Genomic DNA, 72089 nt, shown 5'->3' with positions numbered 1-72089 from the left:
CTGGAGAAGTGTGCTCTTCATGGATGAATCCCGGTTTGAACTGTACCGGGCAGCTGGCAGACAGCTTGGATGGCGTCGTGTGGGCGAGCGGTTTGCTGATGTCAACATTGTAAACAGTGTGCTCAATGGTATGGGCAGGCATAAGCTTTACACTATTCCTGGAAGCTGAAATTGTTCCAGATCTTCCATGGCCTGCATACTCACCAGATATGTCACCCATTGAGTATGTTTGGGATGCTCTGGATCAATGTGTACAGCAGTGGTGTGTTCCAGTTCCCTCCAATAATCAGCAAAATTGCACAGCCATTGTAGGTAACTTAACCTCCGCCACACTCATCCTCAACACAGGGGTGTGTGCTTAGTCCTGCAGCCCCAACCACATCGATGGGGTTGCAGTGGAGCGGGTCAAGAGCTTCAAGTTCCTCAGTGTCCACATCCATTAAGGACTTAAAATGGTCCACACACGCGCCTCTTCCCCCTCAGGAGGTTGAAAAGATTTGGCACTACAGAGGGTGGTGCGGACAGCCCAGTACCTGGGGCTGAGCTCTCCGCCATCCAGGACCTCTATATCAGGCGGTGTAAAACGGAGGCCCGGAAAATCATTAGACTCAAGCCACCTAAGCCATAAACTCTTCTCACTGCTTTTGCACGGTACCGGTGCTTCAAGTCTTACACCAACAGGCTCCTAAACAGCTTCTGTTCCCAAGCCAAATAGCTAACTAAATAGCTAACTAAATAGCTAACTAAATAGCTAACTCAATAGCTAGATGGACTATCTGAGTTGACCTTTGTATTTCATTTTTCTCTATGGACACTGACACTCCAACACACACACTTCTTCATAATTTGCTCACACACACACAATATGCAAATACAGTGCCTTCAGAAAGTATTCATACCCCTTGACTTTTTCAAAATGTTGTGTTACAGCCTGAATTTAAAAGGGATTAAATTGAGATTGTGTTCACTGGCCTACACACAATACTCATAATACTCAATGTCAAAGTGGAATGATATTTTTACAAATTAATAAAAAATTAAAAGTTGAAATGTCTTGAGTCAAAGTATTCAACCCCTTTGCTTAAAGTCCCATAATAAGTTACATGGACTCACTCTGTGTACAATAATAGTGTTTCACATGATTTTTGAATGACAAGCTCCTCGCTGTACCCTACACATACAATTACACGACATGGCCAAAAGTATGTGGACACCCCTTCAAATGTGTGGATTAGGCTATTTCAGCCAAACCTGTTGCAGACAGGTGTATAAAATCGAGCACACAGCCATGCAATCTCCATAGATAAATATTGGCAGTAGAATGGCCCGTACTGAAGAGCTCAGTGACTTCCAACGTGGCACCATCATAAGATGCCACTTTTCCAACAAGTCAGTTTGTAGAATTTCTGCCCTTCTAGAGCTGCCCCGGTCAACTAAGTGATGTTATTGTGAAGTGGAAACGTCTAGGAGCAACAACGGCTCAGCTGCGAAGTGGTAGGCCACACAAGCTCACAGAACGGGACCGCCGAGTGCTGAAGCGCGCAGCGCATAAAAATTGTCTGTCCTCGGTTGCAACACTCACTACAAAGTTCCAAACTGACTCTGGAAGCAACGTCAGCACAATAACTGTTCGCCGGGAGCTTCATGAAATGGGTTTCCATGGCCGAGTAGCTGCACACAAGCCTAAGATCAGCATGCACAATGCCAAGCGTCGGCTGGAGTGGTGTAAAGCATGCCGCCATTTGGATTCTAGAGCAGTGGAAATGTGTGATGGATCACGCTTCACCATCTGGCAGTCCGACGGACAAATCTGGCTTTGTCAGATGCCAGGAGAACGCTACCTGGCTGAATTCATAGTGCCAACTGTAAAGTCTGGTGGAGGAGGAATAATGGTCTGGGGCTGTTTTTTCATGGTTCTGGCTAGGCCCCTTAGTTCCAGTAAAGGGAAATCTTAACGCTACAGCATACAATGACATTCTAGAAGATTCTGTGCTTCCAACTTTGTGGCAACAGTTTGGGGAAGGCCCTTTTTTTGTTGTTTTTGTTTCGGCATAATTCCCCAGTGCACAAAGCGAGGACCATACGGAAATGGTTTGTCGATCGGTGTGGATGAACTTGACTGGCTTCCACAGAGCCCTAATCTCAACTCGATCGAACACCTTTGGGATGAATTGGAACGCCGACTGTGAGCCAGGCCTAATCGCCCAACATCAGTGCCCAACCTCACTAATGCTCTTGTAGCTGAATGGAAGCAATGTTGCAACATCTAGTGGAAATTCTTCCCAGGAGAGTGGAGGCTGTTATAGCAGCAAAGGGGGGGACCAACTCCATATTAATGCCCATGATTTTGGAATGAGATGTTCGAGCATAATACTTTTGGCCATGTACAATTATCTGTAAGGTCTGTCAGTCGTGCAGTGATTTTCAAACACAGATTCAACCACACAGGTCAGGGAGGTTTTCCAATGTTTTGCAAAAAAGGGCACCTATTGGTAGATGGGTGAAAATAATACTTTAATCTTGAAGTATTGAATTACATTTTGGATGGGGTATCAATACACCCAGTCACTACAAAGATACAGGCGTCCTTCCTAACTCCGTTGCCGGAGAGGAAGGAAACCGCTCAGGTATTTCACCATGAAGCCAATGGTGATTTTAAAACAGAGTTTAATGGCTGTGATAGGAGAAAATTGAAGATGGATTAACAACATTGTAGTTACTCCACAATACTAACTTAATGAAAAGAAGCCTGTCCAGAATAAAAAATATTGTAAAACATGCATCCTGTTTGCAATAAGGCTATAGTAATACAAAGTGTTATGTTTGGGGAAAATACAACACTACACTGAGTGCCACTTCATATTTTCAGGCGTGGTGGTGGCTGCATCATGTTATCGGTATGCTTGTCATTGGCAAGGACTACGGAGCTTTTTTGGGGGATAAAAAATAAATGGAATAAAGCTAAGCACAGGTAAAATCCTAGAGGAAAACATGGTTCAGTCTGCTTTCCACCAGACAATGGGAGACAAATGCACCTTTCAGCAGGACAATGACTTAAAACACAAGGCCAAATATACACTGGAGTTGCTTACCAAGATAATATTGAATTCTCCTGAGTGGCCTAATTACAGTTTTGCCTTAAATCATCTTAAAAATCTTTGGCAAGACTTGAAAATGTGACTCGTTTCAGGAAACTAGGCTTATGTCGCGGGTCACTACTTCACAAGAGAGCCATTTGAATGTAAACTTTAGCAACCTTCCGGGTAGCCATGGTTGGCTGAGATAATGAGTGGGCTGGACATGCTGAGAGATGAGTTAGGATTGGTCTGCCATATAACACGCTTCTGTATATTTGAGCTGGTCATTATGTGTAGGTAATCCTGTCTAATGTGGCATTTTTAAAGATGTATCGTGTAGTGGAACTGCATAAGTGTTGCTCTCCACTTTCTGGAGGACCAGGTCTTGAAGTCAGTGGAATTAGAGTATGATAGCTAAGGAGATGGAGAAAATACCTGTCTCCAGATTACATCTTCAAACTAAGGGCAACCATGGCATCCATGTCAGGGAGAAGCATCCATCTATGACGTATACGGGTAAGATAGTCTAGCTAGCTACGTTTTCAGATATTACACGTTTCTAATTGAGTCATTTTCATTTCAAGTTAAAATGTACTGTTAGCTAGCTAGCTAACCTTACGTGAATGATCTTATTATTTGTATCTCAGAGCCATTTGCTTGGCTAGTTATACCCTAATGTTAGCTAGCTGACATTGAACCAGGTTGGTTAGCTACCTGCAGATTCATGCAGGGTAGTAACGTCATGAGTTGGGATTATGGTTCATTGTTTACCTAGATAGCTACAAGTCTTAACAAAAGACTCCACTATGCAAGTAACCATTTCAATATAATGTTTATGATGTCACTGCGACAACTGTTGATAGATGTACAGTAGCTGGGAAATTCACTCTGGCTATCTACTCTGATTTCTGAGTGTGCCAGAGTGTAGAATAACTGACAAATTTACGAAAGCTCGACACCCGTTGAATATGGCCGGTGTCAGTAAACGGCAAAAAAAGCGTAAGTTGTTGCCAGCAGCACAGTTGAAGTCACCAATGCTCTAGATAACATAAAAACAGCCTAACCAGCTCTGCTAGGGAGAGTAAAATGGTCAGTGAGCTGTTCTCTCATTTTGTGTCTGGAAGTAGCTAGCCAACGTTAGCCAGTTAGCTTGAGTGCTTGACTGTTGTTAGTACAGAACGCTCGGATCAATCCTTAAAGAGATGGGTGGGGCTAAAGCTTAAGAGGGTGTGAACAATGCTGAATGGGTGTAGACAAAGAGCTCTCCAGTAGGTACCAAAACAACATTCAAAGGGGTTACAAGTTTAGCAACTTTCAAAGCAGAATTAGTTTCCGGTTGTTCCTCAAATGCAGTGTATGATATACCATTCTGTAGCTCTGTGTGTCTGATTTTATCCAATGTAAATAAATACATTTGCAAACAATTCTAAAAACATATTTTCACTTTGTCAGTATGGGTTTTTGTGTGTCTGCGTGGGATTTTTGGGGGTGGAATCCATTTTGAATTCAGGCTGTAACAACATAATTTACACTGACTCTACACACATGCACACCCACTCACATACAATTATCATATATGCTTCTGCTACTCTGTTTATCATATATCCTGATGCCTAGTCACCTTACCCTATACATATCTACCTCTAACAATCCAGTATCCCTGCACATTGTAAATATGGTACTGGAACTGGCTGACCCTGTGTATAGTATGCTTACTTGTGTTATTTTTATTTCTTGTGTGTTTTATGTTATTTCTAGTGCTACATTGATATTGATTATTGCGTTGTTGGGTTGAGTGTGCAAGAAAGCCATTTCACTGTACTTGTGAATGTAACATTTAAAACTTGAAACTATCAAACTTCTATATGTATCCCCATCCTGACCTATAATTTACAATATGAGTGAACTAGTTTTCCTTCCAAATGTTGGAATGGTGTGGGCGTACCCCAACAGAATGGTGTGGGCGTACCCCAACAGAATGGTGTGGGCGTACCCCAACAGAATGGTGTGGGCGTACCCCAACAGAATGGTGTGGGCGTACCCCAACAGAATGGTGTGGGCGTACCCCAACAGAATGGTGTGGGCGTACACCGGTCATTAAAAATATTCATGCGTATAGACTGCTGATTGGCCAGGTCATCCTCTGAGAGAGAAGTTTGAGGTGGGGTTTTTAAAATTATAATTTTTTTTAAATCCAATGCTTTGGCCACAAACGAATATAGAATGAGTCAACAACATTATTTGGGTATGAGTTAACAGAATATGGACTTTTTAAAAGTGAGATTTTCACTGGACAGTTACTTTATGGGGCGGCAGGGTAGCCTAGTGGTTAGAGCGTTGGGCTAGTAACCGAAAGGTTGCAAGTTCAAATCCCCGAGCTGATAAGGTACAAATCTGTCGTTCTGCCCCTGAACAAGGCAGTTAACCCACTGTTCCTGGGCCGTCATTGAAAATAAGAATTTGTTCTTAACTGACTTGTCTAGTTAAATAAAGGTAAAATAAAATGTATGACTTTCTGGGAATGAAACACAACATAGACCGTCAACAAAGATTTCCCTATAGAGTTTAGACTACATACTAGTTAGTTTTTATCGTACCAGCTCCAGTTGTGTATAAGGGGGTTCAGAGTGATGAGATGCCCAGATGTAGGCCTCCTAACCTGGGTAACGAGGTCTGTCACCTCCCTGGCTTCTAGATCTAATACCTCAGCTGCCTGAATTGTTTTCAATAGGGGTTATGGTCAAAAAGAGATTTGCCTTCTTGAACATTACAAAACTCAGACATGGCACATAAAACACTGCAGTTTTGCCTGGAGTGTGTGTGTGTGTGTGTGTGTGTGTGTGTGTGTGTGTGTGTGTGTGTGTGTGTTCTCTAGCCTCAGATATTCTGACTTCACTACTGTAACACAACTGTTATCTATAGCCTTGTTTACACTTGCAGTTTTTGAATTGACTCAAATAGAAATGCTCTGTATAAATGGTCTGGAATCAGATTGAGGAAAATATGAATATTAGTGGTAACAAAAAAATGCATTTCAACGAATTCTGAGATTCTGTGTGTGCGAGTGCCTCTATTCTGTAACATAGCTGTACTAAGTGTCTGTGTGGTTCTGTTCCCAGGGTGATAAGGACTTCACCCCTGCAGCGGCCCAGGTAGCTCACCAGAAGCCCCAGCCATCTATCACCAAGATGCCCCAGAACCAGCACCTCACTCAGCACATTCACCAGCCCCGCAAGTGAGGCTACCACCAAGTTTACCCTCCCTCCACTAACTCTGCTACAACTGGCCTCGCAAGTAATCACCACAAACACAGATCTACGATCAGTTTTGTGTTTACCCCGTCCAATGCTTAAGTAAAGATTTGAGGAAGGGAAGCTGATCCTAGATCTGTGCCTAAGGGAAAGCCAACGCAATGTGATCAATGTACCACAGCAGCCTTCCGACCAACCCAACAACCAATCACAAGCCAGAGATGAGCTCAAGCTCCTGCTTTCCCGCCACAACTGTCCTCACAGACCATAGTAGCCAGAAAGCAGCTTCTTAAGCCTGCACCCCACCAATTATGTGAAAGAAATGGTGTGGAACCACAGAAATCAACCAATCAAAGAACTACAGAAACCCAATCAAGCATGTACCCAATCTTCAAGTGCTCAGGTTACCAGGGCAACCCTTGTTAAGCATTCCATATGATTCCATTTCCTCTTTGTTCTTAACTTTCTATGAACAAAGAACCTGTCATCATAGAAAATGATAGAGGCCTCTAGTTGCCTAAAGGCAGCCTTTGCATGGGCAGCGAAGGCCTTCCACCATTTTTAATGTAGTCAATTGAGTGGGACATCCAACTTCATTGGCTGATCCCTCCTGGTGACCCTGTTGGAGTCATGTCCAACTGGGTCATCAGGAGGGATGAGCCAATCGTGACGAAGAAAACTGACAACTTCAAAATTGAGATTAGGGTTGAGGTGCTATAATGGCACAGATACAAGATGAGTCTCTCTATGGTTGTCATAGACCACACACACACAATATCCCATTTATGCCAGGTGTTGTTCATGTCAACTATAATTTCAGACTTTATTTAATCAAGAAGGATTTTTAGTTTATAAAGTGTAAAAAAAATTCCTTAGTCTGTGAATGGACTTAGGTGTGGTTGTCATAATAAATACAGATTTAACTTTAAAATCATTGTTTTATGTCTTCAATGTTACTGGGTAATTATGTCATTTTGTGTTGTGTATTAACCTTAGTGACCTGCATATACAGTACCAGTCAAAAGTTTGGACACCTACTCATTCTAAAGTTTTTCTTTATTTTTTACTATTTTCTACATTGTAGAATAATAGTGAAGACATTAATACTATGAAATAATACACATGGAATCATGTTATATACGAAAAGTGTTAAATCAATATTTTTTATATTTCAGATTCTTCAAAGTAGCCACTCTTTGCCTTGACAGCTTTGCACTCTCTTGACATTCAACCAGCTTCATGATGTAATCACCTGGAATGCTTTTCCAACAGTCTTGAAGGCGCTCCAACATATGTTGAGCACTTGTTGGCTGCTTTTCCTTCACTCTGCGGTCCAACTCATCCCAACCCATCTCAATTGGGTTGAGGTCGGGTGATTATGGAGGCCAGGTCATCTGATGCAGCACTCCATCACTCTCCTTCTTGGTCAAATAGCCCTTACACAGCCTGGAGGTGTGTTTTGGGTCATTGTCCTGTTGAAAAACAAATGACAAATAAGTGCAAATGTCGTGGAAAATTGTCTTAAAAGTAACACTCTTACAAGAACTTGTAAATTCAATATAGACTTTAATACAAAGTAGCAAAGCCGAGCTGGTCCGCGGAACAACTGACTTTCTCAGGCCCCAGCTCTGCTTTTATGCACATACAATACATAGGTCCATCCTTTATGTAAATGAAGAAAAACCCTTTATGCTTTCTGCCACCATTATCTTTCAATCCTATGGATAACGCCCACATCTGAGGATAACGCCCATATCTGCTCTTATTTCTAACATAATGGTGGCCAAACTTTCCTCACGTGGATATAAAATGAATGCATGCATCGCATGCTTACCCTTACTCATTTGTCCTTGTTATCTTTACTTATGGTTAGGTGTTTATCTCCTCCTCCCTTCATTAATGTATCTCTGTTTTTCCTTCCCTCAGCACATTCTCTTTTCTCCCACATAAATCCCTCCTCTGGGACTAATTAGTCCCACACAAAACATGATTAACCAGGAGAATTTAAGGATAGGGGTAATAACAATAATAACAATAATAATAATCCAACAGCCGGTAAGTGTGTGGAACGGAATGTGAACAGATAAAACGTGATCATACTCTGGACCAAACATCTCAGATCCCCTCACATGGATCGGAGTAAAAGATCCAGTCAAAGTTAAAATTGGCAATGAGGATATATATGTGACAAATTAATATACTATGAGGATACACATGACAGATGAATATGTTATGAGGAAGCATGAGCATGTAGTACAAAGCCTTGCCTGAGGTTGTCTCAGCTATGTAGAATATATGAAATAATACAAAGAGTTATATCAAGAAAAGAAATAATAAACATAATAAGAATAATTAAAAGGTAATGCATGAATATATTGCAATATACGAATAATATATGAATAATATAATATATGATTAATATATAAATCTGAACAAGGCCCAAACGATCAAAAATAAAAATTACAAACATCATTCCAAAATGAGACATTCTAACACGATCCTCCCTCGCGGACACCTCTCTGACATGTACTGAGCACATATTACTCATGACTGCTAGAAGATTAAGGACATGGTCCGTAGACACTTGTAACCGGAAACATCCTCTGTTACCTAACGTATAATACATGTTCATCATTTTAGGAAGGCAAAACTAACTTTTAATTAAAGAAAAGCATACATTTATTTATGTATGAAACCAATGGAACAGACATAAAAGACAACATATACTTTAGGCCTGTTCAGAGTTATACCAGGAGTTATGTCCTAGGGGCACACTCCTCATCTGCACAAATAGGACAATCCCCTCTTTGGCACATTGCACAAAAGAAAGGTTCGGGATGATGGAAATGTCCATTAATGTCAGCTTGGGAGCACCACTTGCAACGCCTAGGTTTTGGACATTTTTTGTGTACATGAACAATCACTAATTCACCTGAATCGGGTTTTGTGCCATACACCGGAAACCCACCAGGTCGCCAGTCATGGCACTCATAACCTCTTCCACGGATCACCTCATGGAGACAGTTAGGGTTTCCAAAAGGACAATCAAGGGGACCTCCAACAGCATTGCAAGGGTTCCCATACTTATTTGTATAATGTCCAGGGTTGCCTGGGACAGGATTGACTACGATAGGTGGATCCAAAATATGATCCTTAAACTTGATTCTTAACCTCCTTTTTCGTTCAGGGTTGACTCCACGCACCGACATCTGCTTAACCGCAGTCTTGACCACGATTGATTTAACTAAAGGTAACACACAGCAAAACACAACGCCTAATGCCACTAGGCCTCCACCCACCATGATGGCCAGCCTAGTAAACATAGCGCCCCATTTTCCTAAGGCCAGGTCCAACCAATCCCAGACATGAGAATCAGACCCAGCATTCGCTTTCACTTCTGTTCTTAACCCTTTAAGTTTATTCATAGCTAGGGAAAATGTTCCATTAGGTGCAGTGTTATTGGGAATAAAGGTACAACACGCATCTCCATACATTACACAAACTCCCCCCTTCTCCGCTAAGAGCCAGTTGAGAGCTTCCCTGTTTTGCCATGTCATCTGGCTTGTGGCCTTTACCTGTTCTCCTAAAGCTGTCAAAGCAGAGTCTGTATAATTTATAAATCTTTGTTGGTTATAATATATATAATTAATCCACTCTAAGTTCTTATTGGGTGTGACCCACAAAAATATAGATTCAAACCCAGATTTAACCTCATCCCTGGCTTTAAACTCATTGGGCACACCCCTGGGTTGTCCAATTGAATCAAGGTATACTTTAGGATCCGATTCATATTCTCTCTTAGTTCTAGTTTTAGCGTGCTCCACCTGGGGTATTTTAATAATGGCAACTTGTTGGACTGCTCTGACTAACGCACACAACCCAATCCATCCTTCAGGAAGAACATTCAGAAGTTTGTTTTTCCCACACATCCAAAAACTATCAGCAATACCTCTATCTTGGTTCTTTAACATGGTAAGAGATGGTGCAACCTGAGTAATGCCGCCACACGACCCCTTCCTATTTGTAATTAATCCTTTCTCATCAAATTTGCGAATCCCCACAATCTCTAACACCCAGATAGTGTCACATTTAACAGTTGTGTTTCCTACGTTAATCCCACCAATACCATAGTTATAGAAACATTCATATTTTCCCTTAACCACAGTACTTTTGTCTATCTGAGGTCTAGTTAAGTCAGTTTTAATGTTGTATGCAGCGCATTCCTTATTAGCCAGTACAGTCTCATTTAACATTGTTTTACCCCTAGTACTACCCAAGGCCATTCTGCATTCAATGTCACACAAGGGAATATGGTACTTTCCTGGTTTACAATTAGCATTTTTCCAATTAGCACAACTGTCAAATGATGCAGGTTCAGGTACTATTAATACTTCAGACAAAGGTGATTTGCTGCACAAGATACAATTGTCCATCCTATGTCTGTCCGCCGTATACCTAGCCCATTTATACCAATCATTCTTTACCGCTTTTTCCAATGTCTCGTCCTTGAGTGGTTCTGGTTCTGCCCCACCCGCTGTCTCGTTCATATCATATCCTTGAGGTGAACTGTTTGGTTTCGTCAACAAGTTCCAAATGTCAGTGAAAAACCCTCCTGATTCCGGTGTTTCTGGTTTCAGTGTAGGTTTCGCTGTAGGTGTAGTCACAGGTGTCGTTGTAGGTGTAGTCACAGGTGTCGTTGTAGGTGTAGTCACAGGTGTCGTTGTAGGTGTAGTGGATTTCTTACCTAGAGTGGTAGATGTTACTCCTGTCGTGACCACTGTGGTATTTACAGCTGCTGCCACAGTTGTCGTGGTTCTAGTTGTTGTAAGTACCTTTGGATCGGGTGCTGGTGTGAATTCAATTTTCATGGTGGTTGTACTGCTTCCTCCAACCAGTTCTGTATGTGTCAGCTCAACTATAAATTCTTCTCCTTCAACTGGTTCAATGTTTTTTATGCTGAGCACCCATTCATTTTCTTCTTTAATTACTGTTAGGTCACATCCTTTGTGATCCCAGACCACTTCTCCCTTGGTCTGATGATGAGTCCATCCACAGTAGGCGACTTCCGGTAGGGGTTTCATCCTGTATATTGCGACTGTTTTCTGTTCTCCTGCTTCCGTTATGATCTGAGGTGGGACTATAATTCTGACCCTGTTCTTCCCACCTGGTTGTCTGTCAGGTTCCTCTCTTTTTTCCCTATTCAATTGTTCATCGGGGAGACCAGGTGAGTGCCGAAAAGTCAATGTCGGAAAAGCCCCTTGCTCTTCGGCCCTTGGATCATCTCCCTCTTATGCTCCACCTGGCTCCCCATTTGGGTTGTCATCAATTCCAGGGAAGAGTTGTTCCCATTCTTCGGGGTGTACTTCTGGATCCCATTGTATTGGGCTTTCGCCATAGATATCTGCCACAGTAGGCATATCACCAGGAGTATCAGGCATATCGTTTCCCCCCCCCCTTGGAGTCTCTGGTCCCATAGGCTTGAATATCGTTGGTTGGCCAGTTTCTTCTCCTGCCCTGTCTCTTCGTTTACTCCTTCTGAGGGCAGTTGGTGGTGTGTCAGCCGTCTCTTGGCTTTCGCCTGGCTTGCTAGCTTCCTGGCTTCCTTCCGAAGCCTCGTTCTCTTCCGCTGTTCCTTCTCCTGTCGTGCCCCCGTTTGGTGTATCAGCATCCTCTGGGTCCTCATTCCTATTCGGTTGTTTCCTCCTGTCTGTCGGGACCCTGGTGCAGTGGTTGAGATGATACCACGTTTTGCTTCCTTTCACCTGGACGGCTGTCGACGTTGCTTCGGCCACCTCGTAGGGTCCTTCTCTCCTTGGTTGATCCCACTTTCTCCGGAACACCCGAATGTAGACCAGATCCCCTGGTATCACCTGGCGTGGCCCTTCTGGTCTCTGCTCCGGTTCCTTCTTTTTCTCCTGTGAATATATAGCTTCATGTATCTTGGTTAGATGCTTTACATATGATTTTAGTTCTGTTTCTAGTATGTCTAACGAGGGACCTTTATACAGTCCCCCTAGTGATGGCACAGGCATGGGTCGACCCGTAAGCATTTCATGCGGTGACAAGTGCGTGTTTCTGTTAGTTTCCATGCGACTGCTCATTAGTGCAAGCGGCAAAGCATCTACCCAGTTAAGCCCCGTGGATAGGCAAATCTTTATTATTTTATTTTTCAGCGAGCCGTTGGCTCTCTCTACGATTCCTTGCGATTGGGGATGATACACACATCCTAGTCTTTGTTTCATCCTTAGTTTCTGTATTATGATTTTTACCACTTTTTGTATGAACGCCGCGCCATTGTCTGAACTGATTTCTGATGGAATACCAAACCTAGGTATTATTTCTTTTGATAAGAATTTTATCACGGTGTTTGCTCCTTGATCAGCCGATGGTATTGCTTCTATCCATCTGCTAAACCTGTCTATTATGACTAGCATGTATCTTTTACCATAAGCAGGTTTTATCATGTCTACATAGTCCATCACAATGTGTCGAAATGGTCCTTCTGGGACTGGTATGTGACCTATAGGCGTGGTTATACCTTCACGTATGTTGTTTTTCGCGCATATTTCACATTTTGACAAGACGTCATCTACTGTTGCTTGTAGATAAGGAGACCAAAAACCTTGTTTTTTGATTTGTCTTACCACCTCCCCCCTTGCACAATGATCTAGATCATGTGCATCATTAATAAGCAAACCCAATAATGTGGTAGTGGCAAGTATGGCACCATCATGTGTTCTCCATACCCCATGTCTATCAACAGAGGCTCCCCTCTGTATCCAGGTATTTTTCTCGGTGATCGTGGCACGAGCCTGAATTTGAATCAACTCATCAGGAGTGGTGAGTGGCGCAATTCCGATTACATCTAATAACGGTGCCGTTAGAATAGGGACAATACATCTAGATGCCTTTTTGGCAGCCTCGTCAGCTGCATTATTGCCCCTGATAACAAAATCATTACCTTTTTTGTGAGCTTGACATTTAATTATTGCCAGTCTCCTAGGGTACATTAAAGCTGTCATTAGTTTAACGATTTGTGCATGATGTTGGATAGGAGTTCCATCACTCTTTTTAAACCCTCTCTGCTTCCATACTGCACCAAACAGGTGACACACCCCATGTGCATAAGCCGAATCGGTGTAGATGTTAACTGTCTTTCCCTTTCCTAGCACGCAAGCAGCCGTTAATGCTTGTAGTTCAGCCAATTGGGCTGAACATGGTTGGGGGCAATATTCTATTACTACCTCGGTGAAGGCTCTACCTTGTTCCTTAACTACTGCAAACCCTGCATGATTACCAGTGTAGTCCTTAAAACAGGAACCATCTACAAAGTAATTCTCCAGGTTACTTCCCTCACGGTCCATTAATGGAATGGACTCTAAATCAGGGCGCAGTTTGGTAAATGTTAGGGCTTCAGCAACACAGTCATGTGCTTGTCCTTCAAAGTCAAATGGAATTCTGTCAGCTGGATTGACAGTGTTGCATCTTTTTATGGATACGTCCGGGTAAGTAAGTAAAGTCATGTAGTCTAAGGTTCTAGCGTTAGTTAACACAAATCTCCCCTGTTCTATCAGCTCCACTATTTTATGATGGGTACTTATAATCACTGGATATCCCATGGTGATCGTCGAGGCTTTGTCATACGCGTAATGTAAGGCTGCTAATCCCTGATAACAGGGCGGGTAGCCTTGAGCTACTGGATCCAATTTAGAACTGTAGTGAGCAATAGGTTGTTTCTTTCTACCGCTACATGTTTCCTGCATAAGAATAGCGGCCGCATAGTTGTCACACCTATTTGCTACGTATAACAGAAATGGTTTAGTGTAATCAGGTGCTGCTAGGGCCGGTGCTGTTTGCATTTCCTTTTTGAGTGTTTCGAATGCAATGACAGCATCGGAGGTCCACTCCAGCGATGCTCTTAGATTAAGCTGTCCTGCTTCCTTCATTATTTCTCTCAGAGGAGCCGTTTTGATTACATACTCCTCTATCCAATCAGAACTAAATCCTGTCATTCCTAAAAAGGTCATCATTTGAGCTACCGTTTGGGGCAACGGTGCTTTGCTAATTCCCTCTAGTTGTCCTGGAGCTATTGCTTTAGTTCCATGGGCTATTGTTCTGCCTAAGTACTCAACCTGGGGTTGACAGTACTGTAATTTTGCTTTAGAGACCTTGTGTCCTCCATCCGCTAACCTCTGCAGGACTTTTAGTGAGTCAGAGTGGCACTGTTCTATCGTGGAGGCACAGATTAGTAGGTCATCTACATATTGGATCAGAGTGCCGTCAAGCATTAATTCTTCTAGATCTGCTCTCAATATTTGATTGAACAAGTGCGGGCTGTGCCTAAATCCCTGGGGGAGACGAGAGTAAGACAGAGTTTTACCTCTGTACCTAAATGCAAACAAGTGCCTGCATTCCTCCGCCAGGGGGACACTAAAAAATGCTCCACACAGGTCAATCACGGTGAAGTATTTGGCATCTGGGGGAACATTAGTCAGCAGCGTGTGAGGATTGGGAACTTCTGCTGGACAATCTTGTGCTATCTCATTAATAGCCCTCAAGTCGTGTACCAGTCTCCATTTTTTACCATCGGCTTTAAGTACAGGTAGCAAAGGTGTATTGCAGACGCTTGGCATCTCAATTAATACTCCTGCCCTGATCAGTCCCTCAATCGTTGATCTTATTCCCTCCTCAGCTTCGGGTTTCATAGGATACTGGGCTTTCCAAGGAGGTTTGGTGTCTGGCTTGACTTTTATGTTGATCGGGCTTGCTGATTTGACAAGCCCTACGTCGGTATCATGTTGTGACCATACTTCCGGTGGTATGATTTTCTCCATTTCTTCTCTAAGCTCGCCAATTAGCCCTATCCCTTCTCCTAACACTACTTGTTGGTCTACACTGACCTCTATCTCCCTAGGATCGCCAATCATCATTGTAGTAGTTACTATCTTGATGAATGCTTTATCTTTGGAGTGAAAAATCAATGGATTGTCTGTTTTGTCCCACTTTGTCTTTTTAGCTTTCCTCATCATGGGTCCCACATCCTTTGATGTGAAACCTTGATTTACTAGCAATGTGATGTGAGGGATAGAGTCCGAGACATTGAACCATTTCAGCACAAATTCAGAATCGTCTCCGTCCATCACATCCATCGCCGCTCCCTGTTCTCCAATGATTATACATTGGGACATAATTGGTGCTTTCCTGTTATTTTCCCCCAAGACCCAGAGCTGCTCTAGCAACGGATCCTGATGAGGGTCAAATTGCATTGTGCAGTGATATTCAGACCTTGCTCTAACCGCTCCGGGTATCTGGGCCTGAATAAATTTACCCCATCTTCTTACTGTCCTGTCTACATCTGTTTCAATACCTCCTAACCAATATACGTTGGCTGTGGCCTCTGTGTTTACCACCGGTAATTGTAATCCTATTTTTTCTATTATCACCCCGTCGGGGGAGCATTTAATTTGTATACCCATTTGGCATAGGGCATCTCTTCCTAATAGATTAACCGGTGTTTGATCTGATACCAGTATTGGGATTGTTGCTGATTTACCGTTAGCAGTAAGACGAACTGGAGCGGTCATTGGATTTAGCTGCGCTTTTCCCGAGAATCCTATTGTTTTGGCATATTTACCAGACATGGGGAGATGAGAGGCATAATTTGGACTCACACATGTGTAAGTGGCTCCAGTATCTATTAACATGGGTACGCCTCTATTCTCTATTTGAACCTGCAGCATAGGCTCTTGGTCAGCTCCTGTAGTTAAAATTGTAAACTGACCCTCCCCTTTAGGATTCTCTGGGCATCCCTAGTATATCTGATTGGGTCCTGACCATGGGTTCACAGGGCCCGGGGGTGGGTTCCGGTCACCCTGCCATCCGCCAGTAGGGCCCCAGGGATTCTGGTTGCCCCCAGCAGGTGGCTGCCAGCCACTGGGGCTGTTGTGTGCTGGTGAACGCCTATTGTGCGTATTATCCCCAGTACAATCCTGCCACGGGTTTATGGGACATTCACGTCTGGTGTGCCCTTGTTGGTAGCAGCCCCAACACACACCAGGTGGCCCCCGTGGGGTCCTGGTTCCTTTCCCCTGTATATTTCTTTGTTGTCTGTTCCCACCAGTCCAAATCGGGGGCTGTGTGTACACATTTGCTACTGGCAATGGGACAGGCACTTGGGTCCGGCCAGGGGTCAACGGTTGCGGCCCTCCTGGGGAAACAGCAGCCATTGTTCCTATCTCGGACACAGAGGTGGTTACTGAGGCCTGGATCTTTTTCTTTCCTTTGGTCAGTTCTTCTAGCTGCAACTGGGCCAGCCTTCTCTGGATGTCTTTCCCTTGCTCAGCTTGTTTTTGTTCCTCCCTTCTATGTTTCTCCACAGCGTGAACCACATAGTCACAGAATTCTTTGTATGGTTTTGAGGTAAGTCCCACCACGTCCTCCAGCCGGTTCCTTACTGGCTGGGGCATGGCTTCCACCACTGAGGTCCGGAACATTGTTGTCATCAATTCATTTTCCTCCGGATCCTGTTCTGTTTCCATTCTCCATTTTTTCAATTGTCCATGCAGGTACGCAGCTGGGTTTTCTGTAGCTCCAATGGCCTCTCCCCTCAGTGCCTTGGGGTCCACCTTTGTTGGGTATGTTGGGTATGCTGCCCTTAGGGCCCTCCAGACGGCAGGCCTATACCTGTCAAACATCAGTCCGTCTCTTGACACCTCCCACTCTGTGCCGTTGATTCCTCCCTCCTGCATGATTTCTCCCATTCTCTGCACGCTTGTTACCCTTGCCAGTAATGCCCTTATGTCGCCCACCGCCAGTAATTTCCCCATTGTAAATTCTTCAAAGGTTCTGATCCACTTCCCAGCTCCTTCATGGAGATCCGGCAGCCGAGTGACCAAACCCTCCAGGTCCTGCGTAGCCCATGGTATGTAGTGCCCCTGATTTCCTTTTATCAGGATTGGGCATTGGTTATACGGATCTAGACTATAGTGTTTTGCTTTTTTCTTTGCCCTGTCTCTGAGCACCATGTGATCTGTCTCTGTGGAGTCTTGTCTCAGACTCTCCTGTAGGTTGCGAGCTGCTGCTTCATCTTGCCTCTCTTGCTCCCTTGCGTACTCTTCCGTTGCTTGCTCATATTCTTCTCGTATCTTCTGTGTTAGTAGGCGGTTCTTCCTTTCTAATAGATCTATATCGAATCTATTATCTTTTCCCTCATCCTCAGATTCTTCCCCAAAGTTGCTGTCTGCATCAGATCCTTCAGGAGTTTTTGGGTGTTTCTGTGGCTTCTCTTCTTTCTTGTCTTTTTCTTTTCTTCCTTCTGTTGTGTGTTGTTTCGGTGTTTCCTTCTTTCCCATTTCTGTTTCCATTGCTTTCAGGGTTTTTATCAAACCCCCATAGCAATTGAAACCTTCTTCTTTGCTTCTTGTGTGTCTCTTTGTTTTTGTTGGACCTTTCCCTGCTGAGTGAGGGGGTGCACCCACTGCTCTGGGTGTGCAGGCCTAATCCTCCTCCTCTGTCACTTCCACCCTCCCTCTTATTTCGATCTGTCCGGTTACCATGGGATACTGCCCATGGGGATAAGGTGGTGGCTTATTCTCCCACACACCCTTTTCCTCATTTTTCTTGTGATCCTTCTTCAGCATTTCTCTTGCCGTTCTCATGCTGTGTAACAGGCCCATTCCTTCGTCTTTAAACATTTTCAATATTTCATTCTCTCTTTCTCGTTTGTTCTTTCTTTTCTGTTTTTTATCGTTTGGTTTGTAGTTTTTTATTAGGGTCTCCATTTCCTCACACACAGAGACATCCAATGTCCCCTCTGCAGGCCATTTGGTATTATACTTTCTAGTACGTTTTTCCCATTTTTCAGATGTTTCTTTTATTTCATTTTTATTCAAAGGGTGTCTGGCCCCCAAGATCTCTACCGGTGTCCCATTCCCTTTGAAAGACATCTTTGTCTTTAGCTTTACTTTCCTGTATTAAATCCCTTTCCTAGGCTGCGGCCTCCTAGGGACCCAGCAATCCTAAAGTGTTTTATTTTACTTGTGTTTACACTATGCTGCGTTATCCGTTTAGTGAATGCCAAACATTTATTGCGGTTCCGTGTGTTATCTTATTTAATTCTGGCTTAACCTGTCTTTATTTTTACTTCTTGTTTTAGTGTATATCTTTATCTGTGTGTGTTTCCTTTCCTCCCTGCGCACTGTGTGTGCTATGTGTATGTGTTTACTGTCTCCTTATTGTCTTATTTTCCTAGTTTTATCAATTTTTAATATACTGTATTATATCGATGTTTTATCTTTACATATAGCTCTCCTTATCCGTTACCTATTGGTTTTATTCCCTTCTCTCCAGGAGAGTTTTACCCCTACTCTCCCTATCTATATCGAGCGGCTACACAGCGGAGCTTCACAGTTCCTCCCCTGTCCCAAAATAGCGCGCACACACACCTGTTATCTCTCCTCCTTGCTCTATGCTTCTGACTTGTTCTAATATGCTTCCTCAACCTAGAGAAACTTTCACTCCCTCAAACACACTTTTTTTATTTGCATTCATACAATCTTTATTCACATTCGTTCATCCACACCCTGCTTTACCTAAAGCAACCTATAAAACCTCAGTCTATTCCTGATACACTTCCTCAACACAGGATAACTTTGTACTCATAGGATTTTTGTAGTGTGTCGGAAATTCTGCTTAATCGAGTCAGTTTCCCTTCACACTGTCTGTCCCCCCTTGTACTGTCCTCCGTTCCTCAGAGCAGCTACGTGGTGGACCCTACTGATCTACCGGCGCCGTTAGCAAAGCGGAGCGTTATTATCTGTAGGACTAACTTTTCACGGTTACTATTCGTCTACCTAGATCGAATCTCTCCCGTGCCCTATCTGCTCACTGCATACAGATCCTCGTTCCTCGAGCGATATCGTGAGCAGCCCACTCAATCAAGCCTTCTAATTTTCTCCTAGGCGCGATTGTGTAGGATTTCTATCTATTTATCTATTTGTTCTGACCACACGTATACAGCAGCAGTAGCCCCACGCCAGGTCAGGCAGTCCAGCCGAAAGAGAGCAAATGCACACACCTCTTGGGCCACACAAGGTTCCCAGATCTATGGTCTCGTGAGAGGAGCAACCCGAATCACACACCCAACACGAACCGCCTGATCAGGTTGATTGGGCTGTGTTAACGCACATCCCAAAACAGGTCCTGAAACAGTCGAACTCGGCCAAGCAGAATCAGACGGGACAATCCCTCCCAACAAAACCACACATGTGGGCCCGTTAGAATGGTCCAGTCAGCGCAGGCGCAAGCCCTCCCCGCTAGATACCCACACAAGCCGGTCCACTATCCACTGCGCATGTAATCCCAACAAATTGTACACATATCACATTTAATAATTCCCCATTCATGCATGCATGCAGTTCTATTGAATTCAAAAGTTCTTTTAGTACCACAAAATTTTTCAGGAGTTCTTTAAATAGAGAGACCTACGTGGCGTCTCCTTCGTTGAGACTGAATCTCCGAAGCAATCTACACAAACATTTCAACTATTGTAAGAACAAGCTTACCTTATTATAGTTGGGCGGCCACCCGTTTGCGAGACTGCTCCAGAAAAACCGTCACCAACCAAAAACGCCGTTGTCCGAGGTCCCTTCAACTCCTGGCAAGCTCGCCAAAGTATGTCGTGGAAAATTGTCTTAAAAGTAACACTCTTACAAGAACTTGTAAATTCAATATAGACTTTAATACAAAGTAGCAAAGCTGAGCTGGTCCGCGGAACAACTGACTTTCTCAGGCCCCAGCTCTGCTTTTATGCACATACAATACATAGGTCCATCCTTTATGTAAATGAAGAAAAACCCTTTATGCTTTCTGCCACCATTATCTTTCAATCCTATGGATAACGCCCACATCTGAGGATAACGCCCATATCTGCTCTTATTTCTAACATAATGGTGGCCAAACTTTCCTCACGTGGATATAAAATGAATGCATGCATCGCATGCTTACCCTTACTTATTTGTCCTTGTTATCTTTACTTATGGTTAGGTGTTTATCTCCTCCTCCCTTCATTAATGTATCTCTGTTTTTCCTTCCCTCAGCACATTCTCTTTTCTCCCACACAAACCAGATGGTATGGGGTGTATCGCTGCAGAATGCTATGGTAGCCATGCTGGTTCAGTAAATAAATCAGACTGTCACCAGTAACGCACCATCACACCACCTCCTCCATGCTTCACGGTGGGAACCACACCTGCAGAGATAATTCATTCACCTACTCTGCGTCTCACAAAGACACGGCGGTTGGAACCAAAAATCTCAAATTTGGAGTCATCAGACCAAAAGACAGATTTCCACCGGTCTAATGTCCATTGCTCGTGTTTCTTGGCCCAAGCAATTCTCTTCTTCTTATTGGTGTCCTTTAGTAGTGGTTTCTTTGCAGCAATTTGACCATGAAGGCCTGACTCAAGCAGTCTCCTCTGAACAGTTGATGTTGAGATGTGTCTGTAACTTGAACTCTGTGAAGCATTTATTTGGGCTGCAATTTCTGAGGCTGGTAACTCTAATGAACTTATCCTCTGCAGTAGAGTAATTCTGGATCTTCCTTTCCTGTGGCGGTTCTCATGAGAGCCAGTGTCATTATTGCACTTGATGGTTTTTGCAACTGCACTTGAAGAAACTTTCAAAGTTCTTGACATTTTCTGGAATGACTGATCTTCATGTGTTAAAGTAATAATGGGCTGTCATTTCTCTTTGCTTATTTGAGCTGTTCTTGCCATAATATGGACTTGGTCTTTTACCAAATAGGGCTATCTTCTGTATACCACCCCTACCTTGTCACATCACAACTGATTGACTCAAATGCATTAAGAAGGAAAGAAAATCCACAAATTAACTTTTAACAAGGTACACCTTTTAATTGGAATGCATTCCAGGTGACTACCTCAACAAGCTGGTTGACAGTGTCCAAAGCTGTCATCAAGGCAAAGGGTGGCTATTTTGAAGAATCTCAAATATAAAATATATTTTGATTTATTTAACACTTTTTTGGGGGGGGGGGTTACTTCATGATTCCATATGTGTTATTTCATAGCTTTGATGTCTTCACTATTATTCTACAGCCTAGAAAATAGTCAAAATAAAGGAGTACCCTTGAATGAGTAGGTGTGTCCAAACTTGACTGGTACTTCACTTTGTGATAATAAACTACACACACACCATAATATTATACTCTACCCACCATAATATACTGACACACTCCAGCCACATGAGGTCTAGCATTGTCTTGCATTAGGAGGAACCCAGGGCCAACCGCACCAGCATATGGTCTCACAAGGGGTCTGAGGATCTCATCTCGGTACCTAATGGCAGTCAGGCTACCTCTGGCGAGCACATGGAGGGCTGTGCGGCCCCCCAAAGAAATGCCACCCCACACCATGACTGACCCACCACCAAACCGGTCATGCTAGAGGATGTTGCAGGCAGCAGAACGTTCTCCACGGCATCTCCAGACTCTGTCACATCTGTCACGTGCTCAGTGTGAACCTGCTTTCATCTGTGAAGAGCACAGGGCGCCAGTGGCGAATTTGCCAATCTTGGTGTTCTCTGGCAAATGCCAAACGTCCTGCACGGTGTTGGGCTGTAAGCACAACCCCCACCTGTGGACGTCGGGCCCTCATACCACCCTCATGGAGTCTGTTTCTGCACATTTGTGGCCTGCTGGAGGTCATTTTGCAGGGCTCTGGCAGTGCTTCTCCTGCTCCTCCTTGCACAAAGGCGGAGGTAGCGGTCCTGCTGCTGGGTTGTTGCCCTCCTACGGCCTCCTCCACGTCTCCTGATGTACTGGCCTGTCTCCTGGTAGCGCCTCCATGCTCTGGACACTACGCTGACAGACACAGCAAACCTTCTTGCCACAGCTCGCATTGATGTGCCATCCTGGATGAGCTGCACTACCTGAGCCACTTGTGTGGGTTGTAGACTCCGTCTCATGCTACCGCTAGAGTGAAAGCACCGCCATCATTCAAAAGTGACCAAAACATCAGCCAGGAAGCATAGGAACTGAGAAGTGGTCTGTGGTCCCCACCTGCAGAACCACTCCTTTATTGGGGGTGTCTAGCTAATTGCCTATAATTTCCACCTGTTGTCTATTCCATATGCACAACAGCATGTGAAATGTATTGTCAATCAGTGTTGCTTCCTAAGTGGACAGTTTGATTTCACATTAGTGTGATTGACTTGGAGTTACATTGTGTTGTTTAAGTGTTCCCTTTATTTTTTTGAGTAGTGTATTATACTACACACCATAATATTATACTACCCACCATAATATTATACTCTACACATCATACTATTATACTACACACCATAATATACTGCTCAAAAAAATAAAGGGAACACTTAAACATCACATCCTAGATCTGAATGAAAGAAATAATCTTATTAAATACTTTTTTCTTGACATAGTTGAATGTGCTGACAACAAAATCACACAAAAATAATCAATGGAAATCCAATTTATCAACCCATGGAGGTCTGGATTTGGAGTCACACTCAAAATTAAAGTGGAAAACCACACTACAGGCTGATCCAACTTTGATGTAATGTCATTAAAACAAGTCAAAATGAGGCTCAGTAGTGTGTGTGGCCTCCACGTGCCTGTATGACCTCCCTACAATGCCTGGGCATGCTCCTGATGGTGGATGGTCTCCTGAGGGATCTCCTCCTAGACCTGGACTAAAGCATCTGCCAACTCCTGGACAGTCTGTGGTGCAACGTGGCGTTGGTGGATGGAGCGAGACATGATGTCCCAGATGTGCTCAATTGGATTCAGGTCTGGGGAACGGGCGGGCCAGTCCATAGCATCAGTGCCTTCCTCTTGCAGGAACTGCTGACACACTCCAGCCACATGAGGTCTAGCATTGTCTTGCATTAGGAGGAACCCAGGGCCATAACCCACACCATAATACACAGACCTCTACTCTGATACTATGTCCCACTGACACAGACCTCTACTCTGATACTATGTCCCACTGACACAGACCTCTACTCTGATACTATGTCCCACTGATACAGACCTCTACTCTGATACTGATACTATGTCCTACTGACACAGACCTCTACTCTGATACTATGTCCCACTGACACAGACCTCTACTCTGATACTATGTCCCACTGATACAGACCTCTAAAAATCAAATCAAATCAAATTTATTTTTATATAGCCCTTCGTACATCAGCTGATATTCTCAAAGTGCTGTACGGAAACCCAGCCTAAAACCCCAAACAGCAAGCAAAGCATGTGAAAGAAGCACGGTGGCTAGGAAAAACTCCCTAGGAAAAACTCCCTAGAAAGGCCAAAAACCTAGGAAGAAACCTAGAGAGGAACCAGGCTATGAGGGGTGGCCAGTCCTCTTCTGGCTGTGCAGGGTGGATATTATAACAGAACATGGTCAAAATGTTAAAATGTTAAAATGTTCATAAATGACCAGCATGGTCAAATAATAATAATCATAGTAGTTGTCGAGGGTGCAACAAGCACGTCCGGTGAACAGGTCAGGGTTCCATAGCCGCAGGCAGAACAGTTGAAACTGGAGCAGCAGCACGGCCAGGTGGACTGGGGACAGCAAGGAGTCATCATACCAGGTAGTCCTGAGGCATGGTCCTAGGGCTCAGGTCCTCCGAGAGAAAGACAGAAAGAGAGAAAGAGAGAATTAGAGAGAGCATATTTAAATACATACAGGACACCGGATAAGACAAGAGAAATACTCCAGATGTAACAGACTGACGCTAGCCCCCCGACACATAAACTACTGCAGCATAAATACTGGAGGCTGAGACAGGAGGGATCAGAAGACACTGTGGCCCCATCCGATGATACCCCCGGACAGGGCCAAACAGGCAGGATATAACCCCACCCACTTTGCCAAAGCACAGCCCCCACACCACTAGAGGGATGTCTCCAACCACCAACTTACCGTCCTAAGACAAGGCCGAGTATAGCCCACAACGATCTCCGCCATGGCACAACTCAAGGGGGGGCGCCAACCCAGACAGGAAGACCACGTCAGTGACTCAACCCACTCAAGTGACGCACCCCTCCCATGGACGGCATGGAAGAACACCAGTAGGCCAGTGACTCAGCCCCTGTAAAAGGGTTAGAGGCAGAGAATCCCAGTGGAAAGAGGGGAACCGGCAAGGCAGAGACAGCAAGGGCGGTTCGTTGCTCCAGCCTTTCCGTTCACCTTCACACTCCTGGGCCAGACTATACTTAATCATAGGACCTACTGAAGAGATAAGTCTTCAGTAAAGACTTAAAGGTTGAGACTGAGTCTGCGTCTCTCACATTGGTAGGCAGACCATTCCATAAAAATGGAGCTCTATAGGAGAAAGCCCTACCTCCAGCCGTTTGCTTAGAAATTCTAGGGACAATTAGGAGGCCTGCGTCTTGTGACCGTAGCGTACGTGTAGGTATGTACGGCAGGACCAAATCGGAAAGATAGGTAGGAGCAAGCCCATGTAATGCTTTGTAGGTTAGCAGTAAAACCTTGAAATCAGCCCTTGCCTTAACAGGAAGCCAGTGTAGGGAGGCTAGCACTGGAGTAATATGATCAAATCTTTTGGTTCTAGTCAGGATTCTAGCAGCCGTATTTAGCACTAACTGAAGTTTATTTAGTGCTTTATCCGGGTAGCCGGAAAGTAGAGCATTGCAGTAGTCCAGCCTAGAAGTAACAAAAGCATGGATTAATTTTTCTGCGTCATCTCTACTCTGATACTATGTCCTACTGATACAGACCTCTACTCTGATACTATGTCCCACTGACACAGACCTCTACTCTGATACTATGTCCCACTGACACAGACCTCTACTCTGATACTGATACTATGTCCCACTGACACAGACCTCTACTCTGATACTATGTCCCACTGACACAGACCTCTACTCTGATACTGATACTATGTCCCACTGACACAGACCTCTACTCTGATACTGATACTATGTCCCACTGACACAGACCTCTACTCTGATACTATGTCCCACTGACACACCTCTACTCTGATACTATGTCCCACTGACACAGACCTCTACTCTGATACTATGTCCCACTGACACAGACCTCTACTCTGATACTGATACTATGTCCTACTGACACAGACCTCTACTCTGATACTATGTCCCACTGACACAGACCTCTACTCTGATACTGATACTATGTCCCACTGACACAGACCTCTACTCTGATACTATGTCCCACTGACACAGACCTCTACTCTGATACTGATACTATGTCCCACTGACACAGACCTCTACTCTGATACTATGTCCCACTGACACAGACCTCTACTCTGATACTATGTCCCACTGACACAGACCTCTACTCTGATACTATGTCCCACTGACACAGACCTCTACTCTGATACTGATACTATGTCCTACTGACACAGACCTCTACTCTGATACTATGTCCCACTGACACAGACCTCTACTCTGATACTGATACTATGTCCCACTGACACAGACCTCTACTCTGATACTGATACTATGTCCCACTGACACAGACCTCTACTCTGATACTATGTCCCACTGACACAGACCTCTACTCTGATACTGATACTATGTCCTACTGACACAGACCTCTACTCTGATACTATGTCCCACTGACACAGACCTCTACTCTGATACTATGTCCTACTGACACAGACCTCTACTCTGATACTGATACTATGTCCCACTGACACACCTCTACTCTGATACTGATACTATGTCCCAATGACACAGACCTCTACTCTGATACTGATACTATGTCCCACTGACACACCTCTACTCTGATACTATGTCCCACTGACACAGACCTCTACTCTGATACTATGTCCCACTGACACAGACCTCTACTCTGATACTGATACTATGTCCCACTGACACACCTCTACTCTGATACTGATACTATGTCCCACTGACACAGACCTCTACTCTGATACTATGTCCCACTGACACAGACCTCTACTCTGATACTGATACTATGTCCCACTGATACAGACCTCTACTCTGATACTATGTCCCACTGATACAGACCTCTACTCTGATACTGATACTATGTCCTACTGACACAGACCTCTACTCTGATACTATGTCCCACTGACACAGACCTCTACTCTGATACTATGTCCCACTGACACAGACCTCTACTCTGATACTGATACTATGTCCCACTGACACAGACCTCTACTCTGATACTATGTCCTACTGACACAGACCTCTACTCTGATACTATGTCCCACTGACACAGACCTCTACTCTGATACTATGTCCCACTGACACAGACCTCTACTCTGATACTGATACTATGTCCCACTGACACAGACCTCTACTCTGATACTATGTCCTACTGACACAGACCTCTACTCTGATACTATGTCCCACTGACACAGACCTCTACTCTGATACTATGTCCCACTGACACAGACCTCTACTCTGATACTGATACTATGTCCCACTGACACACCTCTACTCTGATACTGATACTATGTCCCACTGACACAGACCTCTACTCTGATACTGATACTATGTCCCACTGACACACCTCTACTCTGATACTGATACTATGTCCCACTGACACACCTCTACTCTGATACTGATACTATGTCCCACTGACACAGACCTCTACTCTGATACTGATACTATGTCCCACTGACACACCTCTACTCTGATACTATGTCCCACTGACACAGCTCTACTCTGATACTATGTCTCACTGACACAGACCTCTACTCTGATACTGATACTATGTCCTACTGACACAGACCTCTACTCTGATACTATGTCCCACTGACACAGACCTCTACTCTGATACTGATACTATGTCCCACTGACACAGACCTCTACTCTGATACTATGTCCCACTGACACAGACCTCTACTCTGATACTGATACTTTGTCCCACTGACACAGACCTCTACTCTGATACTGATACTATGTCCTACTGACACAGACCTCTACTCTGATACTATGTCCCACTGACACAGACCTCTACTCTGATACTGATACTATGTCCCACTGACACAGACCTCTACTCTGATACTATGTCCCACTGACACAGACCTCTACTCTGATACTGATACTATGTCCTACTGATACAGACCTCTACTCTGATACTGATACTATGTCCCACTGACACAGACCTCTACTCTGATACTATGTCCCACTGACACAGACCTCTACTCTGATACTGATACTATGTCCTACTGACACAGACCTCTACTCTGATACTATGTCCCACTGACACAGACCTCTACTCTGATACTGATACTATGTCCTACTGACACAGACCTCTACTCTGATACTATGTCCCACTGACACAGACCTCTACTCTGATACTGATACTATGTCCTACTGATACAGACCTCTACTCTGATACTATGTCCCACTGACACAGACCTCTACTCTGATACTGATACTATGTCCTACTGACACAGACCTCTACTCTGATACTATGTCCCACTGACACAGACCTCTACTCTGATACTGATACTATGTCCTACTGATACAGACCTCTACTCTGATACTATGTCCCACTGACACAGACCTCTACTCTAATACTGATACTATGTCCTGCTGACACAGACCTCTACTCTGATACTATGTCCCACTGACACAGACCTCTACTCTGATACTATGTCCCACTGACACAGACCTCTACTCTGATACTGATACTATGTCCCACTGACACAGACCTCTACTCTGATACTATGTCCCACTGACACAGACCTCAACTCTGATACTGATACTATGTCCCACTGACACAGACCTCTACTCTGATACTATGTCCCACTGACACAGACCTCTACTCTGATACTGATACTATGTCCCACTGACACAGACCTCTACTCTGATACTATGTCCCACTGACACAGACCTCTACTCTGATACTGATACTATGTCCTACTGACACAGACCTCTACTCTGATACTATGTCCCACTGATACAGACCTCTACTCTGATACTGATACTATGTCCTACTGATACAGACCTCTACTCTGATACTATGTCCCACTGACACAGACCTCTACTCTGATACTGATACTATGTCCCACTGACACAGACCTCTACTCTGATACTGATACTATGTCCCACTGATACAGACCTCTGATACTGAAGGACTAAAGACTGGATGAAATAGTAGTCATGCTTATTTATAAAGCCTTATCATGGCCATTTTCTAAATCAGTGATCATATGTTTTAATTTTCATAGTGACAGTGAATTGAGCCTGGTATGCAGTACCCCTGTCTCCCAGCAGAGTGCGCCAGTCTGAGTTTCCCAGCCCTGTTATACGTTTGGATATGGTAAAAGATTGGGTTTTGATGACTCTGATCCTAGATCTGTGGTTAGGAGGTGGATTTGCAGATGGAGAGATGCCAGTCTGACAGAATTGATGACCACGTCTCAGGGTTTATAATCTCAGGTGACTATCTCAGACTGCTTCTGTTCATAACAGTGATTTTAATATTATCTTATGGCTCTCTGTCTACAGCCTATCCCTCTCCCTTCATAATGATGGCTTTTACAGCTACTTCCAGTGCCTTTCAGAAAGTATTCATACCCCTTGAGTTATAAAAAATAGAAAGAATGTTACAGCCTGAATTCAAAATGAATTTAAAAACATGTTTCTCACACATTTACACGTAAAACCCTATAATGACAAAGTGAGAAAAATACAGAAATATCTAAGTCAATACATGTTAGAATCACCTATGGCAGCGATTACACCTGTGAGTCTTTCTGGGTAAGTCTCCAAGAGTGATTACAGCTGTGAGTCTTTCTGGGAAGTCTCAAAGAGATTTGCACACCTTGATTGTACAATATTTTCACATTATTCTTTTTAAAATTCTTCAAGCGCTGTCAAGTTAGTTGTTGATCATTACGATTATCAAGTCTTACCATAGATTTTCAAGCAGATTCAGGAACATTCACTGTCGTCTTGGTAAGCATCTCCAGTGTAGATTTGGACTTGTGTTTTAGGTTATTGTCCTGCTGAAAGGTGAATTTCTCTCTCAGATTCTGTTGGAAAGGACACTATACCTCTAGGATTTTTCCTGTGCTTAGCTCTATTCTGTTAATTTTTATTAAAAAAAACTCAGATGACAAGCGTACCCATAACATGATGCAGCCACCACCAAGTTTGAACATATGAAGAGTGGTACTCAGTGGTGTGGTGTGTTGTGTTGGAGTTACAGCAAACCTAACGCTTTGTATCCAGGACATTAAGTTAATTTCTTTGCCACATTTTTTACCGTATTACTTTAGTGCCTTATTGCAAACAGGATGCATGTTTTGGGAATATTTGTATTCTGTACAGGCTTCTTTCTTTTCACTCTGTCATTTAGGTTAGTATTGTGGAGTAACTACAATGTTGTTGATCCATCCTCAGTTTTCTCCTATCACAGCCGTTAAACTCTGTAACTGTTGTAAAGTCACCGCTAGCGGCATAGTGAAATCCCTGAGCGGTTTCCTCACTCTCCAGCAACTGAGTTAGGAAGGACGCCTGTATCTTTGTAGTGACTGGGTGTATTGATACATCATCCAAAGCCTAATTAATAACTTGCACCATGCTCAAAGGATATTCAATGTCTGTCTTCTACCAATAGGTGCCCTTCTTAGGGAGGCATTGGAAAACCTCTAGTCTTTGTGGTTAAATCTGTGTTTGAAATTCTTTCCTTGACTGAGGGACCTTACATACACTGCTCAAAAAATAAAGGGAACACTTAAACAACACATCCTAGATCTGAATGAAAGAAATAATCTTATTAAATACTTTTTTCTTGACATAGTTGAATGTGCTGACAACAAAATCACACAAAAATAATCAATGGAAATCCAATTTATCAACCCATGGAGGTCTGGATTTGGAGTCCCACTCAAAATTCAAGTGGAAAACCACACTACAGGCTGATCCAACTTTGATGTAATGTCCTTAAAACAAGTCAAAATGAGGCTCAGTAGTGTGTGTGGCCTCCACGTGCCTGTATGACCTCCCTACAATGCCTGGGCATGCTCCTGATGAGGTGGCGGATGGTCTCCTGAGGGATCTCCTCCCAGACCTGGACTAAAGCATCCGCCAACTCCTGGACAGTCTGTGGTGCAACGTGGCGTTGGTGGATGGAGCGAGACATGATGTCCCAGATGTGCTCAATTGGATTCAGGTCTGGGGAACGGGCGGGCCAGTCCATAGCATCAATGCCTTCCTCTTGCAGGAACTGCTGTCACACTCCAGCCACATGAGGTCTAGCATTGTCTTGCATTAGGAGGAACCCAGGGCCAACCGCACCAGCATATGATCTCACAAGGGGTCTGAGGATCTCATCTCGGTACCTAATGGCAGTCAGGCTACCTCTGGCGAGCACATGGAGGGCTGTGCGGCCCCCGAAAGAAATGCCACCCCACACCATGACTGACCCACCGCCAAACCGGTCATGCTGGAGGATGTTGCAGGCAGCAGAACGTTCTCCACGGCGTCTCCAGACTCTGTCACGTCTGTCACGTGCTCAGTGTGAACCTGCTTTCATCTGTGAAGAGCACAGGGCGCCAGTGGCGAATTTGTCAATCTTGGTGTTCTCTGGCAAATGCCAAATGTCCTGCACGGTGTTGGGCTGTAAGCACAACCCCCACCTGTGGACGTCGGGCCCTCATACCACCCTCATGGAGTCTGTTTCTGACCGTTTGAGCAGACACATGCACATTTGTGGCCTGCTGGAGGTCATTTTGCAGGGCTCTGGCAGTGCTCCTCCTTGCACAAAGTCGGAGGTAGCGGTCCTGCTGCTGGGTTGTTGCCCTCCTACGGCCTCCTCCATGTCTCCTGATGTACTGGCCTGTCTCCTGGTAGCGCCTCCATGCTCTGAACACTACGCTGACAGACACAGCAAACCTTCTTGCCACAGCTCGCATTGATGTGCCATCCTGGATGAGCTGCACTACCTGAGCCACTTGTGTGGGTTGTAGACTCCGTCTCATGCTACCACTAGAGTGAAAGCACCGCCATCATTCAAAAGTGACCAAAACATCAGCCAGGAAGCATAGGAACTGAGAAGTGGTCTGTGGTCCCCACCTGCAGAACCACTCCTTTATTGGGGGTGTCTTGCTTATTGCCTATAATTTCCACCTGTTGTCTATTCCATTTGCACAACAGCATGTGAAATGTATTGTCAATCAGTGTTGCTTCCTAAGTGGACAGTTTGATTTCACAGAAGTGTGATTGACTTGGAGTTACATTGTGTTGTTTAAGTGTTCCCTTTATTTTTTGGAGCAGTATATAATTGTATGTGTGCGGTACAGAGATGAGGTAGTCATTTAAAAATCATCTTTAACACTATTTTTGCACACAGAGTGAGTCCACGCTTATTATGTGACTTATTAAACAAATTCTTATTTTGGCTTGCCATAACAAACGGGTTGAATACTTATTGACTCAAGACATTTCAGCTTCTCATTTTTGTTTAAAAACATAATTCCACTTTGGCATTATGAAGTATTGTGTGTAGGCCAGTGACACAAAATCTCTTTTTAATCCATTTTAAATTTAGGCTGTAACAGAACAAAATATGGAAATGAAACTATGCAGCTGGTACTTATAAGGAAATGATGCACCTGGTACTTATCATGAAATGATGCACCTGGTACTTATAAGGAAACGATGCACCTGGTACTTATAAGGAAATGATGCACCTGGTACTTATCAGGAAATGATGCACCTGGTACTTATCAGGAAATGATGCACCTGGTACTTATCAGGAAATTATGCACCTGGTACTTATCAGGAAATGATGCACCTGGTACTTATCAGGAAATGATGCGCCTGGTACTTATCAAGAAATGATGCACCTGGTACTTATCAGGAAATAATGCACCTGGTACTTATAAGGAAATGATGTACCTGGTACTTATCAGGAAATGATGCGCCTGGTACTTATCAGGAAATGATGCGCCTGGTACTTATCAGGAAATGATGCGCCTGGTACTTATCAGGAAATGATGCGCCTGGTACTTATCAGGAAATGATGCGCCTGGTACTTATCAGGAAATGATGCGCCTGGTACTTATAAGGAAATGATGCACCTGGTACTTATCAGGAATTGATGCGCCTGGTACTTATCAGGAAATGATGCACCTGGTACTTATCAAGAAATGATGCACCTGGTACTTATAAGGAAATTATGCACCTGGTACTTATAAGGAAATGATGCACCTGATACTTATCAGGAAATGATGCGCCTGGTACTTATCAAGGAATGATGCACCTGGTACTTATCAGGAAATTATGCACCTGGTACTTATCAGGAAATGATGCACCTGGTACTTATCAGGAAATGATGCACCTGGTACTTATCAGGAAATGATGCACCTGGTACTTATCAGGAAATGATGCACCTGGTACTTATCAGGAAATGATGTGCCTGGTACTTATCAGGAAATAATGCACCTGGTACTTATAAGGAATTGATGTACCTGGTACTTATCAGGAAATGATGCGCCTGGTACTTATCAGGAAATGATGCGCCTGGTACTTATCAGGAAATGATGCACCTGGTACTTATCAGGAAATGATGCGCCTGGTACTTATAAGGAAATGATGCGCCTGGTACTTATCAGGAAATGATGCGCCTGGTACTTATCAGGAAATGATGCACCTGGTACTTATCAGGAAATGATGCACCTGGTACTTATCAGGAAATGATGCACCTGGTACTTATAAGGAAATGATGCACCTGGTACTTATCAGGAAATGATGCGCCTGGTACTTATCAAGGAATGATGCACCTGGTACTTATCAGGAAATTATGCACCTGGTACTTATCTGGAAATGATGCACCTGGTACTTATCAGGAAATGATGCGCCTGGTACTTATCAAGGAATGATGCACCTGGTACTTATCAGGAAATGATGCACCTGGTACTTATCAGGAAATGATGCACCTGGTACTTATCAGGAAATGATGCACCTGGTACTTATCAGGAAATGATGCACCTGGTACTTATCAGGAAATGATGCACCTGGTACTTATCAAGGAATGATGCACCTGGTACTTATCAGGAAATTATGCACCTGGTACTTATCAGGAAATTATGCACCTGGTACTTATCAGGAAATGATGCACCTGGTACTTATCAGGAAATGATGCGCCTGGTACTTATCAAGGAATGATGCACCTGGTACTTATCAGGAAATGATGCACCTGGTACTTATCAGGAAATGATGCACCTGGTACTTATCAGGAAATGATGCACCTGGTACTTATCAGGAAATGATGCACCTGTACTTATCAGGAAATGATGTACCTGGTACTTATGCATCACCTTTTTTATGTTTTAGAAAGTCACTCACCCTCACAGACACAAACAGTAGAGCGCATTGCATTCCAGTTGTGTTTTTATTCACCATAAACTAGAACATTGTAGAGTACACGGATTAGATATTGCTGGTCCCATTGTAGTTCCATTACCACTCAAACAAACAAAACCTTGTGAATCTGTTTCGTAAATCCATAGCGTGGCTTCCTGAGAGAAGTGTACACGTGTTCACTAAATACTTTTTTAAAAATTGGACTCGTATAAGCAGAGAGTTTAGAGAGTTTTCGTCCATTCCTTTTAAATCTATGAGGGGAACCAGGGCACACTTGGGCAGACACAGAATTCACCCGGAGTCTTTGTGATATGTCTGGGAAAGCATTTTAGTGTTACACTCCTGCTGCCTAGCCTGCTCCATTTGTTTACAGAAATGATTTTTGGGGCCAACCACTGCTTCCTAGTAACTCCATAGCAACGTATCATATTGGCTATTAGACACACCTAAAATATGGCACTTAAAGCCAGTCCTGTCTTTGGGGTTATCACTGTGAAATTGTCTTCTCTTCAATCCCTACCATAATAATATTATATCAATTCCTACCATAATAATACTATATCAATCCCTACCATAATAATACTTTATTATATCAAGACTTTCCAGTTGCCATTTGTGATCCTACCTCCCAGCTATTATTTTCATCCATTATTTTCTGTTCAACTTCTCAACCAATAGTATGGCTTCTGTCTGATCAGAATACACAGGTGTGTTTGTAATGAGCCCATGATGAAGGTGCTCCTAGATGCTGATCTGAGGTCAGTGAGGCAATACTTTGATCTCATTCATAACATGTAAACATTTCAGGATATAGTTTCAGTTTTCCCCCATTTGATACGTAATATTCTTTTTTCATTCACATTCTCAAAATATGCCTACTTTAGTAGAAAGTAAAAAAGTTTATATATAGTATACTCATAATAAAAAAATACCTGATGAGGTACAATCTATATGCATAATACATTCGCAGAATTAGAAAAGCTTTCAAAAAGCCAATATAAAGTAGATGCCATTTCAACATATCAAAGCACAGTGCCTACCTAAAAAAGTCAGTCAAATGCCATTGGTTACAAATAATGCTTATCTTATGTTTATCTTTGCCGATAAGTCAGTTTGACATGCTGGTAGGCTTACTCAATGGTTTTATAGGCTACGCAATATTTTAACACTTTATATTTGTCCCATTCTAACCCTTCCCGAAGCGTATAGTATCATCATTTTAGGCAATAAAGTTTCAACGTGTGATGTGTCAGATATATTAGTGAAACATGATCCGTACACAGTCAGATCATATGGGTTTGTAGCCTGGGTAAGTGTCAGGTAATACAGAAATCACACTATAAAAATACTGCTGATTTTGTGAATCAAATGCATTAGAAAATAAAGCACTGTCACTTTTACTCCCTCAAAAAGCAAAAAAAAAAACTCTGAACTGCTACCTAGGCAACAGTGGAGGACAGGGTGGAGTGACATCACTTCCTCCTATGATGTCATTTCCTCTTACTGGAACCCAGGTGCCGCCTCGTGGCCGCCTCCACCCTCCTCCTCTCCGCCTCCTCCGCTCTCTTCCTTTCCTCCTTCAGTTCTTTATACCTCCACTTGGGAAGCTGCAGGAAGTCGCCCCCTCCGTCTTTAAAACTGCTCTTCCTGTGGACCCTCTCAGGTTCAAAGGTCGGCGTTGGGGCCTTAGAGATTCTCACCTTGGGAATGGACATCCCTGGCCGCACACTGCTACACTTCACCATACCCAGAGGCAGCAGGCTAGTCTTTCTCAGGGCCATGGAGGAAGAGGCCCCAGACACCTTACCGAGGGTAGGGTTAGTCGTGGTGGGGTTTTTGTTCGGCGGCAGCAGGGTGGTCCGCCGGTCCTTTGGAGGTTTGGGCACCAGAGTGACCCTTGAGTTCTGGGAGAGTTTTCTGTGGTTGTCGAGCCTCTCAGGGTTCTGGGTTTTCAGTTCTTTGGCCCGTTGGCGTCGGAGGATCTCTGGGACGGAGTAGCGACGTTTACCCACGCAGGGTGGGCTTGCCGGACACACCTGAAGAGCAAGTACAAACAGGTATATATAAGAGGAAGGGGGGGGGGTGAGCAATGAGAACATGAAGACAGAGCGAGAGAGAGGTTAAATACAGTAGAAGTGAGAGGAACGAAGAAACGGAAGTTTCTAACTCACTGTGGAACAAGCCATCGCCACGAAGGGGCTCCCCAGTGCTGTTGTCACGGTGACTAGGTGATCTAAGACTCCTTCGTCGTTAGGCTCTGTGATGTTGGCAAATGTCAGAGCGTTTCGTACGGCGTCTGATATACGCTGCATACAGCCTCGAGGCTCCCGGGCCTTAGATACTAGAGACGCCAGCTGGGGCCACTCTGGACTGGAAGAATTATATCAGATTAGGAAATAATACGATTGGAAGAATTGCAATATGAAATTATACCGATGACATCATATAATGATAATAAGAATCACCACCTCCATCATCAGCAGAAACAGCATCATCACCATCCTCATCACCATCACCATCACCACCATCATCATCACCATCACCATCACCATCACCACCATCATCATCATCACCATCATCATCATCACCATCATCATCACCACCATCATCATCATCATCCCCATCATCCTCATCATCATAACCACCATCCTCATCATCATCACCATCACCACCATCATCATCACCATCATCATCACCATCATCATCACCACCATCATCATCATCATCCCCATCATCCTCATCATCATAACCACCATCCTCATCATCATCACCATCACCATCACCACCATCATCATCACCATCATCACCATCATCATCACCACCATCATCATCATCATCCCCATCATCCTCATCATCATAACCACCATCCTCATCATCATCACCATCATCATCACCACCATCCTCATCCCCACCATCATCATCACCATCATCATCATCACCATCATCATCACCACCATCATCATCATCATCCCCATCATCCTCATCATCATAACCACCATCCTCATCATCATCACCATCATCATCACCACCATCCTCATCCCCACCATCATCATCACCACCATCCTCATCATCACCATCATCATCACCATCATCCTCATCATCATCACTATCATCATCATCATCACCACCATCCTCATCATCATCATCACTCATCAAGTATAGTCTACCTGTATGCGTCACACAGTTGATAAGGACAGGGTCTGGATTGGAGGCGTGTCATGGCCCAGGCGGTGTCGTAGCGTCCTGTGAAAAACGCCCACTCTCTGGAGGTCAGCTGACGACCAAAGTCCCTTGCCTCCATGTCAGCTCCTTACAGAGGAGAAAGAGAGGAGGAGAGGAAGAGAGAGAGAAGGAAAGTAGGAGAGAGTGGAGGAGAAGGAGGAAAGAGGAGGAGATAGTAGGAGGGAGAGGGAGGAGAGAGTAGGAGAGAGAGGGGAGAGTAGGAGAGAGAGAAGGAGAGAGGAGGAGGAGAGAGACAAGGAGATAAATGAATGACGAGATCCTTCAGATGTCAAATTGCACCCTACTGGTAGATGTTATTTCTGCTTTAAATTACTGTTTGAAGTTAAATATTACTGAAATATGAATTATGAAATATACACTGCTCAAAAAAATAAAGGGAACACTTAAACAACACAATGTAACTCCAAGTCAATCACACTACTGTGAAATCAAACTGTCCACTTAGGAAGCAACACTGATTGACAATACATTTCACATGCTGTTGTGCAAATGGAATAGACAACAGGTGGAAATTGTAGGCAATTAGCAAGACATCCCCAATAAAGGAGTGGTTCTGCAGGTGGGGACCACAGACCACTTCTCAGTTCCTATGCTTCCTGGCTGATGTTTTGGTCACTTTTGAATGCTGGCGGTGCTTTCACTCTACTGGTAGCATGAGACGGAGTCGACAACCCACATAAGTGGCTCAGGTAGTGTAGCTCATCCAGGATGGAACATCAATGCGAGCTGTGGCAAGGTTTGCTGTGTCTGTCAGCGTAGTGTCCAGAGCATGGAGGCGCTACCAGGAGACAGGCCAGTACATCAGGAGACGTGGAGGAGGCCGTAGGAGGGCAACAACCCAGCAGCAGGACCGCTACCTCCGCCTTTGTGCAAGGAGGAGCAGGAGGAGCACTGCCAGAGCACTGCCAGAGCCCTGCAAAATGACCTCCAGCAGGCCACAAATGTGCATGTGTCTGCTCAAACGGTCAGAAACAGACTCCATGAGGGTAGTATGAGGGCCCGACGTCCACAGGTGGGGGTTGTGCTTACAGCCCAACACCGTGCAGGACGTTTGGCATTTGCCAGAGAACACCAAGATTGGCAAATTCACCACTGGCACCCTGTGCTCTTCACAGATGAAAGCAGGTTCACACTGAGCACGTGACAGACGTGACAGAGTCTGGAGACGCCGTGGAGAACGTTCTGCTGCCTGCAACATCCTCCAGCATGACCGGTTTGGCGGTGGGTCAGTCATGGTGTGGGGTGGCATTTCTTTGGGGGGCTGCACAGCCCTCCATGTGCTCGCCAGAGGTAGCCTGACTGCCATTAGGTACCGAGATGAGATCCTCAGACCCCTTGTGAGACCATATGCTGGTGTGGTTGGCCCTGGGTTCCTCCTAATGCAAGACAATGCTAGACCTCATGTGGCTGGAGTGTGTCAGCAGTTCCTGCAAGAGGAAGGCATTGATGCTATGGACTGGCCTGCCCGTTCCCCAGACCTGAATCCAATTGAGCACATCTGGGACATCATGTCTCGCTCCATCCACCAACGCCACGTTGCACCACAGACTGTCCAGGAGTTGGCGGATGCTTTAGTCCAGGTCTGGGAGGAGATCCCTCAGGAGACCATCCGCCACCTCATCAGGAGCATGCCCAGGCATTGTAGGGAGGTCATACAGGCACGTGGAGGCCACACACACTACTGAGCCTCATTTTGACTTGTTTTATTGACATTACATCAAAGTTGGATCAGCCTGTAGTGTGGTTTTCCACTTTAATTTTGAGTGTGACTCCAAATCCAGACCTCCATGGGTTGATAAATTGGATTTCCATTGATTATTTTTGTGTGATTTTGTTGTCAGCACATTCAACTATGTAAAGAAAAACTGTATTTAATAAGATTATTTCATTCATTCAGATCTAGGATGTGTTATTTTAGTGTTCCCTTTATTTTTTTGAGCAGTATATGTTAAGTTAAATATGAACAAGGTGAATTTGTTTGTCCATCTGTGTACTTACCTGCTAGCATCAGGGCTCGTACACACTCCACCCTGCCCTGCATAGCAGCCTTCATCAGAGCAGTGAAGCCATGGCAGTTCCTCCTCTCTATGTCCAGACCAGGGAAGTAGTTCAACAGGAAGTTACTGATCATTATGTGACCTGGAGGGGGTGGGGGCGAGATGGGGAGAGCCTTGTGAACCTTTTTGAACTGTGTGGGTCTATGTGTGCACATGCAGGTGTGTGTGGATCTGTGTGTGTGCATGCGGGTGTGTGTGGGTCTGTGTGTGTGCATGCGGGTGTGTGTGGGTCTGTGTGTTTGTGTGTGTCGTACCTGCCTGTGCAGCTGTGATGAGGGCGGTATTCCCCTCAGTGTCCTGCCAGTTGACATCCAGGTGACAACACTGAGCCAACGCTATGACAACGTCAACGTAACCCTGGTAACACGCCACCATCAGCCCCGTCTATGTGTGTGAGAGAGAGAGAGAGAGAGCGAGAGAGAGAGAAAAGGTTTAAAAGGCTATCTCAGACAGACAGTCACAGGCGTGTTACTGTTCTGTCTTCAACAGCTCTGTTTCTCCCTCCCACCCTCTCTACCTATAGCGCTGAGGTGGCTACTGTTCCGGGAAGGCCACAGTGTGTGTGTGTGTGTGTGTGTGTGTGTGTGTGTGTGTGTGTGTGTGTGTGTGTGTGTGTGTGTGTGTGTGTGTGTGTGTGTGTGTGTGTGTGTGTGTGTGTGTGTGCGTGCGTGCGTGCGTGCGTGCGTGCGTGCGTGCGTGCGTGCGTGCGTGCGTGCGTGCGTGCGTGCGTGCGTGCGTGCGTGCGTGCGTGCCCGTGCCCGTGTCCATGCCTGCCTGCCTGCATGTCAAAGTTGGTTCCTGAATCGACAATGTAGTTGACAGTGCTAGTTCTGTTCTGATGCTTAACTGGGGAAACATGATATGAGATCCAAGCCAGTGTCAATGAGGTCAGACAACAACGGGAGGCCTGTATGTACGGTCCAAAACTAATATCATACCGTCAACATTAAATCAGTTTGGTTTGCTGTTAAAACAGAATTTCGATCCTTGTGGAAAACTCCTACTGCTTTCTGTCATGCCGTGTTTTTGGAATGCCGTGTTTTTGGAATGCCAGTGAAATGTGTGTGTATACAGCTTGGAATCTCCTGGAAAAGTCCCAGTGTTTTCCGGAAGGCCAACACTTCATCAGCCAAAACAAACCCTACTGCCAGAGAGGGAGGAAGGGGGGGAGGGGTGTAGATGAGTGGAGAGAGGCAAAGGAGAGGAGATGGAGACAGAGAAAGGATAGAAGAGGTATTGGGAATGAAGGAGAGGAATAAAGGACAGCACAATAGAGGCAGCAAACTTGGGGATTTCTTTCTATTAGGAGTAAAATGTATATATTAGAATAGCGGTGGCAGGTAGCCAAGCTGTTAGAGAGGCGAGCCAACAACCGGAGGTTTGTCAGTTTGATTCCTGGGTCTGACTGGGAAAATAATCTGTTGGGAAGTGAGCTGGCAACCAGAGGGTTGCTGGTATCAAATCTTAGATGCCATTGACTGCCGTTGTGCCCTTGAGCAAAGCACTTAAACCCCCACAACAACTGCTTCACCGGCGCCCAGAGTGGCAGTCCCCTTCTCCAATCTCTATATCTATGTAACAGTCCCCTTCTCCAACCTCTATATCTATGTAACAGTCCCCTTCTCCAACCTCTATATCTATGTAACAGTCCCCTTCTCCAACCTCTATATCTATGTAACAGTCCCCTTCTCCAACCTCTATATCTATGTAACAGTCCCCTTCTCCAACCTCTATATCTATGTAACAGTCCCCTTCTCCAATCTCTATATCTATGTAACAGTCCCCTTCTCCAACCTCTATATCTATGTAACAGTCCCCTTCTCCAACCTCTATATCTATGTAACAGTCCCCTTCTCCAACCTCTATATCTATGTAACAGTCCCCTTCTCCAATCTCTATATCTATGTAACAGTCCCCTTCTCCAACCTCTATATCTACATAACAGTCCCCTTCTCCAACCTCTATATCTATGTAACAGTCCCCTTCTCCAACCTCTATATCTATGTAACAGTCCCCTTCTCCAACCTCTATATCTATGTAACAGTCCCCTTCTCCAACCTCTATATCTATGTAACAGTCCCCTTCTCCAACCTCTATATCTATGTAACAGTCCCCTTCTCCAACCTCTATATCTATGTAACAGTCCCCTTCTCCAATGTCTATATCTATGTAACAGTCCCCTTCTCCAACCTCTATATCTACATAACAGTCCCCTTCTCCAACCTCTATATCTATGTAACAGTCCCCTTCTCCAACCTCTATATCTATGTAACAGTCCCCTTCTCCAACCTCTATATCTATGTAACAGTCCCCTTCTCCAATCTCTATATCTATGTAACAGTCCCCTTCTCCAATCTCTATATCTACATAACAGTCCCCTTCTCCAACCTCTGTATCTACGTAACAGTCCCCTTCTCCAACCTCTATATCTATGTAACAGTCCCCTTCTCCAACCTCTATATCTATGTAACAGTCCCCTTCTCCAACCTCTATATCTATGTAACAGTCCCCTTCTCCAACCTCTATATCTATGTAACAGTCCCCTTCTCCAACCTCTATATCTATGTAACAGTCCCCTTCTCCAATCTCTATATCTATGTAACAGTCCCCTTCTCCAATCTCTATATCTACATAACAGTCCCCTTCTCCAACCTCTGTATCTACGTAACAGTCCCCTTCTCCAACCTCTATATCTATGTAACAGTCCCCTTCTCCAACCTCTATATCTATGTAACAGTCCCCTTCTCCAACCTCTATATCTATGTAACAGTCCCCTTCTCCAACCTCTATATCTATGTAACAGTCCCCTTCTCCAATCTCTATATCTACATAACAGTCCCCGTCTTCAACCTCTATATCTATGTAACAGTCCAATTCTCCAACCTCTTATGTATGTAACAGAGGGGTGGGTGGAGGGGGGTATGAGACAAGCCTATAGGGAGCTGAGGCTAAAAATAATGCCAGACACTCACGGCTCAACCCTGAAACAATCAGCCTGAGAGGTACTTCCAGGGAACGACTGTGTGTTTGCTTGTGAGTGTGTGTGGCTGATTTAAGTGATTTGTGTGGTGTATAATCAGGAATTCATGGAATAACTGAGCAGCGAAATTGTTCATTGGTGTCTAAATTCTACGTGAGACGATGGCTGTGTGTGTGAAATATTGCCTTTGTGTGTACTGTACCTGGCCATACACATAGCTGAAGTTTTGATGTTTCAAATGTAGGGCGCAGGCTTGTTCTTAAAACAGATTAATGTGTGTCCTTCCCAAATCCTAATCTGTTCTGTAGTGGATTGCACTAGCTTGCACTAGCTTCTGCATAACTGCTTAGCAGCTTCAACAGGATTTTAAATTTGAAAAAAGTTTCATTCATAATCATATTACACTTTATTTGAAGTGCTTTTCAAGACACCCAAAGTCACTTAACATACAGAAGGAAATCAGCAGAATAAAAAGCTATAAAAATCACATTAAAATAAATTGGGATATAAAAATAGATTAAACATGATGACAGACTAACCAGGGAAGTGAACTAGACGGAGGACGGAAAGCTAAGACAATAGAGAATCTGTGTGAAGAGGTATGTCTTTAGTGTGGATGACATTGTTCTGGAACTAAGACGACAGAGAATCTGTGTGAAGAGGTATGTCTTTATTGTGGATGACATTGTTCTGTAACTAAGACAACAGAGAATTTTAGTGAAGAGGTATGTCTTTAGTGTGGATGACATTGTTCTGTAACTAAGACGACAGAGAATTTTAGTGAAGAGGTATGTCTTTAGTGTGGATGACATTGTTCTGTAACTAAGACGACAGAGAATCTGTGTGAAGAGGTGTGTCTTTATTGTGGATGACATTGTTCTATAATGTGCATGAGTAACAGGTTTCCATATCCAAGGTTGTTGGATCATGTTTTACATTTTGTAAGATTTGTCTTTACTTGTTAGCAACAGTGCAAACCCTTCATCCACAGAACAAATTCAACACCTAAATTGGCTAATTTTGAAGATATTCGTTGATTAAAAGACAGCAGTCTGGTGTCCATAGTGTTTTGCCTGGAGCAACGTCCTTATCCCAACCCTGTTGTGGAAACATTACATTTATTCCCTGTTTGAAACCCTAATTGTTATACAAGTTACACATTTTCACTGTTTTTGACAGATAACATCTATTTGTTGAGCAGGTGTTAAAACCACATGTCTAATCATACATTTCCTAGAACAAAAATTACAGGTGGCCAAAATGCCAGAACACGGGATAAAACAATAAAATATTTATTGAACCTTTATCTAACTAGGCAAGTCAATTAAGAATACATTTCTATTTACAAAGACGGCCTGCGGGGACGGGATTCAAAATGTAAATGTAGCACAAAACCCACATCACGACTAGAGAGACACCACAACACTACAAAAAGAGAGACCTAAGACAACAACACAACATGGCACAAACACATGACAACACAACATGGTAGCAACACAACACAACATGGTAGCAACACAACATGACAACAAAACATGGCAGCAACACAACATGACATCACAACATGGCAGCAACACAACATGGTAGCAACACAACATGGTAGCAACACAACAACACAACATGGCAGCGAAACAACATGACAACACAACATGACATCACAACATGGCAGCAACACAACATGACAACACAACATGGCAGAAACACAACATGACAACACAACAACACAACATGGCAGCAACACAGCATGGTAGCAACACAACATGACAACACAACATGGTAGCGAAACAACATGACAACACAGCATGGTAGCAACACAACATGACAACACAGCATGGTAGCAACACAACACAGCATGGCAGCCACACATGACAACACAGCATGGTAGCAGAAACATGACAACACAACATGGTAGCAACACAACATGACAGAAACACAACATGGTAGTTCCATGCTCGTTCCAGTCGCTAGCTGCAGCAAACTGAAAAGAGGAGTGACCCAGGGATGTGTGTGCTTTGGGGACCTTTAACAGAATGTGACTGGCAGAATGGGTGTTGTATGTGGAGGATGTGGGCTGCAGTAGATATCTCAGATAGGGGGGAGTGAGGCCTAAGAGGGTTTTATAAATAAGCATCAACCAGTGGGTCTTGTGACGGGTATACAGAGATGGCCAGTTTACAGATGTCACGCCCTGACCTGAGAGAGATGGTTTATTTCTCTATGTTGTTAGGTCAGGGTGTGGGGTGGGCATTCTATGGTTTATATTTCTATGTTTTGGCCAGGTATGGTTTCCAATCAGAGGCAGCTGCCTATCGTTGTCTCTGATTGGGAACCATACTTAGGCAGCCCTTTTCCCTCCTTGAGTTGTGGGATGTTATTTTTGTACTGCTCGTTATAGCCTGCAAGACGTGACGGTCGTTTGTCATTTGTTTATTATTTTGTTGAAGTGTTCTGATTTAAAATAAATATAAAGATGAACACTCACCACGCTGCACCTTGGTCTACTCCTTTTGACGATCGTGACAACAGAAGAGTATAGAGTGCAGTGATGTGTCCTAAAAGGAGCATTGGTGGAAAATCTGATGGCCGAATGGTAAAGAACATCTAGCCACTTGAGAGCACCCTTACCTGCCGATCTATAAATTATGTCTCCGTAATCTAGCATGGGTAGGATGGTCATCTGAATCAGGGTTAGTTGGCAGCTGGGGTGAAAGAGGGAGCGATTACGATGGAGGAAATCATGTCTAGATTTAACCTTAGCCTGCAGCTTGGATACAGTGCCTTGCAAAAGTATTCATCACCCTTGGCGTTTTTCCTATTTTGTTGCATTTAAATCTGTAATTGAAATGGATTTTTATTTGGATTTCATGTAATGGACATACACAAAATAGTCCAAATTGTTGAAGTGAAATGAAAAAAATGACTTGTTTCAAACAATTCTAAAAAACGGAAAAGTGGTGCGTGCATACAGTTGAAGTGTCACGGCTGTTGTCGGTGAATGAGGACCAAAACGCAGCAGGTACGTGAATGCTCATCTTGATTTTTAATTATCTTTCAAAACGAACATACAAAATAACAAAAACACGAACGATCAACAAAAACAGTCTGGTAAGGCACAAGGCGAAACACAGAACAATCACCCACAAATCACACATACAAACACACCCTAATATATGGAACTCTCAATCAAAGGCAGATAGACAACACCTGCCTTCAACTGAGAGTCCCAACCCCAATCAACCAAACATAGAAACACACAACCTAGACTAACCATAGAATACTAAACATAAACCAAAACCCGGAATTACTAAATCAAACACCCTTTACACAAAACACACCACCCCGAACCACATAAAACAAATACCCCCTGCCACGCCCTGACCAAACTACAAAACAATTAACCTTATATACTGGCCAGGACGTGACAGTACCCCCCCTTAAAGGTGCTACCCCAGAAGCACCTTAACAAAAAAAAAATAATCCCAAGCAACACCAACAAAAAGTCCCCCTTTTCTAAAGGGAGGGAAGGGAGGGTGGCTGCCGTCAACGACGGCACTGTGCTACACCCCCCCTCCCCAACCCACCTATTTCTGGAGGTGGCTCTGGCTCCGGCCGTTCCAGGCTGTCGGGCCACTCTGGCATCGCCCGGGGGGCAGTCGGGGCAGTCTGGCAATTCGGGAGAGTCTGGGCAGTCTGGCAATTCGGGACAGTCTGGGCAGTCTGGCAATTCGGGACAGTCTGGGCAGTCTGGCAATTCGGGACAGTCTGGGCAGTCTGGCAATTCGGGACAGTCTGGGCAGTCTGGCAATTCGGGACAGTCTGGGCAGTCTGGCAATTCGGGACAGTCTGGGCAGTCTGGCAATTCGGGACAGTCTGGGCAGTCTGGCAATTCGGGACAGTCTGGGCAGTCTGGCCACTCCGGCAGTTCAGGGCAGTCTGGCCACTCCGGCAGTTCAGGGCAGTCTGGCCACTCCGGCAGTTCAGGGCAGTCTGGCCACTCCGGCAGTTCAGGGCAGTCTGGCCACTCCGGCAGTTCAGGGCAGTCTGGCCACTCCGGCAGTTCAGGGCAGTCTGGCCACTCCGGCAGTTCAGGGCAGTCTGGCCACTCCGGCAGTTCAGGGCAGTCTGGCCACTCCGGCAGTTCAGGGCAGTCTGGCCACTCCGGCAGTTCAGGGCAGTCTGGCCACTCCGGCAGTTCAGGGCAGTCTGGCCACTCCGGCAGTTCAGGGCAGTCTGGCCACTCCGGCAGTTCAGGGCAGTCTGGCCACTCCGGCAGTTCAGCGCAGTCTGGCCACTCCGGCAGTTCAGCGCAGTCTGGCCACTCCGGCAGTTCAGCGCAGTCTGGCCACTCCGGCAGTTCAGCGCAGTCTGGCCACTCCGGCAGTTCAGCGCAGTCTGGCCACTCCGGCAGTTCAGCGCAGTCTGGCCACTCCGGCAGTTCAGCGCAGTCTGGCCACTCCGGCAGTTCAGCGCAGTCTGGCCACTCCGGCAGTTCAGCGCAGTCTGGCCACTCCGGCAGTTCAGCGCAGTCTGGCCACTCCGGCAGTTCAGCGCAGTCTGGCCACTCCGGCAGTTCAGCGCAGTCTGACCACTCCGGCAGTTCAGCGCAGTCTGACCACTCCGGCAGTTCAGCGCAGTCTGACCACTCCGGCAGTTCAGCGCAGTCTGACCTCTCTGGCGACTGTTGACTGGCGGGCAGCTCTGACGACTGTTGACTGGCGGGCAGCTCTGACGATGACTGTTGACTGGCGGGCAGCTCTGACGATGACTGTTGACTGGCGGGCAGCTCTGACGATGACTGTTGACTGGCGGGCAGCTCTGACGATGACTGTTGACTGGCGGGCAGCTCTGACGATGACTGTTGACTGGCGGGCAGCTCTGACGATGACTGTTGACTGGCGGGCAGCTCTGACGATGACTGTTGACTGGCGGGCAGCTCTGACGATGACTGTTGACTGGCGGGCAGCTCTGACGATGACTGTTGACTGGCGGGCAGCTCTGACGATGACTGTTGACTGGCGGGCAGCTCTGACGATGACTGTTGACTGGCGGGCAGCTCTGACGATGACTGTTGACTGGCGGGCAGCTCTGACGATGACTGTTGACTGGCGGGCAGCTCTGATGATGACTGTTGACTGGCGGGCAGCTCTGATGATGACTGTTGACTGGCGGGCAGCTCTGATGAAGACTGTTGACTGGCGGGCAGCTCTGATGAAGACTGTTGACTGGCGAGGCTGGATTGACGCACTTGTAGCCTGGTGCGTGGTGCTGGTACTGGGCTTACCAGATTATGTACACGCACCTCCAGGCTAGTGCGGGGAGCGGGAACAGGACGAGTCGGACTGGGTTGACGCACTTCCGGGTCCGCACGAGAGACAGGAGCTGGAAACCCAGGGCTATGGAGGCGCACAGCCGGTCTAGATCTTACCTCCTGCACAACCCGCCTTGGCTGGATGGAACTAGTAGCCCTGTACGAGCGGGGTGCTCGTACAGGGCAGACTGGGCTGTGCAGGGGCCTGATGGTAGCCGTGCGTAGAGCGGGAGTTGGGTAGCCTGGTCCTCAGAGGCGTACCGGCGACCAGATGCGCTGTGCAGGCATCCTCCTACCAGGCTGGATGCCCGCTCTAGCACGGCACCTGCGAGGGGCTGGAATAACGCGCACCGGACTGTGCGTGCGTATGGGTGAGATAGTGCGCTCCTCAGCGAAACATAGCGCTCTCCACCCCATACGCTCCTCCATATAACCACGAGTAGCTGGCTTCCGGCTCTTCTTACGCCTAGCCAAACTACCCGTGTGCCCCCCCCAAAAATTTTCTTGGGGGTGCCTGTCGTGCTTCTCCTTCAGCGCGTACTTTGCCTCGTACCACCGCCTCTCTGCCTTGGCTGCCTCAATTTCCCACTGCGGGCGTCGATAATCCCCAGCCTGATGCCAGGGTCCGGCCCCGTCCAGAACTTCATCCCAAGTCCACTTCTCCCGCCAGTCCAACTCGAACTCCGTCTGCTCCTTCCTCTGCTGCTTGGTCCTTTGGTGGTGGGTGATTCTGTCAAGGTTGTTGTCGGTGAATGAGGACCAAAACGCAGCAGGTACGTGAATGCTCATCTTGATTTTTAATTATCTTTCAAAACGAACATACAAAATAACAAAAACACGAACGATCAACAAAAACAGTCTGGTAAGGCACAAGGCGAAACACAGAACAATCACCCACAAATCACACATACAAACACACCCTAATATATGGAACTCTCAATCAAAGGCAGATAGACAACACCTGCCTTCAACTGAGAGTCCCAACCCCAATCAACCAAACATAGAAACACACAACCTAGACTAACCATAGAATACTAAACATAAACCAAAACCCGGAATTACTAAATCAAACACCCTTTACACAAAACACACCACCCCGAACCACATAAAACAAATACCCCCTGCCACGCCCTGACCAAACTACAAAACAATTAACCTTATATACTGGCCAGGACGTGACATGAAGTGGGAAGTTTAAATACACTTAGGTTGGAGTCATTAAAACTCGTTTTTCAACCACTCCACAAATGTATTGTTAACAAACTATAGTTTTGGCAAGTCGGTTAGGACATCTACTTTGTGCATGACACAAGTAATTTTTCCAACAATTGTTTACAGACAGATTATTTCACTTATAATTCACTGTATGACAATTCCAGTGGGTCAGAAGTATACATACACTAAATTGACTGTGCAATTTAAACAGCTTGGAAAATTCCAGAAAATGATGTCATGGCTTCAGAAGCTTCGCATAGGCTAATTGACATCATCTGAGTCAATTGGAGGTGTACCTGTGGATGTATTTCAAGGCCTATCTTCAAACTCATTGTCTCTTTGCTTGACATCATGGGGAAATCAAAAGAAATCAGCCAAGACCTCAGAATTAAAATTGTAGACCTCCACAAGTCTGGTTCATCCTTGGGAGCAATTTCCAAACGCCTGAAGGTACCACGTTCATCTGTAAAAACAATAGTACACAAGTATAAATACCATGGGACCACACAGCCGTCATACTGCTCAGGAAGGAGACGCATTCTGTCTCCTAGAGATGAACGTACTTTGGTGCAAAAAGTGCAAATCAATCCCAGAACAACAGCAAAGGACCTTGTGAAGATGCTGGAGGAAACAGGTACAAAAGTATCTATATCCACAGTAAAACAAGTCCTATATCGACATAACCTGAAAGGGCGATCATCAAGGAAGAAGCCACTGCTCCAAAACCGCCATAAAAAAGCCAGACCACGGTTTGCAACTGCACATGGGGACAAAGATCGTTCTTTTTGGAGCAATGTCCTCTGGTCTGATGAAACAAAAATAGAACTGTTTGGCCATAATGACCATCGTTATGTTTGGAGGAAAAAGGGGGATGCTTGCAAGCCGAAAAATACCATCCCAACCGTGAAGCACGGGGTGGCAGCATCATGTTGTGGGGGTGCTTTGCTGCAGGAGGGACTGGTGCACTTCACAAAATAGATGGCATCATGAGGGAGGAAAATTATGTGGATATATTGAAGCAACATATCAAGACATCAGTCAGGAAGTTACAGCTTGGTTGCAAATGAGTCTTCCAAATGGACAATGACCCCAAGCATTCTTCTAAAGTTGTGACAAAATGGCTTAAGGACAACAAAGTCAGGTACTGGAGTGGCCATCACAAAGCCCTGACCTCAATCCCATAGAAAATTTGTGGGCAGAACTGAAAAAGCGTGTGCGAGCAAGGAGGCCTACAAACCTGACTCAGTTATACCAGCTTTGTCAGGAGGAATGGGCCAAAATTCACCCAACTTATTGTGGGAAGTTTGTGTAAGGCTACCTAAAACGTTTGACCCAAGTTAAACAATTTAAAGGCAATGCTACGAAATACTAATTGAGTGTATGTAAACTTCTGACCCACTGGAAATGTAATGAACAAAATAAAAGCTGAAATAAATAATTCGCTCTACTATTATTCTGACATTTCACATTCTTTAAATAAAGTGGTGATCCTAACTAACCTTAGACAGGGAATTTGTACTAGGATTAAATGTCAGGAATTGTGAAAAACTGAGTGTAAGGTGTATGTAAACTTCTGACTTCAACTGTATGTATTCACCCCCTTTGCTATGAAGCCCCTAAATAAGATCTGGTTTAACCAATTACCTTCAGAAGTCACATAATTAGTTAAATAAAGTCTACCTGTGTGCAATCTAAGTGTGACATGATCTCAGTATATATACACCTTTTCCAAAAGGCCCCAGTGTCTGCAACACCACTAAGCAAGGGGCACCACCAAGCAAGCGGCACCATGAAGACCAAGGAGCTCGCCAAACAGGTCAGGGACAAAGTTATGGCGAAGTACAGATCAGGGTTGGGTTCTAAAAAAATATCAGAAACTTTGAACATCTCACGGAGCACCATTAAATCCATTATTAAAAAATGGAAAGAATATGCCCCCACAACAAACCTGCCAAGAGAGGTCCGCCCACCAAAACTCATGGACCAGACAAGGAGGGCATTAATCAGAGAGGCAACAAAGAGACCAAAGATATCCCTGAAGGAGCTGCAAAGCTCCACAGCAGAGATTTGAGTATCTGTCCATAGGAACACTTTAAGCCTCTGGACCTTCTTTGGACACTGTGTTAACTAACCTCCAGATGAACTTCAATGCCATACAATTCTCCTTCCGTGGCCTCCAACTGCTCTTAAATGCAAGTAAAACTAAATGCATGCTCTTCAACCGATCGCTGCCTGCACCTGCCCGCCCGTCCAGCATCACTACTCTGGACGGTTCTGACTTAGAATATGTGGACAACTACAAATACCTAGGTGTCTGGTTAGACTGTAAACTCTCATTCCAGACTCACATTAAACATGTCCAATCCAATATTAAATCTAGAATCGGCTTCCTATTTTGCAACAAAGCATCCTTCACTCATGCTGCCAAACATACCCTCGTAAAACTGACCATCCTACCGATCCTCGACTTTAGCAATGTCATTTACAAAATAGCCTCCAACACTCTACTCAGTAAATTGGATGCAGTCTATCACAGTGCCATCTGTTTTGTCACCAAAGCCCCATATACCTCCCACCACTGCAACCTGTATGCTCTCGTTGGCTGGCCCTCGCTTCATACTTGTCGCCAAAGCCACTGGCTCCAGGTCATCTACAAGTCTCTGCTAGGTAAAGCCCCGCCTTATCTCAGCTCACTGGTCACCATAGCAGCACCCAACCGTAGCACGCGCTCCAGCAGGTATATCTCACTGGTCACCCCCAAAGCCAGTTCTTCCTTTGGCCGCCTCTCCTTCCAGTTCTCTGCTGCCAATAACTGGAACGAACTGCAAAAATCTCTGAAGCTGGAGACTCTTACCTCCCTCACTAGCTTTAAGCACCAGCTGTCAGAGCAGCTCACAGATCACTGCACCTGTACATAGCTCATCTGTAAATAGCCCATCCAATCTACCTCATCCCCATACTGTATTTATTTATTTATCTTGCTCCTTTGCACCCCAGTATCTCTACTTGCACATTCATCTTCTGCACACCTTACCATTCCAGTGTTTAATTGCTATATTGTAATTACTTTGCCACCATGGCCTATTTATTGCCTAACCTCTCTTATCCTACCTCATTTGCACATGCTGTATATAGATTTTTCTACTGTATTATTGATTGTATGTTTGTTTATTCCATGTGTAACTCTGTGTTGTTGTATGTGTCGAACTGCTTTGCTTTATCTTGGCCAGGTCGCAGTTGCAAATGAGAACTTATTCTCAACTAGCCTACCTGGTTAAATAAAGGTGAAATAAAAAATAATTAAAATAAAAGCCGCACACTTCACAGAGCTGGGCTTTACGGAAGAGTGGCCAGAAAAAAATCCATTGCTTAAAGAAAAAAAATAAGCAAACACGTTTGGTGTTCACCAAAAGGCATATGGGAGACACCCCAAACATATGGAAGAAGGTAATCTGGTCAGATTAGACTAAAATGTAGCTTTTTGGCCATCAAGGAAAATGCTATGTCTGGCACAAACCCAACACCTCTCATCACCCCAAGAACCCCATCCCCACAGTGAAGCATGGTGGTGGCAGCAACGTGCTGTGGGGATGTTTTTCATCGGCAGGGACTGGGAAACTGATCAGAATTGAAGGAATGATGGATGGTGCTAAATACAGGGAAATTCTTGAGGGAATCCTGTTTCAGTCTTCCAGACATTTGAGACTGGGACGGAGATTCACCTTCCAGCAGGGCAATGACCCTAATTATACAGCTAAAGCAACACTTGAGTGGTTTAAGGTGAAACATTTAAATGTCTTGGAATAGCCTAGTCAAAGCCAAGACCTCAATCCAATTGAGAATCTATGGTATGTCTTAAAGATTGCTGTACACCAGCGGAACCCATCCAACTTGAAGGAGCTGGAGCAGTTTTGCCTTGGAGAATGGGCAAAAATCCCAGTGGCTAGATTTTTATTTCACTAGGCAAGTCAGTTAAGAACAAATTCTTATTTTCAATGACAGCCTAGGAACAGTGGGTTAACTGCCTTGTTCAGGGGCAGAATGGCAACTTGTCAGCTGAGGGATTCGATCTTGCAACCTTTCGGTTACTAGTCCAACGCTCGAATCACTATGCTACACTGCGCCCCGTGTGCCAAGCTTATAGAGACATACCCCATGAGATGTGTGTGTGTGTGTGTGTGTGTGTGTGTGTGTGTGTGTGGGGGGGTGAATAGTTATGCACGCTCAAGTTTTCCGTTTTTTTGTGTTATTACTTGTTTGCTTCACAATAAAAAATATGTTGCATCTTCAAAGTGGTAGGCATGTTGTGTAAATCAAATGATACAAGCCCCACAAAAAAAAATATTTTAATTCCAGGTTGTAAGGCAACAAAATAGGAAAAATGCCAAGGGGGTGAATACTTTCGCAAGCCACTGTATGTGCTGAGAGAAGGACAGTGTAGTCTAGCCATACTCCTAAGTACTTATATAAGGTGATTTCATAAAGCTCTAAACCAGGGATCATCAACTAAATTCAGCCACGGGCAATTTTTTTCTTGAGTGGATGGGGCCAGAACATAATTACAAATAATTTGTAGACGTCAAATTGATCGCAAAAAGCCCAAACAGATAGAATGTTTTACTAATACATAATCATTTCAAAACTGTTTTTAAAGTATTTTATGTCCAACAATGAAAATTACCCAAAATAAATTTAAAAAATGCTCAGAAACATTATCACTGCATACACTTTATTTGCCCCGCCAATGTTGTTCTCTCATACCATTTTCAAAATGTTAGGTTTATTATCACACTGGTAACAGATCATTTGCTGTATTACTTGTGAGGCACAGCTGAGTGAGCATAATAGTTTGCTTTTTAAAATTTGAGTAGACTACTGGCCTGCATCTGATGGTCAGTTTGAGGGGAGGGAGGGAGCAGCTGAGGCTGCCTCCTACGCGACTCACTGTCCCTTCTCTCTCCCTCCCTCCGCTGAGAAAAGGGGACATACACAGTCTTCCAGCTGATGGCGAAACTCAAGTCGCACTGCATTATTTCTGCCTCATGCCCTAATTCATGTTGTTACTCATCTGACCAGAGAAAGTGAAATATTCCTCGATATTAAAAAAGACACAACTCTCAAATAATAACAACGCAAGCTTATCGAAACGCGATTTTATGTCTTATAAAACTGTTTAACAATGTGCTGAATAACAACTTAAAGATTAACGTAATCATAAAAACAGCAGCTCTTTGCTATATTCATTGAGTCTCTCTCTAGTCATAGTTTCAAAAAATGTTGTGTGTTCAAGGTTTCTTTTTACAGTCTATGGCGCGAGGAAACTAGACACTGTGATCTCAGCTATCTGATTGGCCAGTGGTAGGCCTATAGGTGCACTTGATTTGTTTCTCTGGGCCTGCTGGGTAGGCGGAGTTCTACCTTCAGACACATGAAATGGTTCAAAATGGGAACACTTTGCCTTCCCGATGCTAGCGCTGCTGAATCAAGTGCAGCTACCTGCAAACAAATAAAAAATAGGGCTTATCGTTTGGTTTTTTTACAGAAATGTTTGGTGATCAACTTGGAATGGCTACCTATCAAAAGCTTTGGCCAAGTCAATAAAATAGCAGCACATCATTGCTTAGAGTCAAGAGCAATGGTGACATAATTTAAGACATTTAAGGTTGCAGTGACACATCCATAAATCAGACTGCATACCAGAGATATTATTATAGAAATCAAGAAAACCAGTCAGTTGATTATTGACAAGTTTGTCCAACAGTTTTGATAAACAGGGCAAGACAGAAATAGGCCTATAACAGTTAGGATCAGCTTGATCTCCCCCTTTAAATGAAGGACACATGGTGGCTGCCTTCCAAGTACTGGGAACCTCCCCAGAGAGGTGAGACAGGTTAAAAAGGTCAGAGATAGGCTTGGTGATGATCGGGGCAGCAACCTTAAAGAAGAAAAGATCTACACCATCTGACCCAGATGTTTTTTTCGGGGGTTCAGTTTAAGGAGCTCTTAGCTGCAGGGAGAAACTGTTGCGGGGTAGGGGGAAAGAGGAGGAGCATCAGGGCTAGTCCCATTAGATATATACTGTAGGTGGAGGTCGTTAAGGTCAATGGGGTCACTGAGTGAAACTACTCTGCTCTCAGCCCCACAGGTACACACACACAAAAACCCAGGACGCTGATACACACACACACACACAGAGCGAGAGAGAGAGAGAGAGAGAGAGAGAGAGAGAGAGACCCAGTGCCAGTGAGTAATCTGGGAATATAGAGAGACAGAAATAGAAAAGCTTAGCCCTATCAGCCTCACACAGAGAGAGAGAGAGAGAGAGAGAGAGAGAGAGAGAGAGAGAGAGAGAGAGAGAGAGAGAGAGAGAGAGAGAGAGAGAGAGAGAGAGGTAACATGGGGAAGGGACAGAGAAAGGGTGGCCTCATTCTAGTGATCTGCTGTGTGTCCATCCATCTGTGTGTGACAGAGAGAGTGAGAGAGAGAGAAAGCGTGGGAGAGACTAAACCGAGACAGAAGGAGAGAGGGACTGCCACTGCTGACACACACAAACACATACACACGCACACACACTACTCTGTCAAGAAACAGCATCGTGCTGAAACATCCACAGGTCACTGAGAGAGTGGTGTGTTTGTGTTGAAGACATACAATATGTTCAACTTTGAAGCCTTTCCTCAACAAAAGAAAGATCAACCGCAAGAAAGAAGAAATGTAATATGTTGAATAAAACATCCCGTTGTCCCTCCAGTCAGTGTGTCTTCATCTCTAGGGGTTTAGAGCAGTGGCGGTCAGTGCCATTTATGATGAGAGATAATTTCTTCATGAGCATGGCCTTACTTCTATTACAGCACGTTGGATGACTGTCATTCATATTCCATTCACCGAGTTCAATGTAACATCGATAGGTTTAGGCTGCTATCATGAACCCATCATGAGGTTGCTACAACCTAGCCTATGAAAGTTTACAACGTAGGTGCACACAGGTCAAGAGAATTGTGAGTAATCAAGGTAACAAACAGTGACACATTCAATACCACCTTGTACACTCTTGCCTGCATCTAGCTGATCTAGGGTGCGATCATTAGTCCAACAGTTGCAAACAAGTCTAGTGGACAAATTCAGGTATGTTTATCCCCGTTTCGTACCATTTGCTTCCGTTTAAGAAACGTTTTTCAATGGAATCGGTGGAATGAATACACCACCTGATCACACGAAAATAGTTCACTTTCATAGCAGACACATGAAAATAGCATGGTCACTTTGCTCATGTATATAAAATTAAACTATCAACGCGCTCTACTTCTCTCACCTTTTCCCTTCGCTTGTGGATTTCAGTGCACAACACATCAGCTGTCTGTGACCAGGTGAAATAACTTTTCCAAGCCAAACTTTCATATCATAACCACTAACTGCTACACACAGCCTACATCATTGTCAAGTCATAGTCTACTAGAACTACTAGAACTAACGCGTTAGTAAAACCACTACAATCGTGCAGTACAGCGTACAGTCAGAAAGACGTTTGGTAGTTACACTGGCGGGCCCCGGTGGCAATAAATTCATAAAACCAAACGCTTACCTTGACTTGGAAGAGTTCCAGCGTTGGATAGCCATAGCCAGCTAGCTAACATAGCATCCCTCTCTGTTTGAGCCGGTGTTTGAGTAGGCTAAACTAGCTAGATGCATTTGCTAGCTAAGTGAAAGTTAAAGTTAAGTTCACTTTCTCTATTTCTCTCTTGCTTCTCCTTAATTTTGGTAGAAATTTGTTAAAAACTGTTCAACTACTGTCTTTCTCTCACTTTGAGTCAGCTACTCACCACGTTATACACTGCAGTGCTAGCTAGCTGTAGCTTATGCTTTCAGTACTACATTCATTCTCTGATCCTTTGATTGGATGGACAACATGTCAGTTCATGCTGCAAAAGCTCTGATAGGTTGGAGGACATCCTCCGGAAGATGTCATAATTACTGTGTAAGTCTATGGAAGAAGGTGAGAACCATGAGCCTCCTAGGTTTTGTATTGAAGTCAATGTACCCAGAGGAGGACGGAAGCTAGCTGTCGTCCAGCTACACCATGGTGCTACCCTACAGGGTGCTGTTGAGGCTACTGTAGACCTTCTTTGCATAACAGTGTGTTTTAATCAATTATTTGGTGACGTGAATGTATTTTGTACAGTTTTATCTAAAAATGATAACTTTTTTTAATGTTTCACTATTTTAGTTTTTATGAAATTCACTGAGGACGATAGACCTCCCTTTCCTCATCTGAGGAGCCTCCACTGGTTTAGAGGTTCTCTCTATCATCAGGGTTGTGTCCAGTGCAGAGGATGACCTTTAACCCCCTAGACAGGTTGTTGACTGTGTACTGTTACTGTATGCTACCATATTACTCTACCATGTAGCCTGTCCATCGTTCCTTGTCTTCAACTGACCAGGTTCCATTGTTACATTTTACAACTTCTAAACTACAGCAATAGTAAACAGAATTCTATATGTGTTACTTGTTTCTTTAATAAAATATTGAACAGATTTTGTTTTGTTTCTGTCTGTGTATCAGATATAGATTTTGCCTCGGTTACACCAGAGGACATGAGATGGGACGTACGTCACACAGAGAGACTCAAACCCAAAACAGAGCTTTGTTGACAGTGTGACAGATAGCTAAGGTCATCATCCCTGATCCAAGAGATCATTTCACAGATGAAAACATTGTCCCTTGTTTCTATGACTAAGCAAACTGAAAACACATCTCAAAGCCTAACCACTAATCCCTCTGTGGTCCCATACACACTCAAATAGTACAACTGATGTACAACAAATTTGGCACAGCCATTGTGAGAACTGTTTTTCTGTACAAAAATAATAACACAAGCATTATTGTGTAAACATATTTGTGCAAACATTCTCTCCATTGGATCACTACCATTATGTGCAAATGCGTTGTACATCAGTTTTACAACCTGAGTGTCTACGGGGCCTCTGTGTGACAGGAACGTGAAGAATAGTAGGTGTGTCTTTCAGAACAGCAGACAGGAGTATCTCCCAGTGTAATGAACAGCAGACAGGAGACAGGAGACAGGAGTATCTCCCAGTGTAATGAACAGCAGACAGGAGACAGGAGTATCTCTCAGTGTAATGAACAGCAGACAGGAGACAGGGGTATCTCTCAGTGTAATGAACAGCAGACAGGAGTATCTCTCAGTGTAATGAACAGCAGGCAGGAGACAGGAGTATCTCTCAGTGTAATGAACAGCAGACAGGAGACAGGAGTATCTCTCAGTGTAATGAACAGCAGACAGGAGACAGGAGTATCTCTCAGTGTAATGAACAGCAGACAGGAGACAGGAGTATCTCTCAGTGTAATGAACAGCAGACAAGAGACAGGAGTATCTCTCAGTGTAATGAACAGCAGACAGGAGTATCTCTCAGTGTAATGAACAGCAGGCAGGAGACAGGGGTATCTCTCAGTGTAATGAACAGCAGGCAGGAGACAGGAGTATCTCTCAGTGTAATGAACAGCAGACAGGAGACAGGAGTATCTCTCAGTGTAATGAACAGCAGACAGGAGACAGGAGTATCTCTCAGTGTAATGAACAGCAGACAGGAGACATGAGTATCTCTCAGTGTAATGAACAGCAGACAGGAGACAGGAGTATCTCTCAGTGTAATGAACAGCAGACAGGAGTATCTCTCAGTGTAATGAACAGCAGACAGGAGACAGGAGTATCTCTCAGTGTAATGAACAGCAGACAGGAGCACGGAGTATCTCTCAGTGTAATGAACAGCAGACAGGAGTATCTCTCAGTGTAATGAACAGCAGACAGGAGACAGGAGTATCTCTCAGTGTAATGAACAGCAGACAGGAGACAGGAGTATCTCTCAGTGTAATGAACAGCAGACAAGAGACAGGAGTATCTCTCAGTGTAATGAACAGCAGACAGGAGTATCTCTCAGTGTAATGAACAGCAGGCAGGAGACAGGAGTATCTCTCAGTGTAATGAACAGCAGACAGGAGACAGGAGTATCTCTCAGTGTAATGAACAGCAGACAGGAGACAGGAGTATCTCTCATTGTAATGAACAGCAGACAGGAGACAGGAGTATCTCTCAGTGTAATGAACTGCAGACAGGAGACAGGAGTATCTCTCAGTGTAATGAACAGCAGACAGGAGTATCTCTCAGTGTAATGAACAGCAGACAGGAGACAGGAGTATCTCTCAGTGTAATGAACAGCAGACAGGAGACAGGAGTATATCTCAGTGTAATGAACAGCAGACAGGAGACAGGAGTATCTTTCAGTGTAATGAACAGCAGACAGGAGACAGGAGTATCTCTCAGTGTAATGAACAGCAGACAGGAGACAGGAGTATCTCTCAGTGTAATGAACAGCAGACAGGAGTATCTCTCAGTGTAATGAACAGCAGACAGGAGACAGGAGTATCTCTCAGTGTAATGAACAGCAGACAGGAGACAGGAGTATCTCTCAGTGTAATGAACAGCAGACAGGAGACAGGAGTATCTCTCAGTGTAATGAACAGCAGACAAGAGACAGGAGTATCTCTCAGTGTAATGAACAGCAGACAGGAGTATCTCTCAGTGTAATGAACAGCAGGCAGGAGACAGGAGTATCTCTCAGTGTAATGAACAGCAGGCAGGAGACAGGAGTATCTCTCAGTGTAATGAACAGCAGACAGGAGTATCTCTCAGTGTAATGAACAGCAGACAGGAGACATGAGTATCTCTCAGTGTAATGAACAGCAGACAGGAGACAGGAGTATCTCTCAGTGTAATGAACAGCAGACAGGAGACAGGAGTATCTCTCAGTGTAATGAACAGCAGACAGGAGACAGGAGTATCTCTCAGTGTAATGAACAGCAGACAGGAGACAGGAGTATCTCTCAGTGTAATGAACAGCAGACAGGAGACATGAGTATCTCTCAGTGTAATGAACAGCAGACAGGAGACAGGAGTATCTCTCAGTGTAATGAACAGCAGACAGGAGTATCTCTCAGTGTAATGAACAGCAGACAGGAGACAGGAGTATCTCTCAGTGTAATGAACAGCAGACAGGAGACCGGAGTATCTCTCAGTGTAATGAACAGCAGACAGGAGACAGGAGTATCTCTCAGTGTAATGGACAGCAGACAGGAGACAGGAGTATCTCTCAGTGTAATGAACAGCAGACAGGAGACAGGAGTATCTCTCAGTGTAATGAACAGCAGACAGGAAACAAGAGTATCTCTCAGTGTAATGAACAGCAGACAGGAGACAGGAGTATCTCTCAGTGTAATGAACAGCAGACAGGAGTATCTCTCAGTGTAATGAACAGCAGACAGGAGACAGGAGTATCTCTCAGTGTAATGAACAGCAGACAGGAGACAGGAGTATCTCTCAGTGTAATGAACAGCAGACAGGAGACAGGAGTATCTCTCAGTGTAATGAACAGCAGACAGGAGACAGGAGTATCTCTCAGTGTAATGAACAGCAGACAGGAGACAGGAGTATCTCTCAGTGTAATGAACAGCAGACAGGAGACAGGAGTATCTCTCAGTGTAATGAACAGCAGACAGGAGACAGGAGTATCTCTCAGTGTAATGAACAGCAGACAGGAGACAGGAGTATCTCTCAGTGTAATGAACAGCAGCCAGGAGTATCTCTCAGTGTAATGAACAGCAGACAGGAGACAGGAGTATCTCTCAGTGTAATGAACAGCAGACAGGAGACAGGAGTATCTCTCAGTGTAATGAACAGCAGACAGGAGACAGGAGTATCTCTCAGTGTAATGAACAGCAGACAGGAGACAGGAGTATCTCTCAGTGTAATGAACAGCAGCCAGGAGTATCTCTCAGTGTAATGAACAGCAGGCAGGAGTATCTCTCAGTGTAATGAACAGCAGACAGGAGACAGGAGTATCTCTCAGTGTAATGAACAGCAGACAGGAGACAGGAGTATCTCTCAGTGTAATGAACAGCAGATAGGAGACAGGAGTATCTCTCAGTGTAATGAACAGCAGACAGGAGACAGGAGTATCTCTCAATGTAATGAACAGCAGACAGGAGACAGGAGTATCTCTCAGTGTAATGAACAGCAGCCAGGAGTATCTCTCAGTGTAATGAACAGCAGGCAGGAGTATCTCTCAGTGTAATGAACAGCAGACAGGAGACAGGAGTATCTCTCAGTGTAATGAACAGCAGACAGGAGACAGGAGTATCTCTCAGTGTAATGAACAGCAGATAGGAGACAGGAGTATCTCTCAGTGTAATGAACAGCAGACAGGAGTATCTCTCAGTGTAATGAACAGCAGACAGGAGACAGGAGTATCTCTCAGTGTAATGAACAGCAGACAGGAGCACGGAGTATCTCTCAGTGTAATGAACAGCAGACAGGAGACAGGAGTATCTCTCAGTGTAATGAGTTTATCATACACTCCAATGTTTCAAGTAATTATCTTTTTGTTTTGTCATGATTTGGTCTCTCTCTCTCCCTCTCGCTCCCTCTCTCTCTCTTTGTCTTCCGACTGAAGATACACACACACACTCTCCTAAAATACAGTCCTGAGTGCTGTAATTCCCATGAGAATTCTTTTGACATGCAGCGTTGATGAGGAATGCAGGCACAAAGCCACCAACACACGCACACACACACACACACACACACACACACACACACACACACACACACACACACACACACACACACACACACACACACACACACACACACACACACACACACACACACACACACACACACACACACACACACACACACACACACACACAAGGAGCATTGATGGGGAATGCTATACAGCATGGGGTGAGATGGGTAGCAGGCACAGGGCCAGGCAGAGACACATCCAGTCGGCATCATGGCATTCCGGTGATGTAGTTCCCGCTCGTCCTCCCTCAGGCACTCTGACCTCATCATTGATTACACACAGAGAGGAAGGACTGCATGACCACTTCACTGTACAATCTGAGAAAGGACCCTAATACAGCTCACTGACAGAACAAGTGTGTGTGTCTGTGTATGTTTATGTTTATGCAACTGTCCTTTTTATGAAAAAAAGCAAAACAACATAAAGAGGTGAAGACTTAAGGGGAAGTTTGTCTTCAGTGGCTTTGAGTGTCTGTGTGTCAAAGGCAGGAGGCCCCAATGGTGGTTTCCAGCCAGTTCCTCTTCGGCCTCTGTGTTGTGTAGGCTGTGGTTGAAAAACATCTGGTGAGTCATAGTGACAGTTAAAACACAAGGTGGATCCGAACGTTGATAAACAGATGGGAAGCTAGTTGTCTCTTTGATTTAGATTGTCTAATAAAATCTACAGTATTACTATGTTTTCTATAAAGCAGCTATTGAGTTGTAATGTGTCGCTGGACAGTCTGTAGACCTAAAGTAGAAAACTCTTGTCATAAGTCTCTGTAAAATACTGTCTTAACAGGCCCTTCATTTGATGGTAGATTTATATTAGAAAGTCAGAAAGCAAACCTATATTACACTGACTCTCTCACAATTACCCTAAATCCACACACACACACATACACAAATATATACATACATACATACATACATACATACATACATACATACATACATATGTATACATACATACATACATACATACATACATACACAAGACTGGCTGTTCTGCTGACTGTGAGAGACTCAGTGTTTTCCTGTTGCTGTAATTATGACTAGCAGAGCTCCAGGCTCCTCTCTCTAAACCCATAATCTATGAGTAGACACACACGCACGCGCGCGCACACACACGCACGCGAGAGGAATAACTTGAATGAAACTTGGTAATATACAGTATACCCATGCAATGTTTCAACCACTAACAGGAAACCAGCTTAATAACAAAAACCAGCCTGTACCACAGGCACCAAGGGAAACACAGCTCTTCCTCTTAGATGTGGAACAAACTACATTAGCAACTCAGTTCAGCTGGGATGGAAGGACAGGTTTAACTTTGGGATACCAAGTTCCTCATGAATCTGAAAGTTTGACTATCTGCTACAGTGGTCGAAGATATATGGATAATCTGAATACTGTTGTAGTGGTTGACATGTTCTTGTTAAACCCCTGTGACATATATGTGTGAAATGCCCAAGTCTTCATCCAACAGACATGCAACAGTTGATCACTTTGGATACGCATTTTGACCATGCGTAATTACGCACAGATGAGTTCGCACCTCACGCGCCATTGTGTCCAAACGACCTAATTATATTTTCCTAATCTCCAAACACACAAGAGGAGCAGCCACTGGATATACATGCATTAGAACAGAACACTTTCCGAGGTCACTATTTGACACTGAACATATAGGCACATTGAACTCGACTTACCCTGTTGTTTTTATCCGTCTCCCTCACCTCCGCCTCCTTCACACCTTGTCGGATCATGATCCGGACTATCGTGGCATTGTTGGTGCAGCACGCCTGGAAGAACGACAACGGCTCGGGACTCTGCGGAGAGGGGGTCCGCTCGTTGTCCGCGAACGCATCGTCCGGTGGGTAGAATGAGTCGTCCGAGGCGATACTCTTGGTGTCCGGTAATAACGATAAATCGTCGTATTCCTCGTAGTCATCGTCCTCGTCTCCCTCAGACTCACAGGACCCGAGGTATGAGTCGTCGTTTGATAAGGACGGCGGTTCGGCGGTTATGGTGGGGTGGACCTGGACGAAAGCGCTGGTGCCTTTGGTGCTCTGCTGCTGCTGGTTGACAAGGGTCGTAGTAGAGGAGCCACCTCCGTCTCTCTCGTCTGTGATCAGAACCATCTAACCCCCTGGGTGGTTGTCCTCCTTGGGGGGAAGAACGGTGGCTGTGGGCTGGCGCACTTGGATGTTTTTGCCAACATCAACGCGGATTATGAGTTTAACTTTGTAAAGAGCCTGGAAATGGAATGACAGTGAAGGTTTCGCAAACAGTTTTGACGTAATCCAACAGGCCAACTGCCGCTCCGACTCCCTTGGGGAATATTTCCCGGTTAATATGTAAACTCCATCATCCCGCATTCCGTGAGAAATAAACATCAAACCATATTTCTGCTCTCTCTCTGGAATACCAACCTAGGCAACACGGGTTTGTAGTCCGCATTCGAAATTAGAAGACTATTGTTTTCATTTTTTTTTCATTTTAATTCAACAGTCAAAAGTCCTTATTGCCTAAGCAAATCAAACCGAGAGAGTTCTGCCGATTTGTAATGTCATCATCGAGAAATTCCGGTCCTCATTTCGGGCAGAAAACAGACAGGCAGTACAGAAATTAAAAGTACCACACACACCAAGCCAATGTAGAATAGAGAAACAGGCACACGCTAAACTTTCCCATAATCGGATTAGTTTCTAGTGTACTACCACCCCCCCTTCTCTCTCTCTCTCTCTCTCTCTCTCTCTCTCTCTCTCTCTCTCTCTCTCTCTCTCTCTCTCTCTTTTCCTTCCTTCGCTCTCCCCTCTCATTTCGTTTGAGCAGATTAAAATCGGGCAAACCCATCGGGAGAATCAGAGCCAGGGGCGTTTCTAGGATGTGAGGACATTCGGGGGTTAGCCCAATGCCAGTAGGGGGGTCCTGAGGCATCCCCCTAAAAAAAATGTACAAATAATTTCAACAACTAAATGCATGAATTTGGTGCATTTTGAGATTAGCATTGAGAGATTAGAACATTGAGAGATTATATATTTTTCTAGTGATTTGCACCTTCCCACCTGCCACAGCAGACACCGTCAATAGTCAATTACAGTTGCTACTGTGGGTCTCTCTACTCTGAAACACTCGCTACTCTCTACTCAGAAACACTCGCTACTCTACTCTGGAACACAAACATCTACAGTGTTTTGCCAAAAACCACTCAACAACTTCAAACATAAACTCTGACCTGTCAGATGAGCCAAACTGATTAAAGAATCACACAGTACCCAAACACTCTCTCTCTCGCTCACACACACACACACCACACACACACACACACACACCACACACACACACACACACACACACACACACACACACACACACACACACACACACACACACACACACACACACACACACACACACACACACACACACACACACACACACACACTGCTGTAATTAGAATCCATAGAGCAGCTTTGTGATGGTGTAAGACATTTTTTGGCCAAATGAATGCACCGCTTAGTTCGTAGAGCTGTGGTGACACTCCCACAGTCTTCCAACTGTTATAACCAGGGGTGTAGAGCTGCCATTTCTCAGAATGGTGCTGTCTCACAAGATCACGTCATGATTAATTACTATTCTACATAATAAAACAAATATAATAGCATACATAATGTTAGGCTACTGTTAGACCAAAAACACCACATCATTTCTTATGACAATTTAGCATGTTTGCTGAAATGTCACGTTTTACTCATATGTACTCAACAGTACCTCTGTGCTTTGATTGAAACAAAATCCAGGTGGCTGTGTTCAGCTCCATCTGCTCTAACATTAGATTAAACCGTAATTAGGCTATTTAGCTTATATCATTCAATAAGATCAAAATGCATATTCCCGTGAAACTGATTGGTATGCACGCAGCATGGACGTTTCACCTGTAAAACGTGGGGAATTATCGTTCACAATGACAGTGATGATGGCCTAATTTAAAATAAGGTAGATCTAATTTGGTGTTTTAGGAAGATTTTTTATTTTTTTTAAATCAATTGAATGTGTAGGCATTGGCAATCTTGGAATTTGGAGGATGCCTTGTAAGTATATTCTAAAAATATATTATATAATAGGCTACATGTTGGTACCAACTTTGATTCAGAAATTATGACAAATAATAGTAAAAAACTGTGCTTCAGTAGGCTACCTAAAAAAACAGCAGTACACCACTTCTTATAACAGATGTTAAAGTAATTGCCATGTGTGATCAACTGATCATTTCAGCACTGTCTTGACAGCGTCAAGCATGGGGGACTCGTCTTGATAAATCAATCAATGTAAGATTTTCATTTTTCACTGAATCTCCATTTTGATATTTGGTTACAATTGGGCTGGGAAATGTTAGCTAAATTGAGATCAGTGCTCATGATCATTAGTCTAGCAATTTAAATCAATGTAGATCTTTTCTACGCACACATTAGGCCTATAGCCTACCTGATAAGTTTCCCTGATGTTTTTCTGAACTTTCCAATACTTTTCTAATGCATTTCAGTCACTTAGCCTACTGATGCGAATACTAATTTTGACACTTTTCCCATTGGCTACTCAAGTCATTTGACATGTTTTCTTATTAGCCTTATGGACATTGAAACTGTGCTATGCTGGTTCAAAATGGTCATGAGGTCTACATAGATTCAATAACTATATAGCTGAAAGCACTATTGGCTTCATTGACTTAGCCTACTGAATGTATTCTCTTTTAACTGATAGATTATTTAAAATGTTATTGTAACAGTAGACCTAGCTACGCAATAACCTCATATGGGGTTACTGTACACAATCCATGGAAGAAAGCATTGCCACCGGAAGGGGTGCTGGAAGTGCTGCAGATAAATATAAATAAATGAGCAAAATGACAGTATATAATTACTCCTGTCTGTACTGAAATAAATGACATCATTAAAAACACTACACCAGAGAGAATAATTGTGCCACAGAGACTCAATGGCTTCTTTAAACAAAATTGCTGTGGATTGTGTTTCGTCATATCAAAAAGGCATAGGCATAGAGTCGGGAATCCCGCAGTTGAGCAGCCGCGCGGCAAATATCCAACAGCTGATTTTTGAGTTGTGGGCTGCTGTCAATAAACAGCAGGCAGCAGCTAAAATGTCTTTTGCAATATTTCAAAATACAATTACTGGAAAAGGCAATTTGGATAAGTAAGTGCCACTGTAAAGTTGGTGGATTATAATTTCTTCCTCATATTGTCTATCTATTATTTCTATTGGTTGCATTTCAGACATGGGCCGTTTTATTGATCTCATTATGCCAATGTCCGAGTATCTTGTCATTTTGGTCATTTGTGTGGTATGAACAAATATTTTTGTCATGTCTCCAGTCATGTCCCTGCCTTCAGGCTCCCACCTCTACGATAGGGCAGCTCCCGCTCAGCCAAGTTCAAGCTCTTCTCTGTCCTGGCACCCCAATGGTGGAACCAGCTTCATCCTGAAATTAGGACAGCAGAGTCACTGCCCATCTTCTGAAAACATCTGTAACCCTACAATCATATCCTATTCTTCCGTTGCTGTCTCTTTGTCTTGTCTGGTGTCTTTCTCCATCATATCCTATTCTTCTGTTGCTGCCTCTTTGTCTTGTCTGGTGTCTCTCTCCATCATATCCCATCTCTCCATCATATCCTAATTTACTGATGGTCCCTAACTAGCCCCATAGGGATATGGGGCTAGTTAGGGACCATCAGTAAATGACACAGGCATTACGATTGGGTTGTGTGCAGCTGCAATCTGAATTGCTGTGGGCACGATTGAAACAAACCCAGCCTTAATTTATGTTGTGATGCAGTCACGACCACAAGTCTCACAAAACTCAGTTTATGACCAAAATGATACTATTTACACTTTTTATTCAATTTATAGTACAATACATTTTTCTGACTCATATCGATGCCACATAGGCTGTTTTCTAAATGAGAAGTAGGTTTTTTGGGGCAGTTGCTCTTTAAAGTTACTGTATACTGACACGACCAGGGCAACTCAACTGGAGATAAAAATGTAAGTATCCGCATAACAGAACAACACAACTCCAAATATGACAGATAAGTAGCTACATAGCTCCTATGCCAGGGACGGGCAACTGGCAGCCTGTGTCACTCACTCAATTAGCCTATGTGTCACGACTTCCGCCGAAGTCGGGTCCTCTCCTTATTCGGGCGGCGCTCGGCGTCGCCGGTCTTCTGGCCATCATCGATCCACTTTTCATTTTCCATGTGTTTTGTCTTGCTTTTCCTCACACCTGGTTTCAATTCCCTCAATCACTTGTTGTGTATTTAACCCTCTGTTCCCCCCATGTCTTTGTGTGGGATTGTTTATTGTAAGTGCTTGTGCACGTGTTGATTGGTGCACGACGGGTTTTTGTTCCCATATCTTGTTATTTTTATGCCGTTGGTTTTGCTATTAAACTGCTCCGGCTATTACCAAGTTCTGCTCTCCTGCGTCTGACTTCCCTGCCACCGGTTACGCACCCCTTACACTATGTCAGCTAACAGCTGTTTTCAGCTAATTTCCTGCAATTACCTCGACTAACCTGTACCCCCGCACATTGACTCGGTACCATTACCCCCTGTATATAGCCTCCACATTGACTCGGTACCATTACCCCCTGTATATAACCTCATTATTGTTATTTTATTGTGTTACTTTTTATTCTTTTTTACTTTTGTTTATTTGGTAAATATTTTCTTAACTCTTTCTTGAACTGATGATGGTTAAGGGCTTGTAAAGTAAGCATTTCACGGTAAGGTCTACACATGTTGTATTCGGTGCATGTGACAAATAATTAAAGTTTGATTTGATTTCGCCATAGAGTGGAGAGAAATGTTAGCAGTTTTTAATATGATATCTGACTGAGACTAACAAAATCAATGGGGGGCCACCCGGCTGGTAATTCAACCATGATTACTAAATGTAGGAAGCTGGCCACTAGAATAAATTACCAATCTAAACTTCCTAATCATGGTTGAAACAGCTATTTTTCCTCTCTGCCCAATAGCAAAATGAGTACAATTGCAGCAAACTTGCTTAAAAACTGCAACATTTTCTCTACACTACATGGCAAAATTTGTAGAATTGCACGAAATGAACATTTCCTCGCCACTGTCCAAAGGGAGTTCGCAAAAATGTTTTGCTCGCAATGTGTGTGTGTGTGTGTGTGTGTGTATGTGAGGGGCCCTCATGATGAGTTCAGATTTTTTGGGGCCCCCACCTCCATCAAAGTTGCCCAACCCTGCCCTAGGCTATATGAATATAAAGAGACATGAGCCCAAAAAATGTACCTGTAGAATGGAATAAGTTATGACCTCGTCAGTTGTAGCAGCTAATGTGATATTTTTAGATTACATAACATTTGAGGACTCATAACTTAAGAGCCTATGTATTTTCAATGTTTTGTTCACCTACAAACTATCCACAAAGCTGACAACATTTTCCCCTCTCTTTCTGGCTGCCCTCCCCCTTCTAAGTTCAAGTTGTGAAATTTTTAGGTTAGATTACTTGTTAGATATTACGGCATGGTCGGAACTAGAAGCACAAGCATTTCGCTACACTCGCATTAACATCTGCTAACCATGTGTATGTGACAAATAAAATTTGATTTGAAGTTGTCGTAGAAATATTGGTCCAATAATATTTCTCAGATACGGGAACTTGTGAATTCAAAGTAGACTTTATTACAAAGTAACATGCCGAGCTGGTCCCTGGATCAACTGTTTTTTTCCCAGCATCAGCACACTCCTTTTGTACAGTTTCATCCTTACATCACATACATAGTCACTCCTCTCTATGTAAATGATCACCTCTTTTTGGCTTTGCACCACTATTGTTTCCCACCCTAAGTTCTTTGTTTGAGGCAGGCGTTTTCCCGCCTCTACAAATCATTTAACACTCTACAAATCACTGAACCGATTATATTGGTGGCGCAACTGTGACAGTTTGGTAAAAAAAATAATAGGGGCCCCTACCAGGCTGCATTCACAAGTACATTCATTATATATATTATATCAGCACCCACCAACCCTTATATTATAACGGCTATAGTCATAAGTACATTCATTATATTGATTCTGACACTTCTTATCCAGGCATGCATCTGGATTACAATGTATGTCTATTTCTTTTGTATATTGGCTTTTCTTATGCTATACAGGTGTGGTTACAGGTTCCTTTGAAGCTTTTAATAATTATGTTTTATTACATTATTATTTCATAATATGTAACTGAAAAATCACCATAAAGTACGTTTTTTTTTGTCATAATAGACATGATATACACAGAGTACACAGTGCAACAAAATGCTTACTTGCAGGTTAACCTCTCAACAATGTAAAAACAAGTAGCTGAATAAGTGAATAAAAAGAGTAATACAAAAAAAGGTTAAATATGTTGTAATAAAGTTCAGCTTCAGTCCACAGGGGGACTAACTGCAGAAACTAAACCCATCACATTCCCTCCTGGAAAACAAAGACTTTTCCTAATATCATGACTTATTTCAACATCCTTAGCTTGCCCATTCACTAAATATACTGTTAAATAAGTCTGACTTACATCCAATAGTTTAAGGATGATGAGCGCTAATGTTATCTTATTAGCATTAGCTAGGTTAACCCTTATGCTGAGGGAGAATAGTTAGTTAGCTACCACCAACCCTTATGCTGAGAGAGACTAGGTAGTTAGCTACCACCAACCCTTATGCTGAGGGAGACTAGCTAGTTAGCTACCACCAACCCTTATGCTGAGGGAGACTAGCTAGTTAGCTACCACCAACCCTTATGCTGAGGAAGACTAGCTAGTTAGCTACCACCAACCCTTATGCTGCGGGAGATTAGCTAGTTAGCTACCACCAACCCTTATGCTGAGGGAGACTAGATAGTTAGCTACCACCAACCCTTATGCTGAGAGAGACTAGCTAGTTAGCTACCACCAACCCTTATGCTGAGAGAGACTAGCTAGTTAGCTACCACCAACCCTTACGCTGCAGGAGATTAGCTAGTTAGCTACCACCAACCCTTATGCTGAGAGAGACTAGCTAGTTAGCTACCACCAACCCTTATGCTGAGAGAGACTAGCTAATTAGCTACCACCAACCCTTATGCTGAGAGAGACTAGCTAGTTAGCTACCACCAACCCTTATGCTGAGGGAGACTAGCTAGTTAGCTACCACCAACCCTTACACTGCGGGAGATTAGCTAGTTAGCTACCACCAACCCTTATGCTGAGAGAGACTAGCTAGTTAGCTACCACCAACCCTTATGCTGAGAGAGACTAGCTAGTTAGCTACCACCAACCCTTACGCTGCGGGAGATTAGCTAGTTAGCTACCACCAACCCTTATGCTGAGAGAGACTAGCTAGTTAGCTACCACCAACCCTTATGCTGAGAGAGACTAGCTAGTTAGCTACCACCAACCCTTATGTTGAGAGAGACTAGCTAGTTAGCTACCACCAACCCTGCACAAACATGTGGCTTTCTCTGCTGCACTTTGACTTTCTGGCTTTTCTGCCCTCTCCACCTCATTCACTGTTGCCTCAACCTGCTCACTTTTTTTGCGTCTCTTTCGGGAAGAAATTCAGAATATCCATATTTGCTCATGCTATGCTGCAGCCTCTGAGTGTCAGGCGTCTTGCTGAGTGGTGACATTGACATCTAACAGGTGCAATATGGGTGGAGGAAGGGTCAAGGGACGTGAGCAGTCCACTGCATTGTGAAATCTTGACCAATCACAGCAGGCACTGCATCACTCCAGGGTCTTTTTGCAGTGTCTGCTACGTCCTAGTGCAGTATGTTGGATCGTTTATTTTTGTCAGTAAAATTTGTCAGTAAAAATACAAATGTTAAACTGCATAGCGCAAGTGATGTGTGGTTGTAGAAACTCATATCATACTGAAATGTAAAATAATGTTATTTTTGGGACTGGATCAAAACCATCCGGGGCTGAAGCCCTGGAAGCCCAGGACTAATGACACTAATGAGCTAAACGAGGTAAACCCAGTGCTACCCTTTCCTAATGTTAAACCCCCTTTTCAAACAATATTGTTTGGCACAAGTGAGAGAGAATGTGCCATGTACTGTCACTGTTTTTTTCTTTTCTAAGGGGTGGATCAGCTTAATATTGCGGAAAGATTGTTGCTTCCATCAATGTAATTGTCTGCATCATTTCTAATCCCCCATATATTTTTTGGGTAAATATATATATCCATTTACATACACGCATGCATACATATACTGTACACATATATACATACACATACCTATCTAGACATACTTTTTTAAGAATATATCTTTATTATTCCCCGCAAACCCCACCACCCTTCCCCCAATTGGAGTAAACTAATAAACACTTAGGCTTCAACCTTCAGTTTATACATCTTATACACATTTTACAGACACAATCTATTTTACAATAGTTATATTTTGTTTGTTTTTAGTCCTTCCTCTATTTCTGATGTCCATCCAGTTTGATTTCTATTTGTAACTGTGCTATTTCACAAAATGTCTGAACCTATATACTACATTCTACAGACCCCTATGTTTTACATTGGTTATCTTATTAGTCCCACCCTTCAGCTCCATTCAACCCCTCCCATCTATCTCTAAACATCATCCATTTTGGATTTCTATTTTCCATATATTTTTCAACTGTGCTGTGATGCTTCATTTGTACTGTCATGTTTAGGATGATTCATACTGCAAAAGAAAAAGCACAACTTATGAGCAGTCATTCTGAAGTTAAAAAAAATTACTGAAAAAACACCCCTTTTCTGTTTCTTGGAAACGCAAATGAGATAATGTAGGAGGTTTTGGAGGTGAAATCAAAACCATAGAAGTTTGTTTCTCTTTCTTGGAATCCCCTACACTACCACAGTGCTGAC

General features: G+C 44.1%; 2 protein-coding genes across 2 annotated transcripts in view; one reads left to right on the top strand and one right to left on the bottom strand.

The window, feature by feature from the left end:
- The window catches only part of dap1 (Death-associated protein 1), a 24112-nt gene extending 16857 nt beyond the window's left edge, over positions 1-7255 (top strand). Inside the window, 1 exon segment of the mRNA NM_001141583.1 lies at positions 6197-7255. Within this exon segment, the coding sequence (NP_001135055.1) occupies positions 6197-6316 (120 nt within the window). The 3' untranslated portion in view covers positions 6317-7255.
- A 26653-nt stretch (positions 7256-33908) lies between these two features.
- Positions 33909-63880, bottom strand: LOC106590575 (ankyrin repeat domain-containing protein 33B). The gene is made up of 6 exons (XM_014181690.2): positions 62867-63880; positions 39268-39397; positions 38955-39095; positions 36881-37022; positions 35885-36083; positions 33909-35749 (listed from the first exon to the last, which is right to left on the bottom strand). Exons 1-6 carry the CDS (start codon positions 63296-63298, stop codon positions 35204-35206), a joined length of 1590 nt encoding a protein of 529 aa, XP_014037165.1. The 5' UTR covers positions 63299-63880; the 3' UTR covers positions 33909-35203.
- Positions 63881-72089: the final 8209 nt, after the last annotated feature.

Source organism: Salmo salar, chromosome ssa29 (assembly GCF_905237065.1).
Source record: "Salmo salar chromosome ssa29, Ssal_v3.1, whole genome shotgun sequence".
Lineage (NCBI taxonomy): Eukaryota > Metazoa > Chordata > Actinopteri > Salmoniformes > Salmonidae > Salmo > Salmo salar.
The sequence above is the reverse complement of the archived record's forward strand: the minus strand, read 5'-3'. Positions and strand labels throughout refer to the sequence as shown.

Bases quoted from the DNA above. Each gene is read 5' to 3' on its own strand.
- LOC106590575 (XM_014181690.2), bottom strand. From the start codon at position 63,298: ATGGTTCTGATCACAGACGAGAGAGACGGAGGTGGCTCCTCTACTACG. The intron at 37,023-38,954 runs GTAAGTACACAG...CTCCTCTGTAAG, and splicing joins ACGAGCCCTGATGCTAGCAG to GAGCTGACATGGAGGCAAGG. The intron at 35,750-35,884 runs GTGAGTTAGAAA...CTTGCTCTTCAG, and splicing joins TGGCGATGGCTTGTTCCACA to GTGTGTCCGGCAAGCCCACC.